Source organism: Rhinatrema bivittatum, chromosome 8 (genome assembly GCF_901001135.1).
Source record: "Rhinatrema bivittatum chromosome 8, aRhiBiv1.1, whole genome shotgun sequence".
In the NCBI taxonomy this organism is placed as follows: Eukaryota; Metazoa; Chordata; class Amphibia; order Gymnophiona; family Rhinatrematidae; genus Rhinatrema; species Rhinatrema bivittatum.
Genome location: NC_042622.1, coordinates 262,224,115 through 262,285,147, shown reverse-complemented (window position 1 = coordinate 262,285,147; position 61,033 = coordinate 262,224,115). Strand labels below are relative to the sequence as shown.

General features: G+C 49.1%; 1 protein-coding gene across 3 annotated transcripts; it reads right to left on the bottom strand.

The window, feature by feature from the left end:
* Nucleotides 1–390: 390 nt before the first annotated feature.
* Nucleotides 391–59,293, bottom strand: ESRRA (estrogen related receptor alpha). Of its 3 annotated transcripts, none has more exons than XM_029614797.1 (7): nucleotides 59,137–59,292; nucleotides 54,011–54,355; nucleotides 53,678–53,794; nucleotides 51,892–52,017; nucleotides 51,507–51,674; nucleotides 51,150–51,419; nucleotides 391–1,304 (listed from the first exon to the last, which is right to left on the bottom strand). In XM_029614797.1, the coding sequence occupies exons 2-7, from the start codon at nucleotides 54,339–54,341 to the stop codon at nucleotides 1,057–1,059; spliced, it is 1,260 nt and encodes a 419-aa protein (XP_029470657.1). In that variant the 5' UTR covers nucleotides 54,342–54,355; nucleotides 59,137–59,292; the 3' UTR covers nucleotides 391–1,056. The 3 variants fall into 3 exon arrangements, with proteins under 3 accessions (XP_029470657.1, XP_029470659.1, XP_029470658.1); XM_029614799.1 differs by lacking the exon at nucleotides 391–1,304 and adding an exon at nucleotides 33,472–33,735; XM_029614798.1 differs by lacking the exon at nucleotides 391–1,304 and adding an exon at nucleotides 50,522–50,778 and having other exon boundaries at nucleotides 59,137–59,293.
* Nucleotides 59,294–61,033: the final 1,740 nt, after the last annotated feature.

Below are 61,033 nucleotides of genomic sequence, written 5' to 3'. Positions count from 1 at the left end.
AAACCTGCAGAGCACACTGGCCCCCATCTCTCCCCTTACCCTCCTACCCCTAGCGTTCCCTGCCTTTGGGAAGGAGGGGGAGAACTAAGGGGGTGCATGGGGGCCCCCCATTCCTGCTGCTTAGATGGATAATGGTAGTAAAATGGTCTCGCCCTGGAACTGGAGCTCAGAGAAACAGCCCACACCCCTGTCAGCCAGGGAGAGGATGCAGTGCTGCAGGGCTCTGGAAATCCTCACCTGCTGGTAAATACTTGACATTTAAACACCCCCCCCCCACCCCCCCCTTCCCCACTGAATTACAGTGTTAATGGTTCTCTTCCAACAAAAACACCCCCCCACCCCCCCAGTAGTCATCCCCTCCCCCCCCCCCCACCTCCCAAAACAGCACAGTTTTTTCTTTTTCATAAAAAAATAAATACATATTCTAAGTCAAATTACAAAGCTCTGGTCAGCCAAGACTTAAGAAAGCAGGTGCTGTCCCCCTCCCCCTTCAAAACAAGCAGTGGATGGAATAGCTCGGGTCTTCTCCAGGGGGGAGAGCAAGGCTCCCCCCCATCCCTCCCCCACTCAGGGTGAAGCAAGGCTCCCTCCACCCAAGTTTGAGGCTCTCTCCTTACCCCGTGCTTGATAGAAAATTGAGTTAAATCAGTCCTATCCCCCCCCCCCCACAACAAACCCAAAAGGAATCTTCTACCTACCCTCCCTGCACCACGACACGGATACAAGGGGGTAGGAGCAGAAACCATTGGGTGGCAAAAGCTGGGGCATGGCTGCTCTGCCTCCTTTCCCCATTGGCCTGAAAAGCCAAAGTCACTGTGTTTATTGCCATCTCCACTGTTAACCAAACCACAGGCAGTCCTCTGGCCATTCAACAGCGTCCCAGCCACCCAATAGGCACCACCGTAGTTGCTGGCTGGGTACAGTCCGGCTACAGGGTCACCTTGCATCTGGATTCCTAGAGGCAGGGGGTCCTCTTAAGGCCATGGCTGGTTTATAATAGAATTTAATTTCCTCCTCCTCCTCCTCCTCCTCCCTACCCCTTGCGGCCTTCCACCATCAATCCATCATAGCCTCCAGCATTTCCAGGAAGAGTTTGTGCATGGGCACCTTTCCCTCCAGCTTGATGGTGTAGAAGTGGTGCAGGACCTTGTTGGCAGTCTGACGCAGCAGTGGAAGGGTGAGGATCAGCTTGCCCGCCCGGCGGGGCTCCTCCCCGTGCTTGCCTGCCTCATAGTCCAGGAGTGCCTCGTGCAGTGCATCCCGCAGCCTCTGAACAGCCTCCGTGTCTTCGATGTGCACAGAGTCTGCATAGAAACAGAGATCCAACGGTTAGTCAGCAGGCCCATGCAGGGTCCCTCTTCCAGGAAGCACAGTTTGGCTCTGTCTACAGCTGTATTTATAAAGAGGTTGGCAGAGAACAGAAAGATCAAAATGGACGGGATAATCTGCATTGGTGTTAGGTGCTGATCCAGGTGTTTTGCACCATCCCCACTTTGCTAGCTGCTGCAGAGGCCGCTATCACGTAAGACCTCACTGCTACCTCTCAGCGTTAATCCTGTGGCCATTCAGAGGGTCCTACCCAAGCATTGTCCAGGCCCGTCTGCCAGTATAGGAACATGTGCACAGCTGCAATCTCCCATCTGCCAAATGGGTGACTGCTGGCCTCTGGGCAAGTACTCCAACCACAAGCTATCCCTGGTGCTTTCTAAAAACACTGGGAATCCCACAGTTAATAGAAATACATGTACAGAACAAATACAAAAAAAATGGGATCATCAATCAGTCCAAAACAAGCAAAGCTAACAAACTAATAAGTTGTATTAATAAAAATTAAGAACACTGAACATAAGAACATTAAATCTGCGAACAGGTAAAACACCAAGGATTAAACAAAAAAAAAAGCTAGTTAACACTTTCAACTACTTTTCTAGTGCCTGGGTAGGTCAGGAAAGAGCCGTTCTCCATGGACAGCAGTGCAAACAACCACACAAGTGGGTGACATCCGACAGCACCAAGCGTGGGGGGAAAGTCTCATGGCACCTGAGTTTCTAGACTCACCCCCCAGGTTTGCGGAGATTTCCCCTGTCAGCATCAGCCCATGCTATCCCTCAGTTTAAGATTAAGCGTGGGTAGGCTGGTTGAAGAAGACTCTGCATCACTTGGAGAGCAGGTCGTTGCTACGGGATCACTTCCCGCTGCCCAGGTGGATGCTCCCCAACCAGGAGAGCTTCCTTCTTCAAGGCAGCACCAGGGCTGCCAGCCTAGAGTTAGGACTGCACTGCTGTCCACAAAGAAAACGTGTTTCAGGTAAGCTGCTTTGCTTTCTCCGTGGACAAGCACCACAATACAGACATACAAGTGGGACTCCCAAAACTAGGGGTTGGTACTGATTTATTTATGATCTGTGCTGCAAGCCGTGTGTCGTTGCGGAAAGCAGATGTGCCTGTTCGTATCTCAAGATCAGTCCAAACTCCAGGGGTTTGCCTCCCTGCCAGCAGATGGAGACAGAAGAAAGCTTTACTGACACTGCTACTTAAAAACCAGTGTGGCACCTGCAGTCTAGTCCTGGGAGAATTCTGCACTACTGCAGAATCCACCACTTTCAGGCTCTACCATCCATCCAACCTCAACTGCAGGCACAATCATGGTAATAATGGCTCCATGAGCTTGTCCGAAGATGAGGGGCCTTAACTACTGGACACCCTGATCCCTGGAAGCACAGGCCAGGCTCAGGGGCGGCAACTCAGCACAGATTATAGCTGAACTCCACAAGTCTCCCTGAAGAGTTGGGTGGAGGCCTTCAAACATAGCACAATCAGGCAGCTTGAAAACTGGAAAATGGAATGCAATCTGCTTATTATTCCTGCACTGTGAGAAAGTGATAAACAGCTGTAAATATATGAGATGGTCAAAGGGAGAAGGGGAATAAATGGTGATGGTGACGGGTGGGGGGGGGGGGGGTGTGTGTGTGAGCAGATCCTGGCTCTCAGAGAATGAGTTCAGATCGCTGGAGGCTAGAGTGGCAGACCTGGAGGAGCCGAGGCAGACAGAGAGGTATATAGATGAGACCTTCAGGAACTTAGCAGCCAAGTCCCAACTCAAGTCTGGCAGCCTTGGTACTGCCTTGGAGAAGGAAGGTCTCCTGGTTGGAGAATATCTGCCTGGTGCAGTAGGAAGCGATCCTGTAGCAAGGACCTGTTCTCCAGGTGATGCAATGTCCTCTTGAACCAAGGATGGTGTCTTCCAGGTCGACCATCAGCTAGCGATTTGATTATTAGGCAGGTAGATAGCTGGGTGGCTGATGGGCACAATGAGCACCTGGTAACTTGCCTGCCTGGTACGAAGGTGGAGGACCTCACCTAGATAGGATTTTAGACAGTGCTGGGGAGGAGCAGCCTGTCATGATAGTCATGGGCACTAATGACATAGGAAAATGTGGGAGGGAAGTTCTAGAAGCCAAACAGGCTCTTAGGTAGGAAGCTGAAATCCAGAACGTCCAGGGTGGCATTCTCTGAAATGCTCCCTGTTCCATGCGCAGGTCCCCAGAGGCAGGCAGAGCTCCGGAGTCTCAATGCGTGGATGAGACGATGGTGCAAGGAAGAGGGATTCAGTTTTACAAGAAACTGAGCAACCTTTTGGGGAAGGGAGGGGAGGTCTTTTCAGAAGGGATGGGCTCCACCAGGCTGTTGGCGCCAATCTTTAAAAAGGAGATTGTTCTAATTTAAAAGCTGCTCTAAGGGGAAAGTCGACAGTCACAAAGCAGTGCAGGGATCAAAGGGATGTATCTTTGAAGGATACTAATGAAACAGGAGAACTAGGGCATCTCAGAGAGGTTCCAATAGAAGCAAAAGATTCCACATTATCCCTGACACCTGAAACACAGGCTGTTAGGACAAACAAAACACACATTTTGAAGTGTCTGTATGTCAATGCCAGAAGTCTAAGATGTAAGATGGGAGAGTTAGTGTATAGCAATATTTTATTTATTTATTTAAAAACTTCTCTATACCGTCGCTAAGTTATATACCATCGCAACGGTTTACAAATAGGCACATAGACTAAGGTAAGTAAATGTAGGATATCGTACATTGTAACAGTTACCAATAAAGTTCGGTTACAATTTCATAAATAAAATCATTATTTGAGTAATGTTGGTCAAGTCCAGGCATATTATTGAGTTACTATCGCTTTGAGATATTACTTCTTAAATGTAGGATTGAGTAAATTCATTCTCATCTGCATTACCCTGTACTTTCATTCTCTACCCTCCACACTCTTTAGTGAAGGCTTTTTTAAAGAGCCATGTTTAGATTTTTCTTAAAAGTTTGAGATTATTCTGTAATCTGAGTTCAGGGGGGCATCGTGTTCCATAGTATGGGCCCAGCCAATGATAAAGCCCTTTCTCTCACTTGGGTTAATTTTGCCGACTTTACTGAAGGGATTGTTAGTAGTGCTTTGTTTGCTGAGCGGAGGTTTCTTTGTAGAATGTGTACTCGTAAGACATAATTGGCATCTCAGAGACAGGGTGGAAGGAGGATAACCAATGGGATAGTGCTATACCAGGGTACAAATTGTACTGCAATGATAGGGAGGAGCAAATTGGTGGGGGGGGGGGGTGCTTTATGTCCGGGATGGCATAGAGTCCAACAGGATAAAGATCCTGCAAAAGACTAAATATACAAATCAAATCTTTACGGGTAGAAATCCCATGTGTGTTGGGGAAGAGTACAGTGAGAGGCATATACTACCATCCACCTGGCCAAAATGATGAGATGGATGATGCAATACTAAGAGAAATTAGGGAAGCTAACAAATTGGTAGTGCAGTAATAATGGGAGGTTTCAATTACCTCAATACTGAAGGGGTAAATGTAGCATCAGGACACGCTAGAGAGATAAAGTTCCTGGATGGAATAAAAGACAGTTTTATGGAGCAATTGGTTCAAGAACCAAACAAGAGAGGGAGCAATTTTAGATCTAATTCTCAGTGGAGCACAGGATTTGTTGAGAGTAGTAACTGTGGTGGGACTGCTTTGCAAAAAAGTGATCATAGCATGATCAAATTAGAATTAATAACTGGAAGGGGAATCATAAGTAAATCCACGGCTCTAGCACTAAACTTTCAAAAGGGCAACTGATACAATGAGAAAAATGGGGGAAAAAAACCCCTGAAAGGTGTAGCTACAAAGGGTTAATGTACAACAGGCATGGACACTTAAAAAAAAACAAAACCATCTTAGAAGGGCAGTCCAGATGTATTCCACACTAAGAAAGGTGGAAGGAAGGCCAAACAATTGCCGGTATGGTTAAAAGGTGAGGTGAAAGACTATTTTAGGCAAAAGATCTTTCTTCAAAAATTGGAACAAGGATCCATCTGAAGAAAAGCATTGGCAAGTTAAATGTAAAAACACTGATAAGACATGCTAAAAGACAATTTGAAAAGAAGTTAGCCGTAGAGGCAAAAACTCATAATAAAATTTTTTATTTATTTATTTTTTATTAATAAAAACTTTTTAAAATATATCCACAGTAGGAAGGCTACAAGGGAGTCAGTTGGACCATTAGATGATCAAAGGGTTAAAGGGGGATTTAGGGAAGATAAGGCCTTTGCGGAAAGACTAAATGAATTCTTTGCTTTGGTATTTATTGAGGAGGATGTTGGAGAGCTACCCATTCCGAAGATGGTTTTCAAATGAACCAAAGCACGATATACATGGAAGATGTAGTAGGCCAGATTAACAATCTGAAGCATAGCAAAATAACCTGGACCGGATGGTATACATCCCAGAGTTCTGAAAGAACTAAAAAATGAAGTTTCAGACTTATTACATTAACTTGTAATGGAGAAATTACTTACCTGATAATTTCATTTTCCTTAGTGTAGACAGATGGACTCAGGACCAATGGGTTATGCTCCCCTGCCAGCAGATGGAGAGTCAAATTTCAAAGCTGACATCACCCTAGTTATACCCCTGCAGTGACCTCAGCTCTTCAGTATTCTCTTCAAAAGCCAATGTGGACATACTATTGAAAAATCTTGATTTAAAATTGTGGGAAGGTAATTTTAGGCAAGCTAGCTGGATCGCTGGAAGACTTTGTACCACAAATAGACAGCTATGGATAAGAACAGGCTCTAATGATTGAGGAGTATGAATCAATGTATTGCATGTGCTTTGAGTAGAGGGATTGGGACGACACTACACTATTCGTTCCCTGCATTCCCGAGACATTCTGGCAACAATGAGCTGATAAAGAGTTGGGATGGCCCCAAGAAACATCTGGTCTCTCTGGGGACATCAAAATCTAAAGACATTTGGTATTTCTTCTCACCTGAGAAGACCAAATGCTAAAGACCAGTACCCATACCAATGAGCTGATGATAAGTTAAACAACTGGTGTTTTTTTTACTAAATGGGAGATCAAAAGGACTGGTACGGACATACCTTCCTGGGTAAAAGTACAAACTGAAGCACCGTACTTGCAGAGAGAGATTTCCCTGTACGTACCATGGATCAGTCCAGACCGTGGGTTATGTCCCCAATCCAGCAGATGGAGTCAGCCCAAAACTCTGAGGGGGCGTCACCATAAGTACTACTACCCCCTCTGCAGGAGTTCAGTATCTTCTGACTCCAGCAGATGCGAGTAGGGGAATCTGGGCTTGCTCCCGATTGCCTATAACCTTCTTCCTTTCCTTCTCTTGTTTGGGATTTTATTCTCTGCTCTTTGTTAGCTTTATTTGCTTGGATAAAGTTGGCCTTCATTTAAAAAAAAAAAAAAGACCAAACTTAATTGCTTAATTGGGGAGGCGTGGCTTCTTTGTTGTGAGTCTCTGTCTCTCTCTTTCCCCTGTCCCGGCGCCTGTTGTTGCTTCACCGGGGTATGTTGCATTTCTTCTCTGTTGGTATTTTTATTTTGCAGCTAGGTTGGACGCGACTGCCGGGGGCACCAGCCTCCTAGCGTCCTCGCCCGCTCCCGCGGCCATTTTTGCGTTTCCACGTGGGCTGCAGCGGGGAGCAGGGTGATCACCTCCAGCGGGTTGTGCGGCCAGGAAGGCCCCCCCGCGGCACCGTTTTGTTCTTCGGCGGGTAGTGCAGGCCATCCGGGCCCCCCCGCAGCGGCGCTCCGTATCGCAGCCCCCCCCCCCCCGAGGTTACCAGGGCGTTTTTGGGCTGCCGGGGACTGTTTTTGCTTTTTTGCTTTTTTTTTCACGATCCCGATGCCGCGGCCGGCGCGTTGCTCGGCCTGCGGCGAGCCTGGATCGCGCATCTCGAGGGAGGGGATCTGCGCTCGGTGCCTCCCCGGGGGGGGGAAGGCACGTCGCGGCCCCTCACTCGTTTTTCTCCTCTGGCAGCCTTGCCCGGGCGGCGTGGGCCGGCCCCTCCCCCATCACTGGCGGGAACGGCGGCCATCTTGCATGCGCTCCGTCCTGAAGGAGCTCAGGCAGCGCAGGGGGACGGGGAAGCCTCTGAGGGCTCTCCCCCGAGCTTACTACCAGAAATAGATCCGGAGGAAGACCCGCAGGGGCAGGGTCCCCCGGGCCCCCAACAGCGGATGTCCCCCCGATTAGGCCGGGGATTTCACCGGAGTTCATCCGCCTGATGCACACAGCTTACCTTCAGGACCTGGCTGCTCCCGCGGAACCGCCACCACCCAAGCTGCCGCGACCTTCGTCCCTCTATACGGCCCCCCCCCGCTCCGGCGGGCGTGGGGGCCTCACAGCTCCCCGTCCCCACCCGGCTCCCTGTGGGCTCGGGTGGACCTGGGTCGGCCCCAGTTTCCCCTGGGTCGGACCCTGCAGCTTCGGGACAAGGGGACTCCACTTCCGAGGGGGAGGATCCACGGACGCTGCGCCTCTTCCAGCGGGAAGAGCTGGATGATCTAATCCCGCAAATCATTCAGGGGTTGGATCTCGATCCTCCGCCGGACCCGCCGGCTCCTGTTGCGCCAGCTGTCGTCACTTCCTCAAAGAAGGGGGATCCGGTACGGGCAGCCCTGAGTCTGAGGGCTCGGGCTTTTCCCATTCACGAGTCGTTCCTGCAGCTTCTCACCAGGGAATGGGATGCCCCGGAAGCTGCCCTAAGGGGCAGCCGCGCCATGGAGAGGCTGTATCCGCTGCCGGAAGATTTTCTGGATCTCATCAAGGTGCCCAGGGTGGACTCCGCGGTGTCGGCAGTCACGAAGAGGACGACCATACCGGTGACGGGTGGAGCGGCGTTAAGGGATACGCAGGATCGCAAGTTGGAAGTCTTCCTCAAGCGGGTCTTCGAGGTCTCCGCGGTGGGGCTGCGGGCGGCGATGTGCAGCTCGCTTGCCCAGCGGGCTAGTCTTCTCTGGGTGCAGCTACTGCTCACTTCTCAGGTGTTGCCGGCCGAGGAGGCCGCCCAGGTGGATAGGCTGGAAGCTGCGGTGGCGTACGGGGCTGACGCTTCCTATGATCTGTTTAGGGTCCTCGCCCGTTCCATGGCCTCGGTGGTGGCGGCACGTCGTCTTCTATGGCTACGCAACTGGGCGGTGGACACGTCCTCCAAGTCAAGTCTGGGTTCCCTGCCATTCAGGGGAAAATTCTTGTTCGGGGAGGATCTAGACCAGATCATCAAGTCTCTGGGGGAAAACGCGGTTCATCGCCTGCAGGAAGACAGGTATCGCTCCACCAGGGCATTCCCGTCCTCGCGGACCAGAGCCAGGGCGCAAAGACGCTACAGGACTTACAGACCAGCGGCGTCCAGGCCTCCTGCCCCCAGGTCACAGCCCTGGTCGCGCTCCTTTCGCGGGCGACGCCCAGCGCGTGCCGCTCCCACGGCGGGACAGCCCTCGCCCAAGTCCTCTCAATGATGTTCAGCTCGCCCACTCCGACGTCCCCCAGATTGGGGGGCGGCTGGCGTTCTTTTACGAGGAGTGGGCGCGGATCACCTCGGATCAGTGGGTCTTGGACACCATAGGACACGGCTACGCGTTGGAATTTGCCCACGCTTCGAAGGGACGGTTCATCTTCTCTCCCTGCGGCTCGGCCATCAAGCGAAGGGCGGTGCAGTTGACGCTGGACAGACTGTGGGAGATAGGCGCCATTGTGCCCGTACCCTCCGGAGAGGTGGGCTCGGGCCATTATTCCATCTACTTCGTGGTACCGAAGAAAGACGGTTCCTTCCAGCCCATACTGGACTTGAAGGAAGTCAACAAATCCCTTCGGGTGGTCCGGTTCCGCATGGAAACGCTACGTTCGGTGATCGCAGCGGTACATCGAGGGGAGTTCCTGGCCTCCTTGGATCTGACGGAGGCCTATCTTCACATCCCCATTCGCCGGGAGCATCACCGTCTGCTACGGTTCAAGATTCTGGATCAGCATTTCCAGTTTGCAGCGCTTCCGTTCGGATTGGCAACGGCCCCGCGCACCTTCACCAAGATCATGGTAGTCGTGGCGGCTGCCCTTCGGAAGGAGGGGATTCTAGTCCATCCCTATTTGGACGATTGGCTCATCCGAGCGAAGTCTTTTCGGCATGGACAGACAGCAGTGGCCAGGGTGCTAGAGTTTCTGCAGTCCCTGGGATGGGTGGTGAACTTCTCCAAGAGCTCCCTCGTGCCCTCGCAGCGCTTGGATTTCTTGGGGGCGACCTTCGACACCCGTCTGGGCGCAGTTTTTCTACGGCAGGACAAGGCGCACGCCCTGCGGGAACACATACAGCGATTCTCTGCATTACCAGCTCCCACCTCCTGGGACTATCTGCAGCTCCTGGGGGTGATGGGCTCCACCATCGACATGGTCCCTTGGGCATTTGCGCACCTGCGGCCTCTGCAAAGAGCACTTCTGTCCCGTTGGAAGTCACTTTCGCAGGACTACCAGGTGATACTTCCGCTGCCCCAGTTTGCCAGGAACAGCTTGACCTGGTGGATGGTCCCGGAGAATCTGGCTCGCGGCGTGTCCCTCGATCTACCAAATTGGGTAGTAGTAACCACCGACGCCAGTCTCGTAGGCTGGGGAGCAGTCTGCGACCGAAGCGCCACGCAGGGGACGTGGTCCGCGGAGGAGTCTAAGTGGTCCATCAATCGTCTGGAGACCAGAGCGGTCAGGCTGGCGCTTCTCCACTTCCTGCCGCTCCTTCGGAATCGGGAAGTCAGAATCTTATCGGACAACGCGACTACGGTGGCCTACATCAACCGTCAGGGCGGCACTCGCAGCCCTCAGGTCGCGCTCGAGGCAGCGATGCTGATGCAGTGGGTGGAACGGCATCTGCGCCGCCTGGCGGCCTCGCACATCACGGGCGTGGACAACGTCCAGGCGGACTTCCTCAGTCGCCAGCTTCTGGATCCCGGAGAGTGGTCCCTCTCCGACGAGGCCATGCAGCTGCTCGTCCGGCGGTGGGGCTCCCCCCACCTGGATCTCATGGCGTCCGCCCAGAACACCAAGGCTCCTCGCTTCTTCAGTCGCCGGAGAGAACGGGGGGCGGAGGGCGTCGATGCTCTCGCGCTCCCGTGGCCGGCCGATCTGCTCCTGTACGCGTTCCCACCATGGCCGCTGGTGGGAAGACTACTCCGACGGATAGAAGTTCATCAGGGGACGGTGATCTTCGTCACGCCAGAGTGGCCACGACGACCTTGGTTTGCGGACCTCCTCCACCTGGTAATCGACGGACCCGTCCGGCTGGGACATCTTCCCCGCCTCCTTCACCAGGGACCGGTATTTTTCGACCAGGCAGAACTCTTCTGTCTTGTGGCCTGGCTTTTGAGAGGCGCCGTCTCCGACGACGGGGGTACCCGGAGGCGGTAGTGTCAACTCTGCTTCGTTCTCGGAAGACTTCGACGTCGGTGGCCTATGTGCGAGTCTGGAAAGTGTTCGAGCTGTGGTGTACCGGCCTGAACACAAGACCCACGGAGGCGTCTGTCCCGCAGATCCTCCAGTTCCTACAGGCGGGAGTGGACAAGGGGCTCGTTTACAACTCACTTCGGGTACAAGTGGCAGCTCTTGGCTCCCTCCTGCGGGGCGAAGGATCTCTGTTGCAGCACCCGGACATCGTCCGTTTTCTCAAGGGGGTCAAGCACTTGCGGCCCCCATTGCGGGATCCTTGTCCCTCTTGGAGCCTCAATCTGGTACTACGTTCCATGTCGGGACCTCCGTTTGAACCACTGAGGAGTGCGACGATCAAGGACCTCACCCTCAAGGCGGTGTTCCTGGTGGCCATCTGCTCCGCTCGGCGTATTTCGGAGCTGCAGGCTCTGTCCTGTCGAGAGCCTTATCTCCGGTTCTCCGATTCGGGTGTGTCACTTCGTACTGTGCCCTCCTTCCTCCCGAAGGTGGTGTCCGCCTTCCATGTGAATCAGACGGTGGAATTGCCATCTTTCTCTTCGTCTGAGCCGCGGTCTCTCCATCTCCTGGACGTCCAGCGCGCTCTGCGGCTCTACCTGGAGGCTACGAATGATTTCCGGACTTCTGACCATCTCTTCGTTCTTTGGTCCGGTCCCCGGAAGGGATCCCAGGCCTCGAAGACGACTATTGCCAGATGGCTGAAGGCCGGCATTGCCGCTTCCTATATTGGGGCGGGGTGGACTCCCTCACCCGGTATTGTGGCGCATTCTACACGCTCTCAGGCGGCCTCCTGGGCGGAGAGTCGCTCGGTATCTTCGCAAGAAATATGTAGAGCGGCCACCTGGAAATCGTTGCACACGTTCTCGAGACACTATAGACTACACCTCGCCTCGTCCGTACATGGACACTTTGGCGAACACGTTCTACGAGCAGGCCTCGCAGGACCCCACCCGGTTTAGGGACGCTTGGGTACATCCCATGGTCTGGACTGATCCTGGTACGTACAGGGAAAAGAAAATTATTACTTACCTGCTAATTTTCGTTCCTGTAGTACCATGGATCAGTCCAGACGCCCACCGCATTTGGGTTTTACTCCTGCTCAGCTGTATTGGGGGGCTGACTCTGCTCAGCTATTCCGTCTGTTACAGTAGTGTCTTTACTGCTGTTGTTTTTCACGTGTTTCCAGTTTTCTTTGTCTGTCGCCATTCTCTTGGTGGTTGACACGCTATGTTCTTGGCCTCCCACCCGTTGGTGGGACGGTTTCAGTTCTCTATTTCGATCCAGCGGCTTATTGTTGCCGTTTTGTTTAAACTTGATCCAATCAAGGGGTTTCTGTTTACTCGGGCTTTGATATACTCGATACTGAACTCCTGCAGAGGGGGTAGTAGTACTTATGGTGACGCCCCCTCAGAGTTTTGGGCTGACTCCATCTGCTGGATTGGGGACATAACCCACGGTCTGGACTGATCCATGGTACTACAGGAACGAAAATTAGCAGGTAAGTAATAATTTTCTTATGTAAGGCATAGCATTTGCTTATTTTAGATGGATGAGCTGAAAGGAACACAGAGTGAGTCGTTCTTTTTCACAGCCCCCAGGCCCAAGTCTTCCACATTTCTAGGAAGACTGGCTTATATGAGGAAGAAGTAGAAGGGAGGTGTTTTGTTAATATTCTGTCTCCTATTTACCTGTATTTATTTATGTACAGTTTACTGTGATACTGTATTTAATGTTTATTACTTTGCTAGTTTATCCATATATTTACAACATTTAGTAAACTAAGTTTTGCTTTACCAGACTGTGTGTAGTGTTCTATGACATAATATAAAATATACCCCCACACAAAAATATGATTAAAAACGGATAACCGTAACTGTACTCAACCAAACACTGAACCCCAGTAAGAATATAGATGCCCTCTTACCCATAATCTTGAAATCGATATTCACTCCACAGGAAAATCCTTAGCACTGTTCTTGGGCAGCTGTGGGCAGGATGCTGAGTCCATCTGTCTACACTAAGGAAAATGAAATTATAGGTAAGTAATTTCTCCATTTCCTAGCGTGTAGCAGATGGACTCATGACTAATGGGATGTACAAAAGCTACTCCTGATCGGGGCGGGAAGCTGCGTGTGGTCCAGTTAACACCACCCTTGCAAAGGCTGAATCCTCTCGGGCCTGTACGTCCACACAATAAAACCTGGAGAAGGTGTGCAAAGAGGACCACGTTGTCGCTCGGCGAATATAGACAGAAGACAGCAGTCTAGCTTCTGCCCATGAGACCGCCTGAGCCCTAGTGGAATGAGCTTTAACCTGAAAAGGTAATGGTTTTCCTACCTCCACATAGGCTCCCATGTCCACCGCCTTAATCCAGCGAGCTATTGTAGCCTGCGAAGCTGGCTCGCCCAGCTTCCTTCCGCCATGAAGGACAAACAGGTAGTCTGTCTTTCGGACCGGTTCTAAACTTCCAGATACCGCACCAAAAGTCCACTGATATCCAAATGACGGAGGTGGTATTCTTCTGCATCCTTGGGCTTATCTAGGGATGGCAACAAAATGGACTGATTCAAATGAAACTGAGACTACCCTGGGCAAGAAGAATGGAACGATACAAAGCAGTAACGCTACTGGAGTCATCCGGAGGAACAGTTCCCGACGTGACAATGCCCGTAGTTCAGAAATGCGACGTGCCGCGCATAGAGCCACCAGGAACACAGTTTTCAAGGTGTTCCTGGTGGCTAATTTATTAACCTGGTGGTTAATAAATGAAAGGCAGTGCAGTGGCCAAAAGGAGGGCCCTGCCAAAAATTCTAATGCTAGAATAAGATTCCACAAGGGCAAGCACCTCAGGACACCATAGGGGTGGTCTGAGGTGCTTCACCCCTTTCAAAAAAAATGGGCCATGTCCGGATGAGCCCACAGGCGGGTTCCGTTCACCTTGCCCCCGAAACAGGAGACAGCCGCTACCTGGACCTTCAAGGAATTAAAGGTCAAACCTTTATTCAAGCCGTCCTGCAAAAATTCCAGAATTAGTAGGAGTCTGACTGCCCGAGGGGGGCACCGCATTCCTCGCACCAGGCTTCAAATACTCTCCAGACCCGCACATTCGCTAGGGACATGGAGAACTTCCGAGCGCGGAGTAACGTGGCAATTACTGCCGCAGAATATCCTCGCTTCATCAGGCAAGCCCTCTCAAGAGCCAGACCATAAGACAGAATAGAGTTGGATCCTCATGAAGGACCGGTCTGTCCCTGTTGTACCATGCCCCTGTGCAGTGGGGTCTCCACCAAGAGTCTCCCTATGTCCACATACCACGAACACCTGGGCCAATCTGGAGCTACTAATAGGACTAATCCCCTGTGGTGCTTGATTCTTCAAATGACCCTGCCCAGCAGAGGTCAAGGAGGGAAGGTTTATAGCAACTCTTATTTATTTATTTATTTTATTTAGCACTTTTTCTATACAGATATTCATGACTGGACATATCACATCGGTTTACATCGAACCATAGTTAAGCAAATTATTATTACATCGAACAAGGGGGTGAGTAGGATCACTAGAGTACAAGATTAGCTGCAATCAGTAAAGGCATAACTATGAGAGTAAGGTTAGCAATACATAAATTAAGAGTGATTCTGGGAAAAGGTTAGCAACACTAGAATATGAGGTTAGCCGACTGTTTCTTTAGGGGAACGCTTGTTTGAATAACCACGTCTTTAGCTTTTTTCGGACGGTCCGTGGGCAGGGTTCCTGTCGGATGTCTGAAGGAATGGCGTTCCATTGGGAGGGACCGGCTGAGGAGAAGGCACGTTGCCTTAGTGAGGACTTGGCAGGCGGAGCATACAGAGTGCCTTTGTAAGCTGATCTGATGGATCTAGAGGAGGTGTGGTGGCGTAGGGAGATATTGAGCTGGAGAGAGGACTGGTTGTGAATGTTCTTGTGTATCATGGTAAGGACTTTGTGGAGGATTCTAAATTTAATGGGGAGCCAGTGTAGCGACTTAAGAGTCAGCGTGATGTGCCAGATCTGAATGAGAGCATCGATCCCCAGGGTCCACTGATCTCTTCTGCGACTGAAGAAAATCGGGAAACCTTCCAATGTGAGATGCACGCAGCAGGTTGATTGACGGGAGACCCCAGCAATCTACTATCAGCTGAAAAGCTTTGGCCAATGCCCACTCTCCTGGATCCAGACTCTCCCTTCTTAGAAAGTCTGCTCTGATGTTGTCTCTTCCTGCAATGTGGGAGGCTGAGATCATCTGTAGATTTATTTCCGCCCATTCCATAAGGAGATTTATCTCCTGTGATACTTGCTGGCTCTTGGTTCCACCCTGGTGGTTGATGTAGGCTACCTCGTTGTGTTGCCAACATTACACGGACCGCTTGAGCCTGGAGTCTGTGGCTGAGTTGTAGATATGCTAATCTGACTGCCCAGGCTTCCAGGCAGTCGAGGTTCCAGAGGGCCTCTTCCTTGGTCCAATGTCCTGGGCCATCAGTTCCTGACAGTGAGGTCCCCAGCCCAGGAGGCTCATGTCTGTTGTGAGGACCAGCCAGTTCAGAGAGGACAGGGGTACACCCCTGCTCAGATGAGCTTCCTGTAGCCACCACTGAAGCCGAGAGCATACTCCCATCGGTAAGTGGAGGCGAATCAAATAGTCTTGAGACTGCAGCTTCCAATGTGACAGTAGTGAGCGTTGAAGTGGTCGCATGTGTGCCCTCACCCACAGCACTACCTCCAAGATTGCTGCCATCAAACCAAGCACTTGGAGATAGTGCCACACTGTCAGGCGTATTGTGCTAATCAACTGATGCACTTGGGACATCAACTTCCTTATACACATGGTTGGAAGGAAGATCTTGCCCTGCTTGGTATCGAACTGGACTCAAAGATATTTCAAGGACTGGAAGGGCTTGAGCCTGCTTTTGTCCAGCCAAATTCCTGAAGCAAGGAGATCACTCGGAGATTCTCTTCCATGGACTTGGCCCGAATCAACCAGTCATCCAACTACGGGTGCACCAGGATTCCTTCTTTTCTCAATGCTGCCGCTATGACCACCATAATCTTGGAAAATGTTCGGGGGTGGTGGCTAGGCCAAAAGGGCAGTGCCTGGAACTGATAATGGAGACCCAGTAACACAAAATATTGGTAGGAAATATTGGTGTTCTTGACGAATTGGAATATGTAGGTAGGCCTTGGATAGATCCAGGGAGGTTAAGAACTCTCCCGATTATACAGGGAGAGGGAACATAGGGTTTCCGTGCAGAAATGATTCACTCATAGATGTCTGTTGATGCTCTTGAGGTCCAGGATGGGGCAAAAGGAACCTTCTTTCTTGGGTACAATGAAATAGATGGAATAACGCCTTGTATTTTCCTGGGGTGCTGGTAGTGAGGAGCCTTAAAAAAGTAGTCTCCACTGCCTGTTTCTTGTGCTGGGAATGGCAAGGAGACATCATGAATAGGTCCAGAGCTGGGGGGGGGGGAATGATGTCACCCGACGCTGCTAGATGTATGACCTTGCAGCTCCCAACTCGTCCCCAACTAGAGGCCACTGAAACAGCAATTTTCCGGTTCCCAAGCTTCACGTGGCACTGCGAAACAGTGAGGAATGATTGTGCGGAGGAAAACTATTGATTTAAAAGTTTTCTCCTACAATGCGCCCGGCTCGCACTTCGTGGCCCTGCGAGACTCGGCAAACCCGGGTGAAGGCAAGATGGTGGACGCCGCTGATTTCCATGTGGAGGGGATTGATCTCCCCGGAGACGATCGTAGCCCAACCAAGGCCGACTTTCAATTGTGGTTTCAGGAGATTCAAAAGGACATTCAGTCCCTCGGACAGACATGCAAGGGGCTCTTAATGATTTTAAAACGGAACTGCTGGAACTCAGGAAGCGCGTTGAAGATACAGAAGGGCTGATGGAATATCAGAACGCAGATATTTCCTCTTTAAAATCTGACGTGGCAGAGCTTCAGAAAAGTAATGCAGAGCTCTCCCTAAAGGTGGAGGATTTGGAAAACCGCTCACAGAGATCCAATATTCGATTTCAAGGCATCCCTGAGTCTGAAGGCTTTGAAGATGCAGGCCATGTGGTGCGCAAGATATGCAGGGCTATTTTAAACGCAAGGGAAGCGAAAGACCCGAATGATGACGTGGACAGAGCACAACGCTCCTTTCGTACCCTGAAGAAGAATGTCCCCCGGGATATTATCACCTGTGTCTACAGTTATGCCCTGAAGGAAAAGATCATGCAGCAAGCTCGGACAATAGGGAATATTTCTTGGGAGGGTCATGCTATTGCCCTATAAAGTGACCTATCCCCAATCACTTTGAAAAAAAACCCAAGATCTTTAGGCTGTGACATCTTTTTTGCGGAAGGAGAACATTCGCTACCGCTGGTTGTTCCCCTGTGGACTATCATTTACTATCAGCGGGATCACCTCTAGAATAACCTCTGAGGTAGACGCTCAATCTTAGAACCCCTGGGCTTTGTCATATCGCCTGCACCTGAAGGAAGACGTTCACCGGCAGTACCAACCGGCAGACCAAAATGGCAAAGGACTGGCAACGGAGGCTCCAGACTGAAGAGACGGTCAGTGGAACCTAAATGCTAGCATAGAGGAGGCCACCTAAACAGCTGCTGCTGTACTCTAAAGGGAGCTGGCCATTTTTCTTGAATTTCTTGTCTACAGGACTCTGGTCTCTCAAATTTGTGCCTGAATGGAACCGGAATGACTTTACAGAACTATTCTTTATGCTAGGGGTTGATGGGTTAGTACTCCCCCCAGGAACGCCACGGGAGAAGTGGAGACTTTATATTTTGGGGATGGGGAAGAGATAAAGTCATATCATTATGCTAGGGCTTCTCAGGCCACAAATAGAAACTGGCTCAGCTGTATGGCATGTCTGCAGACTTCTTTAATCTCACAATGTTTTCCATGCTATTGTTCTTTGGCATCTACGGAGGGGGGTGAATATATTTAGATATGGCTGGGGTTAAATTCGTATCCCTCAAAATCAAAGGGTTAAACTCTCTATATAAAAGATCGGCTCTAGTTAAGGAATTGCTCTCTCTTAAAGAGTCTGAGGCATCAACCACGCCATCCTCCTAAACCAGCTGGCGTCCATAGGAATCAGCGGCACTGTCCTATCCTGGTTCAAAACCTTCCTCAACAACAGAGGTTACAAAGTTAAACTCCAAAACAAGGAATCCTCAAGATTTGACTCTGCCATAGGAGTCCCACAAGGCTCTTCATTATCTCCGACTCTATTCAATATTTACCTTATTCCACTCTGCCAACTTCTTTTTTTTTGTAATTAAAGTTTTTTATTGAAAGCGTGCAAAATACACACAAATATAACATGAACGAAAACAGCCATGAACAATAAAGGCAAAGTGTCCAAACAATATGTATCGTTCCAATAACAGAGCAATGTGCAACAACTCTCTTATCTGCAATATCCCCTCCCACCCACCCCCCCTCCCACCCTACCATCTATTGAAAACCCATGAGGAAACCATGTGTAAAGGGGCACTGGCAGAGCTATCGGTTATGCTGATTGATAGGAGAGCAAGAAGGTCAGAGGCCCTTTCGCACTCGCCAATCCTTATACGGCTGCCATACCCTTCGGGACAAGGCCGTCTCACTGGCCCTGAAGGATCCCACACTATCATGCAGCGTACTAAGGATCTGCAAGCGACCATGAATTTTCTCAAAAGCAATAGGGCCTGGCAATTTCCATTCTAAGGCGATCTGGCATTTAGCAGCTGAGACTACATAAGTAACCAGCTTTCCCTGTATTACAGGCAAGTCCCACGGCATATTCAGTAACACCTGTTCAGGGGTAAGCACTAACTCTCTCCCCAGTATCTCTCGAAGGAAGGAAGTCAAAGCAGTCCAAAATTGTGTTACGTAGGGGCAGGTCCACCACATATGGTAGAAAGTGCCGTCGTTCCCACACCCCTTCCAGCAGCGAATATCATAATTAGATTTAAACTTGTGTATCCTAGCAGGTGTATAATACCAACGGAGTAGTATCTTGTACCTGTTCTCCATCAACTGCGAGTAGGGGAGACCTTTTTTTGTGCAGGCAAAAATCTGATCCCAAGTCTCATCAGACATGGATCGTGACAAATCGCTCTCCCAGGCCTGCATGTATAGAGGTTTAATTTTAGGGTCCTTATTGAGATAATTATAGACCTGCGAGATTGCCTTCCTCAAGGTATCTGCTTGATCACACCAGGATTCAAACTGGGTTTTCCCCAGGGCTAGGTCACTCCCCACCCTCTCCGCCTGGAGGAAATGCCGAAGTTGAAGATAGAGGAATACATCACCCGAGGGCAACCCATACCTCTCTTGTAAAGTTGTGAAGGGAAGGAGGCCCTCCAAACCCCATAATTGGCCCAAGCTGTGAATCCCCTTCGCATTCCAGCTACCAAAAGTGCTGGAGATCTGACCTGCTGGAAACTTAGAGTTCGTTTGAAAGCTGGAACTAAAATAATAACGTCTGGACCCAGTCAACGATACCTTCCACTTATCCCAAAGCAAGAGTACATGTGTAGTGGAAGCTGAAGCCTGGTCCAAGGGGAGACGCGTATTTTTAGGCTGCCATAATAGGGAACGAAGAGAGGTTCCACCCGCCCTCTCTTGAGCAATTACTGCCCATTGCTTCTGCTCTTTTAGCCTATGCCAATCAAACAACGCTCTTAATTGGGACGCTACTAGGTACCACCGCAAATTTGGGACTCCCATCCCCCCCCTCAGGCGAGGTCGGTACAGAATCATTCTAGAAACCCGGGGAGGGCGACGTTTCCATATATATGAAAAGATACGCTTCTGCCAGCTGTTAATTATCGCATCAGGGATAGGAATCGGAAGCGCCTGAAATAAATAGCCAAGCCTGGGAAGCACATTCATTTTAACCGACGCTATTCTCCCCGTCCAGGAGAGATATAGTTCGGACCATCTATCTAGATCATCAAAGATTTTACGGATGAGGGGCGGGTAATTCAGCTGAAATAGCTCCCCTGGATCTTTACTGATGTAGACACCCAAATATTTGATTTTGGACGATGCCCATCGGAACGGAAACTGCTGTTTGAGAGCCGACAGCTCCAAGGAGGGTAAAGTAATATTAAGAATCTCGGACTTGTCTACATTAAGCTTAAAGCCAGATACCGCCCCAAAGTTATGTAGTGCATCTAAAGCTCCCTGTAACGACGAGGCCGGCTTGGTCAGAGTAAACAAAATGTCGTCTGCAAACAAGGACATTTTATAAGACCTATCTCCTATCTCCACCCCACTGATCCCCGGGGCGATACGCACCATAGTAGCCAATGGTTCTAAAAACAAGGCGAATAGTAAAGGTGACAGGGGGCAACCTTGACGAGTACCCCGCTGAATGGCAAAGGCAGCAGAGTAAGTGCCATTAACCTTTACACGAGCCAAGGGGTTAGTATATAATAACCGTAGCCAAATTAAAAATTTATCCCCAAAGTTCATGGTACGTAAAGTCTGAAATAAGAACGGCCAATGCACCATGTCGAAGGCCTTCTCTGCGTCCACTGAGAGCAAGACCATTGGTACCCCCCCCCTTCTGGCCCACCCAATTAAATCTACGATTTTATGAATATTGTCCGCGGCCATTCTGCCAGGAATGAACCCTGCTTGATCGGAGTGTACTAACTTCCCCATGACTCTATTCATCCTGTTTGCCATAATTTTAGCTAAAAGTTTGAGGTCAATATTGAGAAGGGAGATGGGCCGATAAGAGCCACATTGAGTGAGGTCTCTCCCGGGTTTCCCAAGGATGGTGATTCCGGCTTCATTCGAGCCTGGCCGTAAGGGATCCCCCCCTCTCAAGTAGTTAAATAACTCCCCAAGCAAAGGGGTTAAGGAGTCAGCAAAAGTTTTGTAAAAAAGGGGTGTATAGCCATCAAGGCCTGGTGCCTTATTAACCTTGAGATCTTTAATAGCCCACTGTATTTCCAGAGTAGAGATCTCCTGATCTAGCAGGTGCCGCTCCTCGGTCGTTAAACTAGGGAGAGTGACCTGATCCAGATAGCCCTGAATCTGATCATCGGTAATATGTGTTTCAGCTGAATACAAGGCGCCATAGAATTCCTGGAAGCGGCGACGAATATCCGGGGGAGAAGTTAACAAATCACCCCCTACCGCTTTAATACCCAAAATCTGATTCTGGGTCTGCCTACGCCGTAAATATCTGGCCAGTAGTTTCCCGGACCTATTTCCCCAGGCATATCGTTCTAGATTCAACATTCGTAATCTGTCTGTCAGCTCAGCCGAGGCCAGCGCGTTCAATTCCATTCGGGCCTGCTGCAAAGAAGAATAGGTAGCCCCCGAAAGCGTAGTTTTGTGGTCTTTTGCTAGAGCCTCAATCTTCTGAAGAAGCAACGTGAGGTGTGCTAATTTAGAACGTTTCACATATGCACCCTGGGATATACATTTGCCTCTCAAGACTGCTTTAAGGCAATCCCATATCAAGGTGGGCGTCCCTTCATTATTCTCCAAATACTCCTGGATATCAGCAATTAGCTGTTGACGAAATTTATCATCCCTCAATAAGGTGTCATTAAACTTCCATGTTTTACTACCGGAGTGTGCACAGCGACCCCTTAACTTTAAAGTGATAGAGGCATGATCAGACCACGTAATGGCCTGGACATCAACATCCTCAATCCTGTCCACCAGTTGGGAATCAATCAAAAAAAAATCAATACGGGAGTACGATTGGTGAGACGCAGAGAAAAAGGTATATTCTCGTCCCGTAGGATTCTGCTGTCTCCAGGGATCCACCAACTGCCAAGTGTTTATGAGGGACTTCAACCGCTTCCTATGAGAGCGGGAACCTGCCTGGCACCCCTTAGACGTGTCCAAAAGGGGATCAAGGGTCAAATTAAAATCGCCCACCACTATTGGTAGTCCCTCCCCCTCTTTGTCTAGTAATTCGTCAAGCTTAGAGTAAAAATCCTTCTGGTGGTCATTAGGCGCATATACAGCCAATAGTGTATAAGTAATTCCCTGATAATCAAAAACTACGAGCACATAGCGCCCATTCTCATCACTAATTTGTTTACGTAAAACATAATCCTCCCCTCTACAAAAAAGAACACATACTCCTGTGTATTTCGCCTTCGGCCTGGCCGCGGAGAACACCCTATGAGGGAACTCTGGCCAGTGTAATAAATGCTCATATCGTTTAGTTAAATGAGTCTCTTGAAGACATATTATCTGGGCACCCAGGGATTTAATATCTTGTCGGAGGAGATGTCGTTTCCTTGGGGTGTGAAGCCCTTTAACATTAAGAGAATATATATGAACCGCCATCATAAAGAGGTATTACTTGCTACAAGAGTCCCAAGAATAGTATGTGCCCCTAGCCAAGATCTCAAAATGTCCCATTCCTCACATCCACTCCACCTGAGCATAAGCTCCCCATTACCAGCATCAAACCTGCAGGTGCCGTACAACATGGTTATCCTATCGTTCCATATTCCCCACTGTCCCCCATCCCTCCCCCGCCCCCCATCCCCCCATAGAAATATGCACCATAGTCGCATGGCGCGTCTGCCGAAGCAGAGGAGACCAGGGAAGTCCCTGAGGCGGCCCTCCGCCACTCCAGTGCCATGCACCTTAAACTGTGATTGAACCGAGCTGGCTATAAACATACTCAAATGAGAACAAACAAACTTAGTCACCCAATGCAAGACGCATCTCTGTAACCCAGACTATTCAAACGAACAGCGCTCAGCAAGCGCTGCTCCTCCATCCACGCTCCCCGAAAAAGCAACTCAAAAGGAAGTACTCAGCAAATCTATTATAGAAAAGTACATCAGGTCCCTTCACGGGTCTCCTCCGGCGCCGCCAGCTGCCCGCTGACGTTCCGGCGTAGCCGTCGGCCTCCATGCTCCACTCGCTGCCATCTTCTGACTTCTGGCCTCGTTCGCTGGGGCTGCGGCGCTGAGACGGTAACTGGAAATCCCGCCGCCGTCAAGATGGCTGCCGCCTCCGTGACACTGAGGGCCTTAGAGGTAACTCCTTGGATGGTGACCGCTATACCCCCCGGAAACAACCACCGATAGCGAATTTTCTCCCGCCGAAGCACAGATGTAACAGGTTGGTATTCTTGCCGCTTTTTCAAGGTGATAGAGGAAATATCGGCAAACACCGCTATCTGATTCGACTCCCACTGCCACGATTGCTGTCGCCGGGCCGCTGTCAAAATTCTCTCCTTGATGGGAAATCGCAGAAAGCAGGCTATAATATCACGCGGCTGATTGTTGCCGCGAGGACCCAGGGTGCGGTGGGCCCTTTCAATCTCAATGTCCGATACTGCTGCCGAGGATTCCCCAGCGGGGTCGGGTGTAAGAAAAAACTTACAGAGAGAGCGCACTACCGCTGTGCAATCAGCATAAAGCTCGGTCTCTGGGATGCCTCGAAACCGCAGATTACATCTGCGGCTTCTATTCTCGAGATCTTCCAGTTTCGCCGAAACTTCCACACATTGCTTATTCAGAGAGTCCTCCGCCTCCTGTAGCTGATCTAGGCGTATTTCTTGGCCCTCCAAACGTATATCGCAGTCATCCACCCGCCGGCCTATGGCCGCCATATCCTCCCGGAGTTCCGACATTTGCGCCATCATCTCCCGTTTATTAGCCTTCATATCCTGGCGAAGATCTTGGAACCAACGGCGAAATTCTTCCCGAGTGGGCATAGTATTCTCTGTTTGGCCCACCACCGCTTCGGAATTCGCACCCTCCTCCATCTCCTCGACGGGTTCGGCCGGTGGATCATGGTCGTCAGAAGGCCCCACTTCTTCTTTCCCCTTCGCATATGTAAACTGTCTCAAATCGGGACCTTTACGTTTGGTCGTCATGTCGGGGACGTACTAAGGTACCGATGTGCGCCCTTAGAGGCAAGGAAGAACGGATGGAGCTCGATTCTCTGCGATGATAGCGTTAGGCACTGTGGAGCAACTGGCTCAAGCCGCCATTCAGGTTCGTGACGTCACCCGTCTCCCACTCTGCCAACTTCTCACCAACCTCAATCTAAAGTATTTCCTATACGCAGATGATATTCAAATCATCATCCCCATCAAAGACACATACACTAAAACTCTTGACTACTGGGAATCATGCCATCAAAAAATCAAACTACTCAACAGCCTACACCTCATTTTAAATTCCTCCAAGACAGAAATCCTACTCATCTCTCCTGAGAACAACATCTCTAACATTACTCTTCCTACCAATCTACCAACCACACAAGTTAGAGACTTAGGAGTGATAATAGACAACCGGCTAAACTTCAAGGCACACATCAACAAAACAACCAAAGACTGCTTCTATAAACTCCAGGTCCTGAAAAGGATAAGAACTCTCTTCCACGCTCAAGACTTCAGAACGATCATCCAAGCAGTCATTTTTTCAAAATTAGACTATTGCAATTCTCTATTGCTAGGTCTTCCTTCATCCTACTCCAAACCACTACAGATGGTACAAAACTCAGCAGCCCGACTACTTACAGGCGCTAGGAAAAGAGACCACATATCTCCCATCCTGAAAGAGCTTCATTGGTTACCAGTACACTTCCGTATCATATACAAAGCCATATCTGTCATTTACAAAACCATACATCAACTCACCACCCTTGATCTACAATTCCCTCTCCAATTATACAACTCTACAAGACCTACCAGAGATGTTTTAAGAGGTTCCCTCCAAGTACCCCCCGCGAAAACGACCAGACACATTACCCTAAGAGATCGTGCCACCTCCACAGCTGGCCCTCTCCTTTGGAACTCCATTCCTACAGATCTCAGACAGGAGCCCTGCCTCCTAACTTTTAGGAAAAGACTTAAGACTTGGTTGTTCAAGCAAGCTTTCCCAGACACAATCTAATGACACAATCTAATGACTCCTCAAAACATTCAGCCCTTAACCATGCCTTTTGTATATTGTATTTAACGTGTATATTGTTTAACCATTTCTATTCTTTCCTCTCTCTTCCTTCTTTCTCCAAGTTCTGCTACCCTTGTTAAATGTAACTGCATCTTCGGTCACCATAGTTCTAGTTTGATGTATATACTGCACTCCCGTTTTATGTAAACCAGCAAGATATGTTTTCATGATTGCCGGTATATAAAAACCTTAAATAAATAAATAAATAAAATAAATAAATTTATACAGGAGACCCATCTCCGCAAACGGGATGAGAGATTATTTTTTGCCCCGCAATATGATCCAATTATCTTAGCTGCTAACACTCCATCTCATAAATATAATGGGGTCGGGATTCTTATTTCTAAGGATTTAGGAGCCCAAGTGGAATCTGTTTATCGCGATGCCCAAGGCCGCTTTCTCATAGTATATGTGCGCCTGGGTGGGGAGCTATTGGTGCTGGTTAATGTATATTGTCCAAACACTATGTAGAGAGAGCTCTTCCGAGAGTTAGACTCAGCCTTACTGAACACTCCTAGTGGGAAACTAGTTATGGGGGGTGACTTTAATTTAGTTCTCAACCCTCCTGCCCAGTGGCGGACAGGAAAGCTCTGTGTCATTTTGTGAGTCACTGGAACTTGATTGACATATGGCGTGAGCAACATCACACAGATAAGAACTACACTTTCTATTCTATCCCACATGACCTATGTACCAGGATTGACTTTTTCCTTATTGATAGTTTTCATAAATGAGCCACTTCTGACTCTGGGGTGGGCTGCATTTCTTGGTCGGATCATGCCCCGACTTGGTGGTTTCTGTCAGGGTATAAGTCACTTACGGGCTACAGGCCCTGGAAATTAAATGACTCTTAATAAAAGATAAGGAGACTGAATTGCAGGTCAGAGCGGCCATCACTGAATATTTACAAATGAATCAAACTACCGATATCTCCCCAGTGGTTCTCTGGGACTGTCTTAAGGTTGTATTGTGGGGGAAACTTATTTCTCTTGCTTCTTTTAAGAAGAGAGCAAAAGGGCAGAAGCGGCAAGACCTCATGACTCAGTTGAAGGGTCTTGAACGAGAACATCAGAGGGCCATGTCTGCTAAGTTACTTTTACAGCTTAAGGAGATTCGTTGTCAGATACAGTCTTTAGCCCTCGAAGATCTTGCATACAAACTGGATCTGGTGAAGCAGTCCTACTATGAACATGGTAATAAAGCAAGTAAACTGCTAGCCCACACCTTAAAAGCTAAATTTTCTCAATCTCAGATTACTCAGATTCAAAACCAAGATCGGACCTTGCTTTGTGATGAACAGGTGAGGGGACGATTTAATCAATTTTATATGGACCTCAACCTAGAGACCCTACTATTGAGGATGAGAGCATAGATGCCTTCCTAGAGGAGATTCCACTTCCATGTTTAGATCCCAAATTGGCAGGCTGTTTGGGAGACCCCATTACTGCGGCTGAAATATTGGAGGCCATAAACGGAACTGAAAGCTGGGAAGGTTACACCCCGCTGTTCTATAAGAAGTTTAAGGATCTCCTGGTTAGCCCTTTGGTAGATCTGTTTAATTATCTTAGGACAGGCGGGATGCTTTTGCCCTCCTCCAACAGGGCAGGAATCACCATAACTCCTAAACCTGAAAAAACCCCACTCAGTGCGGCTCGTTCAGGCCCATCTCTCTTATAAAACGTGGACCCGAAGCTGTTTGCCAAAGTGGATCAAGGCGGATTTCATGCCTGGCCATACGGCTGGAGATAATGTTGGAAAGATAATCAGCCTTATACACACTGCCCGCAGGCTCAAACGTCCCTCAGTTCTATTTGGAGTCGATGCGGAGAAAGCATTCGACCAGGTACATTGGTCCTTCCTCTTTAAAGTACTGATTAAGATGGGGGTCGACGCGCATTTTCTTGGCTGGGTCCGGGCACTTTATACTTCATCATCGGCGTGCCTTAAAATTAATGGGGGTTACTTGCTGGAATTTGAAGTCCAGTGGGGCACGAGACAGGGGAGGCCTTTGTCGCCCTTCCTGTTTGCCATCTGTGTAGAACCCCTAGCTGAAAGGATTAGGCAGAACAGGGCAATTTGCAGTATCTTTATAGGTGGGGCACAACACAAGATATCTTTCTACGCTGATGATATTTTATTCACACTAACGAATCCTGACCAATCCCTTGCTTCTGTTGTACGAGACATAACAGACTATGGGAAGGTATCCGGTTTCAAGATTAACATTGATAAATCTGAACTGCTGCCTATTTTTCTTTGCAAGGACTCTGTTCAGCGGCTCAAAAGGTCTTTTCCCGTTCCAGTGGGCTTCTAAAGCAATAAAATATCTGGGTGTGCAGCTTGGCCATGAGTATGGGACGCTATGTCTGTTAAATTACCCAATCCTGTTTACAAAACTGGACAAGGAGTTAGAACGATGGGACCGGTTAACTGTGTCCTGGTTTGGGCAGACTGCAGCAGTAAAAATGTCCATACTACCGAAAATTGGGTTTCTCTTTCAAATGCTGCCCTGTCCAGTGCCCTTGAGATCTCTCCAATATCTGCAAAGGAAAGTATTCCTGTTTATTTGGAAAAGGAAACCCCAGAGGGTCTCCCGTGCTGTCCTGTATCAACCTAAAGCTAATGGGGGACTGGACGTTCCTAACCTACTTAAATATTATGTTGCAGCCCAGTTGAAGGCGATTGTGGAATTCCATAGCACGACCACTTGTAAACAATGGGTAACAATAGAAGAGGGGATGATGAATGATCCATATTTGCGAGATAGGTTCTGGTTCTCTGACAAATTGCCACCCTATATGGACGTGCTCTCCCCGTGCACAGCACATACTTTGACATTATGGAGAGCTTGGCGCTCTTGTATTGTGGGCCCTAGAAGTATGTCTTTTCCACAGCTATTCATTGTTGCGAGGCCTTCCCTGCCAGGAGGGATGGGAAGGTGTTCCTTTGCTGGGCTCAGAAAGGTCTAACCACCTTAGGACACGTTTGGCGTGGGGACTCCATGCTTCCCTTTGACGAGCTTAAGGCACAATTTCAATATGAACCCACAGATTATTTTGCATTTGGCCAGCTGTGACATTTTTTGTATTCTAAATCCATATTGGGGGATATGACTCAAGGGAAATCCTTGTTTGAAGGTATTTGTGACAAGGCAGATAAGGTGAAGGGGGTCATTTCCAAACTTTATATTACACTTAATACAGTCCGGGACTACACTGCCAAGTTTCTCATTGCCTGGGAAAAGGACCTAGCACCTGATCCCACTGCAGAAGACTGGGACATGTGTTTCTTACAGACTGGACACAGTACCATATCTGCCACCTTATTGGAAAACAGCTATAAGGTGTTATTTAGGTGGTATTTTACGCCTGTAAAGCTGTACAGAATGTTTGCTGGTAGTAGTAACCAGTGCTGAAGACACTGTGGGCAGTTAGGCAATTATATCCATATGTGGTGGAAATGTCTGGCCCTATAGCCCCTGTGGCAGCAGGTAGAGGGGTGGTTATGTGATATGTTGAACACCTCCCTGACTCTGATGCCTCAGATTGTGTTCTTGAATCTCCCCGTGGCTAATCAGCCCAAGTCCCATTGTAATTTTGTTAAGGCGGTCATCTTGGCGACTAGAGGTGCCTTGGCCAAAGAGTGGCGGAGCGCCTATGCTTCCCCTTTTGATAGCGTGTTGCGACGGCTGCACTGGGTTTATTATATGGGAAAGTTGACTGCAATTAAGTATGATCGAGTTCCATGATTCTTCAAATCTGGCTAGTGTTAATCGGCAATGGCAGTTACCACGCCATCAAGTGCCTGTGTGAGCTGGTCTTACTCAGCGGATTCCAGTGGTTTACACATGTCATACTTGGTATCCTTCTGGACTGTACACCCGGGGGCGGGTTCGTCCTTCTGGGAAAGTATATTTGGGGCTCCCGGTGATCCAATGCATATTGTTCTTGCGCAATCTGGTATGTTATTTTAATTCTCTTCTCCAGGGTGGGGGAGGGGGGATGGTTATATACGACAAACATACAAAAGACAGAGATAATAATGTGGTCATTTTACAGTTCCTGTATTTTAATGTTTTAAATGTAGTTCTTGTTGTGGACTGTTTTCTTGATATCCTGTGAATAAACAAGATAAATTACAAAAAAAGAATATGTCCTGAGGAGTGCTGTGAAATTCCAGCACATATCCTTCTCGTATGACCCTCCAGTACCCATTTGTCCGATGTGACCTCAACCCACCTCTGGTAGAAGAGGGACAATTGACCCCCTATCCTTGTTCCGAGGGTGGGTCAGCAAATTTTCATTGGGGGGGGGGGGGGGGGGGCTTTCCCTCTCTTAGGCTGTTGACTACGAAAGGACTGAGACCTCCCAAAAGGGCAGAGACCTCTGAAATATCGAATTTCTGTAGGGATGAAAGAGTTGGGAGCCTCTGGATCAACCCTCACAGGCGAGGGGCACTGTAACTGCTTTCTCTTATCTTTTCGTAGCCAGAGAACTGGAGACTTGCCCCATTTACTGGACAGCTTTTCCAAGTCACTTCCAAAAAGGAGTGATCCTTTAGCCTTGGAGGTTGTATCTGCTGACCATTTCTGCAGCTATAGCTGTCTTCTGGCTGCCACCACTGAGGCCACCGAGCCCGCATCAGCTAAAAAGGCGGCGGAGGGTTCCATAAGTGCTCTGGAATTCACCCCCGAGTCATCCAAGAAGCAATCTGTAAGGTCATTGCTACTGCGTCAAAGGTCTGTTTAAGGATGGACTCCATCCGCCTATCGAGCGCATCCTTTAAGGCCGCTCCTCCCTCCACTGGGATAGTTGTTGGCTTAGAGACAGCACAGACCAGCGCATCCACTTTAGGGAGATGCAAACGCTCTCTCACTGCCGGATTTAGTGGGTATAGAGATTCCAACGCTTGTCCCCCTTTAAAACTTGCTTCGCGGCATCCCATTCCAGGTCAGTCAACTCCTGAGTGGCTTCCAGTACTGGAAAGCAGCAAGAGGCTTTCCGTAGGGAAAACAGAATGGGATTCATCTTTGGTTCCGTCATAGAGTCTGCCCCAGGAACTCCTAGCATCTTCAGGGTCTGGGAAACCAGGTCCGGCAATTCATCTCTAAGGAAAAACCGTAACATGGTTCGATATGGTTCTAAACCAGGGGAAAATGTCCCCATCTTCCAAGGAATCTGTATCCTCTTTGTCCGTGCCATCCAGGTCCCTGCCAGGGATACCCTTGGTGAGTCGAGGTAAGCCTCGAGGTCCGCCGATAAGACTGGGAGAGGAAGGGCTTACCAGCTGAGGTTCTGTCCAGACAGGGGCAAGTGCACATGTATGAAAGCTTGAAGGCCCTGGAGAAACTTCCACCCAAGAGAAGACAGTCTGGTCCATGCCTAGCCCAGGAGGTACTGGGGTAGGTGCCGCTGAATCTCCCTCGCCCATGGCTGACCTAGCCCCAGGGGTACTCAGATCCGGGGCACTTCCAGTTAAGGCTGCGGCTAACCCATCCTCTGAATGGGAGGAGCCAGGCTTAGCAAAGTCCGGGAAGGCCAACTCTCCCTGGGCTTCCTCACGGCGTTGACAAAGTTGGAATCCAGGTCAGACTGAGAAGTCCTAATATGACAAGCGGTATAGAGAGAAAGGCGCTTGTTTCTTGGTTGCCGGAGCCATTGGCGGCAGTAACAGCGTGTTCTGTCGGCTCACGCTTAATACTTTATGCGCACAGATTTTGGGCACATAGACGGGATGTGGCGAGGCGCATGCACAGCCCGTGCTCCTGGCTTTACATGTATTCTATGCTTAGTAGGTTGTGCGCATCATGTACTCAGAGCCGATGCACTGCACATACTTACGTTCTATGGAGGGCAATACAGCACGCAAAATGGCACCCTGTGGCCTACCATGCAGTGTGCCAACCAAGCCTAAAGTGGAGCGCAGCCCACCGGGAGGCGGGGGTGCTCAACCTGTTCAGAAGCCCACGTCCCCTTACCCCAATGGGATTGAGAACGATGATGGTACGGCGTGCCAAGCAAGGAGACTGGAGGAAGTCTTATCAAAACCCCTCCAAATCAGGAGGTAGATTTTTTTTTTTTTTTTTAAACTTACCTGGGCTCAGCGCTTACCGGCCGAGTACAGAGAAGGTCTCCGGCTGCAGGGGAAGAGGGCTTTGGCCATCACCTCCGAACTCTGCTTCCTGCATCCGCTGCCCTTCAACTGCTTCAGCAGCAAAGTCCACGCCAGGAACAGGCTTCCAGACCAAGGCCCACCTCTGAGGGATCTCAGAAATCACCTCAACTGGGGGAGGGACCTTTAGGTATCACCGCAGGAGAGCAGAGCTCAACGTTTTCTCCAATTTAAATGTAGATTTTCTCCTTCCAAAGAGTACTGCAATCGCCCGTAGGGCGAAGTACATCCACCATCTGCTGGAGACGGAGAAATACTGAAGGGCTGCAGTCACTGCAGGGGTGTATGTAGGGTGAGTCAGATTTCAAAGCTGACTCAGTCTCCATCTGCTGGCAGGGGAGCATAACCCATTGGTCCTGAGTCCATCTGGCAACACGCTAGGAAATATAGCATTAAAATCATCTGTTGTATTTGAAGACTGGATATATACAAAGAGCTCCAGATGTGATCTGGGAAACTCTAGAGCCTGACTTTAATACCAGAAAAAGTTGTGGAAACCATTGTAAAGAATAAAATCACAAAACATATAGACAGACATGGTTTAATGGGACACAGCCAGCATGTATTTACCCAAAGGAAGTCTTGCCTCACATTCTGCTATATTTTTTTGAAGGGGTGATTAAGCATGGTGGAGTGTTAGATGTAGTGTATTTGGATTTTTAGAAGGTATTTTATAAAATCCGGGGTCAGCACGCGCAAGGCTGCGCAAAATTGGCAGCCTGCACGCGCCAAGCCATGCAGCCTGCCTCCGTTCCCTCCGAGGCCGCTCTGAAATCGGAGCGGCCGTGGAGGGAACTTTCCTTCCACGTCCCCCCACCTTCCCCCTCCCTAACCCAACCCCCAGCCCTACCTAAATCCCCCCCCCCTTTGTTGGGTAGGTAGGTCCAAAGGACATACCTTTGTTGGGCAAGTTACGCCTGCTTGAAGCAGGCGTAACTTGTGCGCAGTGCCGGGGGACTCGGGACCGCCCCCCCCCCCGGCCCGTCACCACACCCCCAGATACGCCCCCTCCCTCCCCTTTTACGAAGCCCCGAGACTTACGCGCGTCCCGGGGCTTTGCGCGCACCGGCGGCCTCTGCAAAATAGGCCGCCGGTGCGCGAGTGCCCTGCACGCGTAAATCCAGGAGGATTTACACGCGCAGGGCTTTTAAAATCTAGCTCTTAGATTTCATCTGCCATATGGATGCCCAATGTGGAGAAATGCAAGGTGATGCATACATGGAAAATAACCCATGTTAAAGCTAAACAATGTTAGATTTCATTTTAGGAGTTACCAGCCAGGAAAAAAAAAAGATCTGGGCGTCAGCTGATATTACATTGACATCATCAGCTCACTATGTTGAGGCAGTCAAAAAAGCAAACAGAATGTTAGGAATTATTAGGAAGGGAATGGTGAATAAAATGGAGGATGTCATTATGACTATCGCTCAATGGTTAGACCGCACCTTGAATACTGTGTGCAAGTTTGGTTGCTGCATCTCAAGAAAGATATAGTTGCACTGAAGAAAAATAGGGAGAAGGCGAACAAAATGATAAAGGGAATGGAACGGCTCCCCTCTGAGGAAAAGCTAAAGAAGTTAGGGCTGTTCAGCTTGGAGAAGACACAGCTGAGGGGGGATATGAGAGGCATACAGAATCATGAAAGTACTTGAATGGATAAATGTGAAATGGTTATTTACTCTTTTGGATAATACAAGGACTAGAGGGGCACTCCATGAAGTTAGCAAGTAGAACATTTAAAACTAAATCAGAGAAAATTCTTTTTTCACTCAATGCACAATTAAGCTCTGGAATTCATTGCCATAGGATGTGGTTAAAGCAGCTAGTGTAGCTGGGTTTAAAAAAGAGTTTATCCATAAACTGCTATTAATTAACAAGGAATAGCCACTCCTTGTTGCCGGCATTAGTAACATGGGATTTATTTAATGTTTGGGTACTTGCCAGGTACTTGTGACTTGGGATTGGCCACTGCTGGAGACAGGATACTGGGCTTGACAGATCCTTGGTCAGACCTAGTATGGCATATCTTTATGTTTTAACTGCAGCGGTCTGTACCAACTTGGCTCATCTGCCAGCAGCTGCTGCCACTGATGGCAGACAAGCCAAGTTGCCAGAAACACTCAGGTGGAGTGGTGACAGCAACTGCGCTTAGTGGTACTGAGGGCGAGTGGTGCTAGGCACACAAAGACTAATTGATTCTCAAATGAAGAAGGCAAATATTCTCTGTACAGTTTGATACTTTGACAGCAGGCAATCACTAAGTGAGAAAAATGTGAAGGCTCTTTGTTTTCGTGCTATTATTTAAATGAAAATACTGGATTGCACTGAAATGTAGGAGGATAATTAGCAAAAATACTGTGTTTGACAAATAAATGTGCAGAATATGTGCACAGAATTTGTGTTTTTTTGGCACAGAAATCCCCGAGGAGTAGCAGGCCCTCCGTATTTCTGTCTCCAACAGATGGTAGAAGGATAAAATGTGCAGTCTCGAGTGAAATGAAAAAAAACAAAAAAAAAACAAAACACACACAAAAACACAAAACCACATGAACAAACAGATCAACAGGAGCTTCCTCTTAGGGGTTGTTAGGTCCCTGGTTGGGACCATCCTCCCTGATTGAGGTAGATGAGCAGGGGGGGGGGGGTTGGTGACCCTTGAGGTGCTTCGTCCCTGGACACGGAGGGAGTTTTGATTAGCTGGTGGTCCGGTTCCCTCGATCTCCTGGAGGACCCTCAGAAACTAGCAACCGTTCTACAACATTCAGGAAAGTTCTTTCATTGGCTTTTATCTGTAAAGTTTAAAAAAAAAAAAAAAAAAGCTTGACAGGAGACTTGGAGAGGGATTCCAGACTCCGGTGATCACACCAGACATGGGTGAGAACCAGCATTAGCTGTGGGTCCTGGTATCGAGACCACCGCGCTGAGCCGCAAGGAGGCAGCGCATGTAGGACGCACCTGGCGCTGGCAAGGCCTGCCGCTCGTGCGGGGATGCATGCACTTTTCCTAAGTCACACCGATTTGTGCCCGCGCTGCATCTCTGGGGCAGAGGGCAGCTGGAAAAGCACATGCTCCCATTTCAGCGCATACAGTTTCTGCGTGTAATAGCGCTCACTGATTCAGTGTTGGGAGCTACCCCAGATCCTTTTCTCGTGACCGTGGTAGTGGCAGCCATCATGGGGGCATTCACAGCAGCCCAGGAGGCGCGGGATTACCCTCCTCCCTTAGTGCCGACCGCGGAGAGGCCCACAGCGAGGCAGGAAGCCTCTGAGAATGAGGCGGCCTTGATGGAGGAATATTCAAGAGTATTCTCAGGCCTTTTACTTAGATTTTGTGTCTCCATAGAGCCTGACTAGAAAGGCAGCAGGGAAGACCTGCTCTCGGACCCAGGGTAAGCTGCAGAGTGGCTCACAGCCTGCTAAAATCGGCCCAAGGTGACCAGCAAGAAGGCATCGGCTAGCAGCCAGAGGGTGCTCAGCTTGGCTGGGCAGCACAGTGGCCCCATCGAGGAGTCCAAGGACTCTGAAGAGGAGACTGGTCCTCCCATTTTGTGACCCCCTAGTTCAGTAGAACTAGGAACCACGAAATGAAACTCCTGGTAGGATGACTCAGAACCAACCTAAGGAAATATTTCTTCACTGAGAGGGTGGTGGATGCCTGGAATGCCCTTCCGGAGGAGGTGATGAAGACAAAAATGAAAGAATTCAAAGGGGCATGGGATAAAAACACTGCGGATCCCTAAAGGCACGAGGATAGGATTGAAGAAAAGAGTACATGGGGGTAACTCGCTGGTGTGGAGGTTACTACCCTTAACCAATAAGCCCGATACTTTTGATGCAACTCCAACATTGCTCTCTGCCTCAAGGCCAAGGGAATTGGACCCAAAATAGTAACCACAAGGGCCCTGACTCTTACAGTCTGGGAAACTGGTAAGTATGGGGGTGACTTGTACGGTGTGGCAGATACTACCATAAGCTTGCTGGGCAGACTAGATGGACCATTTGGTCCTTTTCTGCCATCGTTTCTGTTTTCCATGAGTCCACATAGAGCTTGTCAGATCCAAATCAGGTGCCAGTGGCCGAAGGGGGATGACCCTAAAATTGTCAATCTATTTTGCAGGAAAAAGAGTTCTGGCCCTTGATTCCACAAGTAATTAAAGAATTAGGCATAAAACTTCCTCAGGTAGAGGAAAAAAAAAAAAAGTTTCACCGATGCTGCATATAACCTAGTGTGCCACCTGCAGTCTCTCAGTATTGACCTGTACCCAAGCCAAGATGATTAAACAGACACAGTAATTAAGACTCCAAACCCCCTCAACGAGCAGGGGAAAAGGTGAAACTTCCAAGGTGGAAAGCGGAAATCCTTTCCAACAACAACCAAGAAGAACATCAATGAATCCCTCAACAACTCTGCATTCTACATTAAATATCAGTACATGCGGACTCCACTCCTCCAAAGGGTTGGGTTCTAGACTGATCTGTGGAATTACAGAAAAAAATTAGCAAATAAGAACCAAAATTTTCCTTTCCTGTTCATACCCACATCAGTCCAATCTTCCCTACACAAGGTTGGACAGAGATAGACCCACTTGAACACTCTCAAAACCCATGGAATCTGAAGCCCAGACATCCAAACGATGCCTCCTAGTGAAAGTATGCAACGATTTGCAAGCAGCCGCCCGACAAATCTCTTGCAGGGACACCTGTTGATACTTGGGACCAGGAGGTCACCTGAGAGAGAGTCGAGTGAGCCTTCAAACATTCTTGTATGAGGAGACCCTTACAAATGTAAGCCAACAGGTAATCGTAGCCTTAGATGCCTTCCATCCTTTCTTCGGACCATTCCAAAGCACAAAAGAGGTGATCTGACAAAACGGAAACTATTAGCAACCTTAAGGTACCTCAACAATGCCCGCCATTCATCCAGTACTGAAGTTCCCTTCATGCGAGGTGCAGACAAATCCAAATCTGGAAAGGCTAAAAGCTCTACTGTTTGATTAAGATGGAAAGCAGAAACAACTGTCGGGATGTAGGAGGGTACTGTGCACGAGACCCCCCCCCCCCCCCCGGAGGACTCACTAATGAATTCATTTTAACAAGAGTATTAGTGAATCCTATAGTAGATTATTTGACAGTGCCATGGTCTGACCATTATTTAATCAAGCTGTTAGCTGAAAATGAATGGCCCTGCCTGTTTTCTTGTAATACATTAGAAACATACTCGATGAGTTCCCGGTTTGATATGGATTCCATTCGTGAAGCCTTTTTACCTAAATCATATGAGAATGTCTGTTCCAATTCCATAGAAGCAGTAGTTCGTTGGAAACGTTCAATTAGGTCAGCTTTAGATCAAATTGCTCCGCTTGAGAATAAAACTAGGACGAGAACTTATTCTGTATCTTGGTTCACTCCCGATTTGAGTTCTGATCTGAGGAAATTTGAACAATGCTGTAGAAAATCCTATTCAGAGCAAGCTAAAGATGTCTTTATTAAGCTAATGGATGAATATAGGATTAAGGCTGACCAGTCTAAGCGCCAATATATTTCTAACAAGATCCGTGAAGCCACCAATCAACCTAGAGAGTTTTTTTTATTTTGAAATCTATGATTAAATCACCTAATATTGGCACAGGTAATCATATTGATCCCAATCAGATAGGTCAGCTTTTGTTAAAATAATTGGAGTTGCTTGTTCCTTTCAGAGCAACTCAAGAAATTGATTATCTTGATACCCCAATTAGATGGGAAGTTTTCAAGTAAACTACTGTAGAAGAAAACAACCACTATCATGGCTAACCTCAAAAGTTAACTATTGCACATTAAGCAATTGCTGAAATGTGTCCTTCAAATAGCTTAGAAATGATCTTGCCCCCTTTGTTACGAATTTAACCTTTAATGAAGGACATATTCCGGATCTTCTGAAGGAAGCTTTGGTACGGCCGGTTTTTAAAAAAAGCCACACTTGGCACAGGACAACTAAGAACTATTGGATAAATTACTTACCTGATAATTTTGTTTCTTAGTGTAGACAGATGGACTCAGGACCAATGAGTTATGCGTCCCCTGCTAGCAGATGGAGACGGAGTCAGGTTTCAAAGCTGACATCACCCTAGATATACCCCTGCAATGACCTCACCCATTCAGTATTCTCTTCAAAAAGCCATTATGGACATATTATTGAAGAACTTGATTAGAATTTGGATACAACTTGATTAAAAAACGATCAAAAATTGGAGACCGCAGCTGTACTCAACATACATAAGCGCTGAAGCCCAGTAATACTGTAGTTGTTCTGAACTAGGGGTAGGGCAACGGCTTACCCATAATCACATGGAATAGAGGTCTGCCTCATAGGTGATTCCTTGGTGCCTCTCCTGGGCAGACGTGGGCGGGATGCTGAGTCCATCTGTCTACACTAAGGAAAATGAAATTATCAGGTAAGCAGTTTTTCCATTTCCTAGCGTGTAGCCAGATGGACTCAGGACCAATGGGATGTACATGTTGCGTCCAGTCTCAGACGGCTTCGACCTCTGTGCCTCACCTTTCTTCCTTCTCTCTCCACAAGCCTTGGGAAGATGGCTGCTGCCGCGTCATCATTCCGCTCTCTCCAGCGTCCCCGGAACAGCTACGGCCTTGGTGTTCACCATGTTTCTCCTGAGGGCCTGTAGGGTGCGCGTGCGCATGCCACCCATGTATTTATCTAAGTCATGGCGGGAACCTCAGGGGCAGCCCCTCCGACTGTAGTCACGCTATCTGGGTATTTAACCTACCCTTCGTTTGCTAACAAACTGAGTTAGCCGCTGGAAGTTCTTTCTGCCCTCCGGGGTCATTCACCTCTAACCTGGATACCCGCTCCTCGGGGGCCCTATGCTTTCTTTCAGGTGCCTATCTGAGATACCGGGTACTTGCTCCTTGAGGGCCTGCGTTCACTGCCTTGGTGCCTGCAAACCAACTACTTCTGCCTGTCAGGATCTTCAAATACAGCTATCTATTCAGTCAGTAAACTAACCTTGTCAGCTTGTCTCACCTCCAGCTTCAGTGCTGCGAGTCTACATCCGGGACTCTCTTCTACCCAGCGCAGCCTACCATCATTGGAGTGTGGGACGGGTCTCCCCTGCCGAGGACCCCAGGACTACTCTACTAGGTTACCTCACTGCTGCCACCCCCTGGGCAGTACCACCAAGCTGTATAAACAAATACAAATTCTCTGTGTGTATATAGAGTCTAGCCTATACTGTGGTTCCTCACGGGGCTCCTCCCTGTGGGAGTGGCCATCTCCGCAGTACCCAAGAATCCACTCAAACACCTCGAAACCATAACAGTACAAAAGCTACTCCTGAACAGGGCGGGAGGCTGCCCACGGACCAGTTAGCACTGCCCTCGCAAAGGCTGCGTCCTCTTGGGCCTGGACATCCAGGCAGTAGAACCTGGAGAAGGTGTGTAAGGAGAACCATGTCGCTGCTCAACAGATGTCGGCGGGAGACAGTTTAGCTTCCGCCCAGGATACTGCCTGGGCCCTGGTAGAATGAGCTTTGACCTGTAGACATAAAGGCTTCCCCACCTCTATGTAAGCTGCCCTAATTACTTCCTTGATCCAGCTTGCGAAGTTGCTTCACCTGGTTTCTTTCTCCCATGAAGAACAAACAAGCGTTCTGTCTTGGTTCTGAGTGTTCCAGATACCCCATTAATAGTCTACTGACGTTTAGATGGTGAAGGAGGCGGTAGTCTTCTGTGACCTTGTGTTTATCCGGAGACGGTAAGGAGATGGATTGAGTTTCACCTAAACCAGTTTTTGGGTACTTGCCAGGTTCTTATGGCCTGGATTGGCCCCTGTTGGAAACAGGATGCTGGGCTTGATGGACCCTTGGTCTGACCCAGTATGGCATTTTCTTATGTTCTTACCTTTGGTAAGAAGGAGGGAACGGTCCGAAGCTGTACTGTTCCTGAAATAAATCGAAGGAACGGTTCCCGACAAGATATAGAAACATAGAAACATAGAAATGACGGCAGAAGAAGACCAACCGGTCCATCCAGTCTGCCCAGCAAGCTTCACACATTTTCTCTCATACTTAACTGTTTCTCTTGGCTCTTAGTAACCTTATGTTCTAATTCCCTTTTCACCCCCACCATTAATGTAGAGAGCAGTGCTGGAGCTGCTTCCAAGTGAAATATTAAGTTTGATTAGTTGGGTAAGCGGCAGCATAGCTCTCTGCCATGAAGCAGAGGGCAATGCTGGAAATGTGTGAAGTATCAGTTTTTCTTTTCCCCTGTCATTGAAGCAGGGAGTCATGCCGGACATGCACCGAAAGTGAAGCATGCCTTGAAAGTCACATTAACTATCATCAAATATTGAAAAGCCTAATAATTGGTAATACCTATAGCCCATGAACCCATCCCTGTTTTTTTTCTTTTTTTCTTTTCTTTTTTTAATTGGGAGATGGATGCCCTTCATCCTTCTACTCTGTGAAGGTGGACACCTACCACCGGCCACTGGCATCCCGCTCCGTTAATGCCTCTGTGGCTACTGCCGCTCCATGCAGTGTTTTACTACCTGCTCTTTATATGCGTCCTCTAGAACTGATGGATCCCATCCCTGGGTTTTTTTATTATTTATTTAATTGGGAGATGACAGCCCTCCATCCTTCCGCTCCGTGAAGGTGGACACCTACCACTGGCCACTGGCATCCCGCTCCGTGAATGCCTCTGTGGCTACTGCCGCTCTGTGCAGTATTTTACTACCTGCTCTTTATATGGACACCTACCACTGGCCACTGGCATCCCGCTCCGTGAATGCCTCTGTGGCTACTGCCGCTCCGTGCAGTATTTTACTACCTGCTCTTTATATGTGTCCTCTAGACCTGATGGATCCCAACCCTGTTTTGTTTTGTTTTTTTTATTTAATTGGGAGATGACAGCCCTTCATCCTTCCGCTCCATGAAGGTGGACACCTACCACTGGCCACTGGCATCCCGCTCCGTGAATGCCTCTGTGGCTACTGCCGCTCCGTGCAGTATTTTACTACCTGCTCTTTATATGCGTCCTCTGGACCCGATGGATCCACAATGTTTATCCCATGCCCCTTTGAAGTGCTTCACAGTTTTGGACTTCACCACTTCCTCCGGAAGGGCATTCCAGGCATCCACCACTCTCTCCGTGAAGAAATTCTTCCTGACATTGGTTCTTAGTCTTCCTCCTTGGAGCCTCAGCTCGTGACCTCTGGTTCTGCTGATTTTTTTCTGTTGGAAAAGGTTTGTCATTGTCTTTGGATCGTTAAAGTTTTTCAAGTATCTGAAAGTTTGAATCATATCACCCCTGCTCCTCCTTTCCTCCAGGGTGTACATATTTAGATTCTTCAATCTCTCCTCGTATGTCAACCGATGAAGACCCTCCACCTTCCTGGTCGCCCTTCTCTGTACCGCCTCCAACTTGTCCTTGTCTCTTTGTAGATACGGTCTCCAGAACTGAACACAGTACTCCAGGTGAGGCCTCACCAAGGACCTGTACAAGGGGATGATCACTTCCCTTTTCTTACTCGATATTCCTCTCTCTATGCATCCCAGCATTCTTCTGGCTTTTGCAATCGCCTTGTCGCATTGTTTCGCCGACTTCATATCATTAGACACTATCACCCCAAGGTCTCTCTCCTGCTCCGTGCACATCAGCCTTTCCCCCCCCATCGAATACAGTTCATTCAGATTTCCACTCCCCAAATGCATGACTTTGCACTTCTTGGCATTGAATTTCAGCTGCCATATCTTTGACCACTCTTCCAGCTTCCTTAAATCCCGTCTCATTCTCTCCACTCCTTCCGGCGTGTCCACTCTGTTGCAGATCTTAGTGTCGTCCGCAAAAAGACAAACCTTACCTTCTATCCCATCCGCAATGTCGCTCACAAAGATATTGAACAGGACCGGTCCCAACACCGATCCTTGCGGTACACCACTTAAAACCGCTCTCTCTTCAGAGAAAGTTCCATTTACCATCACGCATTGTCTTCTGTCCGTCAACCAGTTTGCAATCCAGGTCACCACTTCGGCACTCACTCCCAAGCTTTTTGTTTTATTCACCAGTCTCCTGTGCGGAACCGTATCAAAAGCTTTGCTGAAATCCAAGTAGATGACATCTAGCGCTCTTCCTTGATCCAATTCCTTGGTTACCCAGTTGAAAAAGTCAATCAGATTTGTCTGACAGGATCTTCCCCTGGTGAATCCATGCTGCCTCTGGTCCATCAATTCTCCGGACTGTAGATAGTTCACTATTCTCTCTTTCAACAGTGACTCCATTACTTTTCCCACCACCGAAGTGAGGCTAACCGGTCTGTAGTTACCAGCCTCTTCTCTGTTCCCACTCTTGTGAAGCGGGACCACCACCGCTCTTCTCCAATCACTCGGCACCACTCCTGTTTCTAGGGATCTATTGAACAGGTCACACAGCGGACCCGCCAGCACATCTCTGAGCTCCCTCAGAATCCTTGGATGAATCCCATCAGGCCCCATGGCTTTGTCCACTTTCAGATTCTTTAGCTCTTCCCATACATTTTCTACTGTAAAATGATTTTCATCTATTCCACTACCCTCCAGCTTCTTGTGTAGAAATGGTCCTTCTCCAGAACCTGTAGTTCAGAGATGCGACGAGCCGAGCATATCGCCACCAAGAATACAGTCTTTAGTGTTAATAGGAAAAGTGACCAACTGCACAGGGATCTGAAGGAAGACCCTGCCAAAAAGTCCAATACTAGATTGAGGTTCCATATGGGGATCAGCAACTTTAAGAGTGGTCGGAGATGTTTACCCCCTTTTTGGAAACGGGCCAAGTCCAGATGCGCCGACAAATGGGTTCCGTTCACCTTGGCCTTGAAGCAGGATAGGGCTGCCACCTGGACCTTCAGAGAGTTGAGGGACAATCTTTTGTTCAGACCATCCAGTAAAAATTCCAGGATCATGGTTATTTTGGCCGTTCATGGAGGCACCCCATGCTCCCCCACCAGACCTCAAATTTTCTCCAGATCTGTATGTACATCAGGGACGTTGAAAACTTCCATGCACTAAGCAATGTGGCAATTACATCCGCTGAATATCCGCGCTTCATCAGGCGAGCCCTCTCAAGTGCCAGACTAGTCCTCTGATGTTTGATCTTGCGGATGATCTTGCCCAGGAGAGGCCTCCTCTGACCAGGTACGGACAACGGCATTGATCCCTTGGGAGCGTTGATCTTGTCTGCGACTGAAGAACCTTTGTATTGTGAGATGTAGCCAGTAGGTCGAAGGACGGGAGGCCCCAGCGATCTACTAGGAGCTAGAAGGCTCGGGTCGACAGCGTCTATTCCCCTGGATCCAGACTTTCCCTGCTGAGAAAGCCTGCTCTGATTTGTCTTTTCCCGTGATGTGAGAGGCAGAGATCCCTTGCAGGTTTAACTCCACCCATTCCATAAGGAGGTCTATTTCCAGAGACACTTGGTGGCTCTTGGTTCCTCCCTGGCGGTTGATGTAGGCTACAGTTGTTGGGTTGTCAGACATCACTGGATTGCTTGCCCCTGGAGCCTGTGGCTGAACTGCAGGCATGCTAATCTGACCGCCCGCGTTTCCAGGCGGTTTATGTTCTAGTTCGCCTCTTCCTCGGTCCATCGTCCCTGGGTTGTCAGTTCCTGACAGCGAACTCCCCGCCCCCAGAGGCTTGCGTCTATTGTGAGGACGATCCAGCCTGGAGGAGAGAGGATTACACCCTTGCTTAGATGAACTTCCTGTAGCCACCACTGGAGCCAAAAGCATACTTCCATCGGCAGGTGGAGGGAATTGAGTAGTCTTGAGACAGTGGGTTCCAGCATGACAGTAAGGAGTATTGGAAAGGCCGCATGTGTGCCCTCGCCCACAACACAACTTCCAGGGTAGATGCCATGAGGCAGAGGACCTGGAGATAGTCCCACACCCTGGGGTGCATTGTGTTAGTAAATTGACATACTTGGTCCATCAATTTCCTTCTCCTCGAGGGAGGGAGGGAAGGAGGAAGACCTTGCCCTGCTTGGTGTCTAATTGGGCCCCCAGATACTTTAAGGCTGCTCTTGTCCATGTTCACAACCCAACTAAGTTCCTGTACGAGAGAGCTGACCCTGCTGGTCATGTGGAGGCTCTCTTCCAATGTCTTTGCCCTGATTAGCCAGTCATCCAAGTAAGGGTGCACCAGGATCCCTTCTTTCCTCAGTGCCGCCGCCACGTCCACCATAACTTTGGTGAATGTTTTGGAGGTAGTTGCCAGGCTGAAGGGCAATGCCCGGAACTGGTAATGGCGGCCCAGTACCACAAAGTGCAGAAAACGCTGGTGGTCTTGATGGATTGGAATATGAAGGTAGGCCTCCGAGAGGTCCAGAAGGATCAAGAACTCTCCTGGTTGCACTGCCATTATGATGGAGCGAAGAGTTTCCATGTGGAAGTGGACTATCCATAGGTAATGGTTGACGCTCTTGAGATCCAGGATGGGTCGGAAAGAACCCTCTTTCTTAGATTCGATGAAATAACACCCCATGTTTACATGTGGTGTAGGTACTAGAGTTATAGCCCTCAGACTGAGGAGCCTTATCAGTGTGGATTCCACTGCCAGTTTCTTGTGCTGGGAGTGGCAAGGTGACATGAACTTGTCCCGAGGAATACTGCAAAATTCTAGAGCATAACCTTCTCGTATGATATCCAGCACCCATTTGTCTGATGTGATCTAGACCTACTGCTGATAGAAGAGGGATAGTCGGTCCCTTATCTCTTCATCCCAGGGATGGATCAGCCCAACTTCATTGGGGAGTTCGGGTCGAACCTGAGCCCGAACCTGTTCCTCTTTTCGGTTGTCAGTTCCAAAAGGACTGAGACCTTCCTGAGGGCAGAGATGACGAGTTTCTGTAGGGCCAGGAGCCCTCATGGTGAGGGGCGCTGTGACCTCTTTCTTATTTCCGGTAGCCGGGGCACTGGAGATTCACCCCACGTACTGGCAAATTTCTCCAGTTCGCTTCAGAATAGAAGGGATCCCTTAAAAGGCATCTTTGTGAGGTTCGCCTTTGAAGTTGCATCTGCTAACCAATTTCGCAGTCATAGTTGCCTTCCAACCACCTCCACAGAGGCTACTCTCTTCTGGCAGAGGTACACACCAGGTCCAAGCATGCATCTGCCAGGAAGACTGCAGTGGATTTGATCGCCTCTTCCTCGGGCGCCCCTGAGAGATCTGCTTCTCTCGAGAGGAGCAGACACGAGCAAGCCACTGGAGCACAACAGGAAGCGATTTGCAGTGTCATTGCTGTCGTGTCAAAGGCTTGCTTAAGGATGGATTCCAACCGCCTATTGTGAGCATTCTTCAAGGCCGCTCCTCCCTCTAAAGGGATACTTGTTCGCTTTGAGAAGGCGCAGACCAGGACACCCAATTTCGGGAAACGCAGGCATTCCCTGACTGCTGGGTCCAGAAGGTACAAGGCCTCCAAGGCCCAACCTCCTTTAAAAACTTGCCTCCAGGGCATCCCATTCCAGGTCAACCAACTCCTGGATGGCTTCCAGCATCGGGAAATAGCAAGAAGCTTTCTGTAGGCTCACCAGGATGGGGTTCTTTGGTTCTGACATTGGGAGTTCTGGGCACAGAACCTGAGTCTTCAGGGTTTGGGAGACTAGAGCCGGTAATTCATTTCTGTGGAAAAATCGAAGTATGGTCCGGTATGGTTCTAGGCCTGGAGGATAGGAGCTATCGGGTTCAAGTAAGCAGTAAGAAATCTAGGCTATTTAAGGTTCTGTCTGGAATGCCTCAGGGATCCGCTCTTTCAGCTCTTTTATTCAACAACATCTATCTAAAGCCGATTTGTCACATGTTTGCTGAATTGGATGTCTGTTATAGAATTTATGCAGATGACATCCAATTCTACATTCTGATTAGAGGATCTTATCTTGGTGTGATACAGAAGGTTGCTTCATGTTAGCCAAGCTTGTAAACTCGGCAAACTAAAAATAAGCTGGTGATCAATATGGAAAACACAGATTTTCTCTCTCGCTCCTATCCATCAGAAAGGAGAGAAACCCATTTAAGAACCAAGTCATCAATCCCAATTTCTTGTAAATGTCTTAGCAAAATATTATGATCTATAGTGTCAAAAGCTGGTGACAGATCAAGCAGCACCAACAAAAATTTGGTGCCAGAATCAAATCCTCATCTGAATACATAACATAGCGATAGTAATAAAGTCTCAGTACTGTGGCCTGGCCTAAACCCGTACTGCTGTAAATCTAGACTGTCACATTTGTCCATAAAATCTTGCAATTGTTTAGGAAAACTTTCTCTAATATCTTAGTCAGAAAAAGTAAGTCGGAAACTGGATGTTTCCTAGAGTGTAGCCAGATGGACTCAGGACCAATGGGTTATGTGTTCCCCTGCTAGCAGATGGAGACTTGAGTCAGGTTTCAAAGCTGACGTAACTCTAGATAGACCCCTGCAGTGACATCAGGCATTCAGTATCTCTCCTTCTCCTAGCAGATGTGGACGCTACTCCACCAGGTGTTGGTGTTTAGTGAGATTGCAGTACTAATTCAACAAGAAATTTTACCTTCAAACTGAAAAGAAGATGGAGCCCTGCTCCCTCCCCCAGTTCAGAATTCCTGAGGTGATTTCCGAGATCCCTCAGAGGTGTGCCTTGGTCCGGTAGCCGGCTCCCAGCGTGGCCTTTGCTGCTGAAGCAGCTGAAAGGCAATGGGTGCAGATGACGAGTGTGGCAGTGAAGGCCTAAGCCCTCTCACCCCGCAACCGGAGACTCTCTGTACTCAGCCGGTAAGCGCTGAGACCATAGAAACATAGAAATGATGGCAGAAGAAGACCAAACGGCCCATTCAGTCTGCCCAGCAAGCTTCGCACTTTTTTTTTTTCTCTTATTTGGAATTCATTGCCAGGGTGTCTGAAGGCAGAAACTTGTTTTAAACTTTTGGAAAAATGGCAGCCTTCAATATGTGAAAAAGTATAGAACGTGTTGACTTGACAATGATGTTGCTGATAATTCTTGACTTATGCTATTTTTATAGATTTGAACATTTGTTGGCCAACAATTCTTGAAGTAGGGAAATGTTATGTCTGTTTTATGTCAATAACACCTTTGTTTTATGTATTATAATTATGGATGTTAAATTTGTACACCACTTAGAACTGTAGATAGGCAGCTAATAAATATTTTAAATAAAATAAATCTGTAGAAAAGGATTTCTACATGACATCTGCAGCTCGGAAATCCTCCTGGCCGAACAGATTGCCACCAGAAAGACCACCGTCGGAGTTAAATCCTTTATAGTCACCCTATCCAGCAGTTCAAATGGAGCTTCACATATGCCTGTCAGAAACAAAATTAAGATTCCAAGAAGGGCATGTCCACCGCACCAGAGGATGCAAATATCCCCCCCCCCCCCCCCCCCGGAAGAAAGCAAATTACATCCAGGTGCACTGCCAGGGCTATACCCTGCACTTTACCCCGAAGACAGCCTAATGCTGCCACCTGCAATCAAAGGGAGTCAAGAGGCTAGTCTTTTTACCCAACCCCTCTTGTAGAAAGGCTAAAATATGTGAAACTGAAGCATGAATTGACCATACTACTTGCCCGGTATATCAGAACTCAAAAACCCTCCAAATCTTAACGTAGGCCAAGGATATGGATGGTCGTCTAGCCTGTAATAAGGTGAAGATAACTTCCTTGGAATAACTCTTCCATCTCAGATGTTTCGTCTCAAAAGCCAGGCCGTGAGACAGAAGTGAGTCGCTTGATCCAAAAATGTTGGACCCTGGTGAAGAAGCCTCGATAGGTCACCAAACCTTAGAGGCCCATCCACTGGCACATTGACCAAATCTGCAAACAAGGAGGATGCAGCCACTCAGAGGCCACCAAAATTACCCACCCCAGCACCTTACCCACTAGCAGTCATAGAGGATCATATAAAGCAGAATTCCTGGAGGCCACATAAGTACTAGAGCATAGATGCCTTTTGCCCCTTGTTCTCACCTGCAAGTGTAAAAACGTGCTGCCTTGGCATTCTGCTATGACAACATTAAGTCAATGTAGGGCATTCTCCATCTGATCCAAATGAGATGTATTGCTTTTTCAGATAGCTCCCATTCTCCAGGGTCTAGCCGCCTTCGACTGAGAAAAATCCATCTGGATGTTGTCTACCCCTGCAATGTGAGACGCCACCAGGAATGACGGATGCTGTTCTGCCCAGCAAACAGACCCCTAGGCTCCTGAGCCACTGCCCAACTCTTTGGTTCCTTCGTGCCTGTTGATATAAGCCACTGTTGCATTGTCCGACAAAACCCATACCAGCTGACTGCGGCAGAAAGGCAAGCATTGCGAAACGTACCACCCCCATCTTTAACAGATTAATAGACCACAATGCCGCCACCTCCTTCAACCATTGGTCTTGCGCCGACTGACCTTGGCACACCACTAACTGGTGAGACTAGCATCTGTGATCACTATCACCCAATTCGGGATTTCTAGCTGTACTCCGTGACTCAGATTGGCCTGCCCAAAACACCACAAAAAGACTGGACCTTGCATCCCCCCCATAAGTGGAAGATGAAACTCCTCAGACAATGGATTCCAACAGGAGAGAAGAGACCTCTGAAGAGGTCATATATGAGCAAACGCCCAAGGAACCAGTTCCAGTGTGGATGCCATAGAACACAGGGCCTGTAAATAGCCCCAGACTTTGGGTACTGAAAGTCCCAAAAATGTAACGAATCTGAGACTGAAGTTTCAGCATCCAGTCCTCCGTGAGGAACACCTTTCCCACTTGAGTGGGAACAAAAGCCCCCAGGTACTCCAGGGATTGAGACGGTGTGAGTTGGCTTTTTGCCAAATTCATCACCCAGCCCAGAGAACTCAACCTCTCAAGGACCTGCTGCACCAACTGCCAACTTTGTTCGAATAAGCCAGTCTTCCAGATATGGATGTACCAGTATTCCTTCCCTTCTGAGAGCTGCTGCCACCACTACCTCCTCGTACTTTCCCCTTACCATTGTGAAAGTACGAGGAGCAGTCGCCAACCTGAAAGGAAAGGCAAAAAAAAACTGAAAATGCCTCCTCCCCAAAATCATGAATGAGAAATCACCAGTGTTCCGGTCTGATGGCTTTACGTAGATATGCCAGGAACTCTCCTTTGCATACTGCCGCAATGACAGAGTGCAGAGTCTCCATCTGAAACCAGGGTATCTTGAGGGCCGCATTTACCTTTTTTAAATCCAAAAATCAGTCTGAAGGTTCCCTCCTTCTCTGGTACCATGAAATAAATGGAATACCTTCCGGTTGTCTGTTCCTCTGGAGGAACAGGAACTACAGCCCCCAAATGCTGCGAGCGGCCCATGGTCCCTTGAACTGCCACCTTCTTGGCATGTGGGGCACATGGGAAGATTATGTAGGCCTCTTGAGGCGGATGAGGGCAAATTGTAACACGTAGCCATCTCTTATCACATTTAGAATCCACTAGTTTGTTGTAATTTTGATCCACTCCTCAAAAAAAAAAAAAAAAAAAAGAAAAAGAAATAAAAGTCTAAACGACCCTCAACAGCTGGAATGGAAGAGTGGTCCAGCCTCACATCATTGTAACTTGGATCCTCCGGTTCCCTGCCCAGGGTTGTCCTGGGTTGGCTTCCGTCCAACACGAAAGGACTGTCCCCAAGACTGTGCTCTTCCCCGAACTGTCTTTGGGGTCCCAAAGAGGCCTTATTTTGGTGAAATCTCCTATTATTCCAAAACAGTAACAGGTAGGAAAGGATCTTCTTCCACCCTTTGGCCTGTCCTCCAGTAACTTATGCCCTTTGGACTCAGAGATGCCTTACTAGTTGCTCCAAGTCCTCTCGAACAGGAATTAGCCCTGGAACTGGAGAGCTCATGTGACTTGGGCCATACATCAGCCAACCAGTTTCTCAGCCAAAGCCTGGCCGACACTGCTGACATCATAATTCTGGAAGATGTTTGATTAGGTCATACAGGGTATGCACTACATATGCCACCGCTGCCTCCAACCTCTCTACCTGCTTCTTTGCAGAAGCAAGAGGTAGGCTCCTTTGCATTGGACCCAACGCAAACAAGCTCTTTGCATAAAGCTACTGCAAAGCGCAGTGTATATGCCTAAAGCCAAAACCTCAAAAATTCTCTTGAGTTGGACTTCCAATTTCCGAGCCTGAACATCTTTCAGCTTGGCTGAACCAGGCACTGGAATACTGGTCTTCTTGGTCACCACCAACACCGAAGCATCCACCTTTGAATGAGTCAAAAGCTTGAGTTTTTCTTCGGGCAACAGGTATAATTTAGCCATAACTCTACCAGCCTTCAGGCTGGTCTCAGGAGTGACCCACTCCCTGAACACCATTTCCTCACCAACTGGTGCAAAGGAAAAACCTTTCCCAGACCTCTCAAACAGAACATAACAGGGTCCGCTCCTTCCTGATCAGACTTATCCTGTGGAATCTCGATACTCAGTTCCTTAAGAACATGCGGAATCAAGGACCACAGTTCCTCCTTACGGTGGAAAAAAAAAAAAGAAGACATACTACCTTAAGGTCATCCTCTGGACCATCATCTGACCCTGCTCCAGGAGAGCTATCCAGTGAACCTCTGAAGCTTCAGAGCCAACAAAGGCCTCCCTGGAATTATCCAGGAGAGTCAACATTCCCGGAATCCTCCATATACTATCCAAACTCCTCTTTCCGGAAACCTTAGACTTTTTTATTGGACAAGAATCACCCTTAAGGCGATATTGGGGAATGAGATCTCTTACAACCTGCTTTCCTGTAAAACAAGCCTTATGCAAAAGCAAGATAAAATCCGAAGAAGAGGCAGCGGAATCATCTGAATCTTCCCCCAGCTGGTCCTTCTCCAACTCAAGAGGCTCCCTGCTTCTCCCTGGAGATGTGCACAGCTTGTCATCAAGGTGTGGGAATCTCCTACTTCTGCAGAAACCTCTGCTGCTACTTCCCCCAAAATGGGCACCATTCCTGCGCTAATGGGGAAACATCCACAGCAATCCCTGATATCCTCGGAGCTGTCTTGTATGCAGCTGCTGTAGTGCTTACCCCCCCCCCCCCCCCCCCGAACTGCCTTCCACTCCGGAGACGCATCGGGAACACAGGCCCGTTCTGGAGAGTTGCGCCCCCAACTCTCCATGTGATCTGCAGCACTTGTCATGCGCCATAACTCCCGCTCAGGTAGGAGCTGTGCACAGGCCAGAGAGGCCCGAGTGCCACATGTCTCCGGGAGCTGCGTGCAGAGAGGAACCGCGTGGCAATGCTTACCATCTGTTCCCCAGGATCTCCGAACAGCACCAACAAAGACACGACTGCCCACACAGAAGGAAACCCAACCTCTCGCTCAGAACCAACAATGCTTTTTTTTTTTTTTTTTAAAGAGGAAAAATAGACTTCAGGATACCTCCCAGGGAGTTGTTAGGCTCTGGTAGGTCCATCCTCCCTGGTTTGAGGACAAGAAGCAGGGGATTGGAGACCCTTGCATTGGCTCGCTCTTAGCTGGTGGTCCAGTTCCTTCTCCTCCGGGTTGCAGGTATTACACCTCTACCAACTTATAGAGCCACTGCATTGGCGCATTAGGTTATATGCAGCGTCAGTGAAACTTTTTTCCCCTCTGTCTCCATCTGCTGGCAGGGAGGCAAAAGCCAGGAGTCTGGACTGATCTGGGTATGAACAGGATAGATTATGTGTTGATGATGATACCTATGTGGGAAATCCAGTATATGCTCAGAGCTCAAAAGTTTCTGGACTCTATGAGAAACTTTCACCCAAACTTGGTGCCAGATGACTTGTACGGCTGTATTGTGGTGCTTGTCCACTGAGAAAAAAAAAAAGGCAGTTCACATAAGATGAACAGGGCCTCAGCACAGAGATCTGCTCCCACTGTACTCCCAGGCCTGTTTGAGCTACAGTGCAGGGTCCAAACAACACCTGCAGGCCAGCACAGAGGAATAAGCTCTCTGGGGGAAAAACAGTCACAGAGCAAAAAATAAATCAGTGCATGCAAAGCCCCCGTTTCATCACAGCCACCAATTAAGAAGGAACAGAAATTATGTAGGTTAGGGTGAAGGGGAAGCAAACGTTACAACATACATATCCGTGATGGCCTTGAACGTCCCCCCCCACCACGCCAACTCACGGGGATTCTCTCTAGCCGCCCTCCCCGTTACAGAGCTGTTATTTTCTTACCAGAGTTAGCAAGCGTGAGGGCTTTCAGCAGGACATACTCCTCCTTCTCCAGGCTCATGGCCTTGTACTTGCGCACCAACTGCAGCACCGAGCCGTTCAGATCCAGCATGCCCGCCGTGCGCGAGAAGTCCTCATCCATCACGTAGTCGTCGGCATAAACGATCTCATCCTCGAAGGGCAGCGAGCGGTACGCCACCCCCAGGATCAGGATCTCCATCCAGACGCTCTGCAGGACGCTCATCTGATCCGACAGCGAGAGGGAGGAGAAGCCTGGGAGGGAGAGAGAGAGACCGAAGTGTGAGCAAACATTTGGGAGCAACAGCACGAGGTGGGCCTGTCCGTCCGTCCGTCCATTACCTGGGATATTTTTGGCCCAACTGATGATGACCACAATCTCACGGTCCGCAAGATCACACAGCGTTGTCATTGCTTTCAGATAACTGTCCGGTACCGTTGGGTCAGGCATGGCGTACAGCTTCTCAGGTTCTGCCACCAACAGGTGTGACACAATCGTGTTTATAGTAGCTGAAAGGCAGGGAGAAAGCCAATAAAACAAAGCCCATGACTTCTTGCATTTTATGGGATGCCTGACCACGCGCATGGTTATAGGAACAGGTACTGCACTATTAAGACACCAGGCACAGATGGTTATCTGTGGGCCGAATTTGCCTAAGGTCCTTGGCACAAGCCGTTACCAGAGCTGGCACTACAGGTGTCTAGCTGGGCGTTAAGGCGCCGATACCTGGTGTCTTGGCACTGGGAATGCCTAGCTGTGTGTGTTGGAACGGGCTCTGATACTGCAGACCATCCATCTCAGGCCGCCTCTTGTATTTCTGCCGGCCTCCTCGTACTCTGTCCAGTCGAACACCTGCACAAAGAGACCCCCCCCCCCAGACCTATGTTTTAGGCACAAATACCAAGTTCAGAAGCAAAAACCCAAAAGTCTAATTCCACCCTGCCAAATCTGCTATCCCTGCGCTGCAAGCCATGCACCCTACCCCCATTTGTGGAAGCCTGATCCTGTCCCCCATCAATTCCAATCCCATCCCACCAAAATCAGCTATCCCTGCACTGCAAGCTGTTACTCAACGCACAATTAAACTCTGGAATTTGTTGCCAGAGGATGTGGTTAGTGCAGTTAGTGTAGTTGGGTTCAAAAAAGGATTGGATAAGTTCTTGGAGGAGAAGTCCATTACCTGCTATTAAGTTCACTTAGAGAATAGCCACTGCCATTAGCAATGGTTACATGGAATGGACTTGGTTTTTGGGTACTTGCCAGGTTCTTGTGGCCTGGATTGGCCACTGTTGGAAACAGGATGCTGGGCTTGATGGACCCTTGGTCTGACTCAGTATGGCATTTTCTTATGTTCCTGAGCCACCCATCTGGCTGGTAAGCAGAATCCGCCTGGTAAATGTAGTGCTAGCATGAGCATTCAAATATTGAAGGGGGTTGGGGGGCGACAGCTTTGGTTCTCTCTGTGGTATCTTCCCCTCTGCTTACTGCCACCGTCTCCGCCTTGATAGTTCCCTCTGTCCTCTCCGAGGATGTGGGGAGCAGCAGCAGCATGAAGCATAACTAATGTTATACATGGAACATCCCAGCAGTGTGAAAGCAGACTGGGTGGGATGAATACAGTGGTTTGATTATTTAACAGAGAAAACTGAAGCACACTTGAAGTCTGGACACCCATAGAAAGTCCATTTACTCCAGTGCATGTCTCTCTGAATATGTTTTCTCTCCAAGACAAGCGTGACTCTCCCCCTACCTCTGTCAGCAACCCTGAGTACTTCTCTATAATCATCTGGGATATATATTCACCGCAGATTACAGAAGTAAAACATAAAATGCATCTATGCATGTGCCTCGCTATAGGCATGTGTTTGCATCTCTGTGCATGTTACATCCATCCCAACTGTTTGACTTGATACATAGTGTTTGATAATTCATTAATGCATGCTTGGAAGATATCAGATTTATTGGAGTAAAAAAAAAAAAAAGCCTCAAGTTCAAGTTAGGCTGAGTGCTCATAATGTGCATCTAAACCCCAGTTCATGCCATGGCCATCACAGCCTCTGTCTAAGCCACGGCTTTTGCTGTCAGGAGCCAGTTTGTGGCACTCACAGCTCACGTCATGTGGACTGAGGCCTATATGTAACCCGATGTATATTTTTTTACTGCAACGAATTTGATATTTTCAAAACTTGAGAGCAACTTTTTGACCTAGCTCTCTCTCTCTCTCCTCTCTTGTGGCCTCACTAAAAAAAAAAAAAAAACCAACCAAAAACGCTAATGTTTTAATTTTAAAATCATGACAAAATATGATTTGCTCTACAGAAATAACACGCTCTGATAGTTCCTGCACTTGTGGGGTGGGGGGGGGGGGGGGGGGGAGCAGCTTGGGTCAGCGCTTCCTGACGTTACCTCTGCCATCATTCCCATGCTAGGAATCTCTCCTCAACGCAGCGGGTGACTGTAGGAGCGGGTTGGGGGTGGGGAGTTGGCTCCAGCCCCCGCCCATATGTCTTACCTTCCTTCAGCATACCCACTTTCAGGCACTTGGTGAAGCGGCAGGCCTGGCAGGCTTTCCTGCGACGTTTCGTGATTTCGCACTCGTTGGTAGCCGGGCAACTGTACTCGATACTGCCTGCAGCAGAGAAACAGGGAGGGATGAGGTGAAGAGGGGCTCATCAGTTCAGAGGAGACGGGACAGGAAGACCAGGGACGGCAGGAGGAATGCACTGTGGTTAGGAAGAGCACAAAGGGCTGTGGCCAGAATAAGAGAGAAGAGACGGAGACGCGCAGAGGACAGAAAGACCAGCACAGGCAGAGAGAGAGAGATGGCAGCGGAGAGTCCTCTTACCTTGTATTGTGCGTTTGAAGAAGGCTTTGCAGGCCTCGCAAGAAGCCACCCCGTAGTGGTATCCCGAGGCAATGTCCCCGCACACCAGGCACAGGCGTTTGGGCATGGAGCTCAGCATGTACTTGCCCCTGCACTGGGCGTCGCCCTGGTCCTCATCGCAGCGCCGGTGGGGCGTGCCGGCGGGGATGTGAAGCAGCTGCGAGTCCAGCTCATGGCCCGGCCCGCTCCCGCTGGTGTCCGAGGAGGCGCTCGGGCTGTGCTGCTGGATGCTCTCGGGGCTGGCAGGCTCGGTCTTAATGTACAAATCCGCCCGGCAGTCCCGGGAAGACATCGTGAGAGTCACACCTGCAGGGGGGGGGGGGGGAGAGAGAGACACAGGGATATCAAACTCCGGCAGCCACAACCAGGGATTGGAACCGAGACTCAGGCGAGGTGCAGGGAGTCCATGACAGCACTGGGAATTAGGACCAAAGCACTGGGAGAGGACTTCCCCAAGGTCACACAGGGTCAGGACTGGACTCACAAAGACAGCTGGAGAGAGAGAGAGAGAGAGATTTGCTGCATAAGGGCTTCCAGTATGCACTACCCATGTGGACCTGGGGTTCTTGGGATAAAATTTCAGCACAGCCAGCTACGGCTTTTGACCTTGGGAGGTAGATAAGTTAGGGAGCTGGCGCCCTTGAAAGGAGGTTAGCAACTGAAGTGCTCTGAATACGGGACCTTCCCTAGGCACTCCATGCCCTTCAGCTTTCCGCGTCTCACCTAGCTCCTTCGGTGGAACAGACACGGGTTCCCAAAACTGCAGGATGATGCAGCTGCCAAAAAAAAAAAACAAAACACGGCTCTCCCAAAAGCCCCACAGGTTCTGTGTGCCCTCCCTCTCCCCCCCAACGAGGCTGGTAACCTAAAACACAGTTCCAGCTCAGCATTATGAAATCCCCGCAGGAGGCCTAGCCCTTCGGCATCTCTCAGTGCTACCAGAGCAGGGCAGGTTAGCAGCGCGGGCTCGGGTCTGGGGGAAAGGGCAGCTCGCAGAACACCAGATACTATCAGGGCCGTTTCCAGAGCCACTTTTTACAGGGCAGAAACGTGGAAGCTGGAAACGCTTCTGACCCTGCATCGTCCCACGTGTACTGCAAAAGTAGTCTCCAAGACGACAAAGCTGGCAGGCAAACAATGGCCTTGCCAATAGCCAGGAGTGCGATACCGGCGTGGCAGACCTGCCACCGGGCAACCAGCATAGCACAAGCCAGCAAAGTCAGGTGTCAGACAGCATCATTCCTCTGTGCGCTACACCCACCTCAGGAACAGGAGAGGAGACAGGCAGCTGTTTTTTTCTTTTTTTTTGGAGCTCAACAAAGTCCCATCTGCTGCTACACTAAACCGCACGGCATCCATCCTCCTACAGCAGCGATGGCTTAACTCCAGTCCTGGAGTGCCACGAACAGGCCCGGGTTTTCAGGATACCCACAATGAATACGCATGAGATGGGATTTGCAGACAACGCAGGCAAGTGCATGAAAATCTTTGTGGATATATCCCGGAAACCTGGGCCTGGTTCGTGGCACGTGAGGACTGGAGTTAAGCCATCGCTGCCCTGGAGTCTCACACGGCATAAGAGGAAGATCTACCGCGGACACCATGACTGGCAGGGAAATGGTTCTTATTTAAAAAAAAACAAACAAACAAGTAAACCAGAGGGCGATACCCCCCTCTGCGTAAACAGCCACCATGGCAAGGAGGAGAAGAGGCTGCCACTCCTGGCTTTTACGTGGCTTCTTTCTATAAACCGCATTCCCACAGGCCATGGTGCGACACCGATGCTGCTCCGAGAGAGGATAAGAAGAGAAGGGGCATCGGGGCAGAGGCCATAAGGACCGTTAATCCAAGAGTAGAGAGGATGAAAACCCTCAGAGATCCTGGAGAGATTACATCGTCACCGTCTAGAGCCTTCTGGGTTTACCCAAAGTTTGAAGTTAGAGTCTACTCTATATAAAAAGGAGGGGCCTCCACACCTGACCAGACAGTGAATATCACCACACACACACACACATGACACACACACACACACACACACGCATGACACACACACACACACACGACAAAGTCTTCAAATGCATAGGAAGAGCAAAGCTTCCCTGCACTTCTCACCCAGCCCAAGATAGCTCGGCCTGTCAGAGGCACTGAGCAGTGGGTCTTGCCTTGTTCCCGGCACCTGTTTTGGCCAACACAAAAAGAGTAGCTAGGAAGGCACCTACAGGCTGTGAGCCCTCAGGCTGTGGACCAGTTTTGGCTGGCCAAGGAAAGATCGGGCTGGTGCGCTGGCTGGAGTCCTATTTAAATAAATAAGCCTGGCCCCCATTCATTTAGAATTTCTCATTAACTGCTTCCCCAGGTCTAATAAAGAACCGTCCAGAGCAGAGTAGAATTAAAAAAAAACCATTTAAATTATTACAAGAATTAGTCATAAAAAAAACAGGCATAAGCACAAAGGCTGGGGCATCTCTTCTGCAGCTCCAGAGAACAAGCCCTTGGCAAGTTCAGGAATTTTAATTGCAGAGCAGGGGGTGATGTCTGTAAAATGAAATTGGGGTAACCATCAGCTCATCCCACTGCAGTCACAAGGCAGCAAGAAGTCATGGACCACCACAATTACAGACCCACAGCAACACTGCTTAAGAACATAAGAACTTGCCATGCTGGGTCAGACCAAGGGTCCATCAAGCCCAGCATCCTGTTTCCAACAGTGGCCAAAACCAGGCCACAAGAACCTGGCAATTACCCAAACACCAAGAAGATCCCGTGCTACTGATGCAATTAATAGCAGTGGCTATTCCCTAAGTAAACTGAGACTAAGCTGTTCGGGAGGAAAACCCTTCTGCATCTACCATGCCTATGAAAGTTGCAACGGTCACGCTGCACCCAGTGCACGCGCTCCAGCATCCCATTCCCCACCTGCAACCTGGACCTCTCTTCCACTTGCCCACCGCCCATAAAATCCACCCCAGCAACCTGCTCCCTTCACCCCATCCATAAGCAGTTCCAGAAACTGAGTTCCTGTCCCAGTGGCACGGCTCTGTTGCGCTGCATCCCCACAGTAAACAGAAACCTATCTGATGCGAATAGAAATTAAGTAAGATTCAAGCTATAGTTAGGCTTGAGCGCTCAGAGTGTCACTGTCTAAGCCACAGCTTCTATCACGTGGACCGAGGCCTATGTGCCAGCTGATGTATTTTTTTTTTTTTAGTACAATAAATTGGATATTTTCAGAACTCGAGAATTTTTCCCCGACCTGGCCCCTCGTGTAATCTCACTAAGAAAACTTAAAAAGTTGGCAGTTAATTTTAAAATGCAAAAATCACAACAAAATGGAGTTTGCTGAACAGAAATAACATTTTCTGACCGTTCGCTGTGACAGGTGTGGCAGATGAGGACCGACTGGCCCCCTCCCAGTTATTTCCATCTGCCACTTTGGGTAGATAAGCAGATAAATGCCCACCTCAACTTTTCAATGCTGTTCCTGCCACTCTACTCATTATCTGTCCCGAGCATGTTTTAAGCTCTGCTGCAGAAGTAAAGGAGTAGCCTGGCGGTTAGAGCCGCCGTGAACCAGGAGACCAGGGTTCAAATCCCACTCTCTCTCTCTCTCTCTTTGTGACCTTGGGCAAGTCACTTTACCCTCCACTGCCTCAGGAACAAGCTGTAGATTATAAGCACTTTGAAGTGCTGAGAAAAAAAAGTGTGAAAAGCTGAATATAAAAATCTAAATCAATAAGTTATGGTGCTGGCCTCAGTTGAGAGGTGTTTTTAGGCCTCCTTCTCCTCTTTGGTTCTTACAAGTCCCACACCTAATCTGCCTCCCGGGCCCCCTTTTCCCAGGTAGCATATTGAGAAGCGGCAGGATTCCTCTCCCTGCCATCCTAACATAACCTTTCCAATACTTTGGCCTTACACACACACACACAACTCCCCTGCCATTCCCTGCATACCCTCAAGCATCTTTTCTCCCTCCATGCAACATACACCTTTCCCTTCTTATGCTCACTTTGTCATTATAAACAAACATACTTCTTTGCCATCTTACCACACTTTCTTTTTAAATCACACTTTTTCTCTTGCCTAACACACACACACACACTCTCTCTCTCTCTCTTCCATCCCCCCTTTCTGTGTTTGTCCAGTTCGCATCCCCCTAACCATCCACACACAATTCATTTCTAAAAAAAACTATATATATATATATATATATATATACACACACACACACACACACACACACACACTCCAGGACAGACCCGATCTCGACTATAGCAGACACTGCTCCTCCCAAGTAACTGCACTCACCAGAAAGATGCACGCTCTCTCCCCAACACACAGTCTGCTCCTCCTCCCCATCCCTACGACCTTTAAGAGGGCAAGGGGTGCCAGGACTACCCAGCTCCCTCCCCTTACTGCACAGTTCCCAGCTGCCTGCAGGTCTCCCAGGGCCTGGGAATATCGGTGAGACTTGATTGGGGGTTGGAGAGGGGCAGGTTAATCAATGAGAAGTATTCGGGGGGGGGGGGGGGGAGAGGGAGTTTGGGTTTTTTTCCCACCCACGTCCAAATTCTGGCAGCCATCACAAGTCAGAGGCACGGATCGCCCCTCCCCGACCAGAGCCAGGTTAAATCTCACCCCACCCGAGATCTGGGTCCTGGATCAGGCAAAGAGAGAGAAAGAGAGATGACTGCGGCAGCCGCCCCCTTACCCCCAATCCAGAAAAAAAAACCCAAACCATCTTCCCCGATGACTTATTGCAAACCAGCAAGGTTCATGCACACGTCTCATGGGCGCTATAGAAATGAAAAGTAGAAGTAGTGCATACACGCACGCATATAGCCTTTCAAATCATTAACCTAATCATTTCATTATGAATTCTGCAATAAAACCTCCCCAAGCCTGAAAACATTGCCCACGTCAAAAAAAAAAAACAAAAAACAACCCACAGTCCTTCCCACTCACACTGCAGCCCAGTGTTCCGTGGAGCACATGGGAGACAAAATCTTTACCCTCTCTGACCCAATCAAGCAAAGAAATGTTTTAAAAAAAAAAACAAAAAACCCCAGAAAGGGAGGGGGGGCACCGACCTGGGACTTGGGGGGGCTCCGCTGCATGCCCCCTCCTCCCTGTGGTCTCAGCCGGCGCTCCTCAGGCTGCGGCTCCCTGCATCGCTGTTGTAGGACACACAAAAGGACATTTGTAAGCCACTTCCTCACTCGGTATCCTCCAGCTGACAAATGGGAGGAGGGCGGCGCTTCTCATGAATATTAACGAGGGTGGGCGGAGCGAGGGGGGGGGGAAGAAGCCTTCCGCATGCGGCTCTGACTCCCGGCCCTCACTGGCAGGGAGGGGCAAGAGGCTAATCAGGTATGCACGCTCCCTCCCCCGCCCCCTCGCTGGGCGGGGGGGCGGGGGGGGGGTCAGGGCAGGAGAGGCGGCCGATGCCTTCCCCCAATCCCCGCCCCCGCCCTGCCCAGCCTCTCTGGGGCTTTCTGGGTAGTGGTGAAGTAAGCAGAGGGGGGGAGGAGAATAGGGCGGAAAGGGAGGAGAGAAAGCCTGCAGCTTCGGTACCATGGGCTCTGGGAGGGGGGAGAGACTAGACGGGTCGGTGCTTTCCAGTAATTGCCCTTTCACCCTACCTGCGTTCCGGACTCGCAATCTCCCCGCTGCCCTCCCCCCCAAATCCCTTAACTACTTCGTTCTGCTTCTGCAGTGCTGACTGCAAGCTGCAGCGGACCATAAGGTACTTGGTTGAGTTAAAAAACAAAAACCCAGCACGGATTACAAAAAAAAAAAAGTCTCCCTACAGGGACCAAATGACTTGGAAAGTTTTGGCCATCATTCTGTGCCCTGTATCCCCCCCCCCCCCCTTCCAGTCTTCACTATCTTGTGTGAGCAGTGTAAAAAAAATCGGGAAAGCACTGCATGCACGGTTGTAGGTCCCTGCACCCAAGGGCTTACAACTGCAGCAATGGAAGACTTTCCAAAAGCAAGCAGACAGGTGGAGAGGGAGAGCAAGGGGCAGTGTGGGAGCATAGGGCAAGTGCACGGCACCGGGAAGTGGAAAGAGCGCACAGTAACTAACAATGAATAGCAGCAGGTCAGGACCTAAATGGCCCGTCTACTTTGCCCATTTGATTTTAATGCACTTGGATAGATGCGCATATTAGTGCATATTAGTGCTCATATGCAACCCAACACCAGCTCCTCCTCATCCTTTAACTGACCTCCTAGGCCCTTTTCCTACTAGTCCACGCGCTAGCTTTACCCCTTATACAGTAAGGGGTGATAGCACGTCGAAAACGCACATTTTACTTTAAAAAAAATTATCGCCCAAAGGCTGGCGTTAATTTCTGCCGGCGCCGGGAAAGTGTACAGAAAAGCAGAAAAAAAACCCTACTTTTCTGTGCACCCTCCAACTTAATATCATAGTGATATTAAGTTGGAGGCCCCAAAAAAAAATTAAAAAAAAAAAAAAAAATTTAAATCGGCCCACGGGTCGGAAGGCGGACGCTCAATTTTGCCGGCGTCCGCTTTCCGAACCGGTGGCTGTCAGCGGGTTTGCGAACCGATGCCGGCAAAATTGAGCGTCGGCTGTCAAAGCCGCTGACAGCCGCCGCTTCTGTCAAAAAGGAGGCGCTAGGGACGCGCGAGTGCCCCCAGCGCCTCTTTTTACCGCGGGCCCTCATTTGCATAGGCCACCCTCCTGAATCGCGCGCCCAGGAGAGTGGCCAGTGCGCTCGCCGGCTCTCCTGCGCATTTTTCTGTATCAGCCTGACGGCCTGGAGGCAAAAATGCACAGTGCAGCCCCACCTCCCCCAGAGTCCCAGAGTAAGGATGCCAACACACCCCAGGTCAGCTGAACACACTGATCCAGTCCTGGTTTTGCCCCATTGCATGCATGGGTTTGTAGTTTTTGACCTTCCCATTGATGACCCTAAGAAAATCACTAAGCAGGAGCAACACCCAATCCTCCCCAGCCTT

Coding starts and splice junctions, on each gene's coding strand:
- ESRRA (XM_029614797.1), bottom strand. CDS start 54,341: ATGTCTTCCCGGGACTGCCGGGCGGATTTGTACATTAAGACCGAGCCT. Junction 53,795..54,010: donor CTTCAAACGCACAATACAAG/GTAAGAGGACTC, acceptor TCTCTGCTGCAG/GCAGTATCGAGTACAGTTGC. Junction 51,420..51,506: donor TTGGGCCAAAAATATCCCAG/GTAATGGACGGA, acceptor TCTCCCTCCCAG/GCTTCTCCTCCCTCTCGCTG.